The following is a 72089-nucleotide window of genomic DNA, read 5'->3' as shown; positions in this document are numbered from 1 at the left end:
ATGTGTGATGGGGTCCTATACTACACCCAATATATTGCAGAGGAAGCTCAACAGTGATGGTCAAGCTCAAGCTGTCTTTCAGCTCTTTTTCTGGTTGAAGGATCTCTACTAAGCTTCCAAATAACCCAGGTTTCTCCATAATATGGTTTGAAAACCACCAGTATATCATATTTTCCAGTAATTGATGGCTGGCATGGAACAGTGTTTAATATTAAATAGTATTTGGTATTTGACATGTAATAGTATAGCATTTGATATATAACATGCAGCAGTAATTAGTATTTGACAGTTGACAGGATATCTGAAGCCTACTAAAATGTTGCATTTGAAGCTTACTAAAATAAAAACAACCAAGAAGTCAAAAGCATTCCAGTTTCAAATATTGAGTTAAAAATGTCACATTCAAGATGTTCAAATTTTTATTCAAATGTACTCTTCAAAAAGTTGACATTTATTTCAGCCTTAATCCTAATATACAGTGCCTACCAATCTGTACAGAGCTTAGGAACTTTAGGTGAAACAACAACAGCTCCCTTTTAACCGATACACATGAAACAAATCACGATTATTAATATTCAAGAGAGTTAACTTGAGTAACTCTGTGTGACTAATGGGTTGGGGATTTGATCAGATCTATATTTTCTTCAGAAAATGTTCTTTGGTCTGCAGCAGGTTCAGGATGATGAAGAAGACACTGTTCCTTTGAAAAAGTGGTGTGATGAAACCCACCACACATTTAAGTCAAATAGGAAAATGTTTACAAAGCCAACAACACTGCTGAAAAATAAATCATATCAAAGGAATATGATATTCCTTCTTTAGAAGTGTTGGTGGCCAGAGAGGAAATGTGACACGGCAATTGCCAGCTTCCTCTGGGAGCCCTGTTGCTGTCATGCCAACAAACACACCCTCAAAAAGGCAAATGTCCTACTCTGCTACCAACACTGCAGCAAAGTTAAACCAAGAATAATAAATTACACCTAACCTTTCCCTTTCCCTCACAGGTATTGTGATAAATAATAACTCCCAATTTGAGAGTACAGATTAGGTTCTTTGTTCATTTATGTATTAAGTATAAAACAATAAAAAGTGCATAGGACAGGGAATGAAGTGACAGAGAGTGAGAATAGTATATGTGTGTGTGTGTGTGTGTATGTGTGTATATATAGGTGTGTATATATATGAAAAGAAAAAGAATTACCGCAGAGAGGAAGTCCTTGCAAATGCTGTTTTTTCAGACAATGAGTGAACATGTGTATGGCAGGGAGTGGGGTTGCGGGGCAGTTCCTACCTTATGTGTGTTCAGTTGTCATGACCCCCACTGTGGGCAACAGCTTAGACTCCAGCCTAGATGAGGAGGGGCCAGCCAGATCAGAAGGGCCAGCAGTGGCCACAGAATAGACTCAGAAACAGGCCCTGATACTGGCTTGAGCCGGAGTATTTCTGCCAAGACATTTCTAAACAGAGACAGCAACCCCTGAACCTGAGGACCCCAAAGAGTCAACCACCTTCCACCTGGGGCTCTATGCTCCCATCACCAAATTGTCAGTGCTGGCAATGAGCCAGGAGGAAACTAATGGCGAGGAGACAGCATGCTAGGTTCCTAGCCAGGAGACTGGCCATTTAAGCTCACGATTCTCCAGGAAAGAGGCAGGGCCTAGTTTGGGCTGAGGAGCATAACAGGCCTCTCTTGGTTTTCAGACCTTCGCAGAATGTTGCTTACTTGGTTCTGTAATGCCGCCCCTACCTGCTAGACGACAGTGGCTCTGGTGACCTGGTGTGCTCTGAGTTCCTGCTCAAGGTCAGGGCAGAATATCCATAGCTTGTGAGAACAGATGCTCTGTGTGCATACAAACTGTATGTACATCAGCTCTGTATGTCTGATTGGGGACCTGAGGCAGAGGGTGGTCCCACTGCAGGCAGAGGGTGGTCCTACTGCTGTGTTTCTGTCTCCCCCTGCCCATACACACTTTCATAGTAATGTAAGAAAAGCCCTGCTGGATCAGACCAACAGTCCATCTAGTCCAGCAGACACTTCAGGTAGAACCCACAAGCAGGGCTTGCAGGCAATTGCCCTCTCTTATTGTTGTTCTCGAGGTTCACAGGCCATAGCATTACTGCCTGAAAAGGGTTTCGGAAGCTGTTACTACAGACCTTAAGAACTGGGTGTCAATAATTCAGGCGTTATTGGATGTGCCATGCCTACGATGGTAAAAAGTGAAACAAGGACAGGTATAAACATACCGGGAAAATACACAAACGATAACATCAGTCATACCAATAACAGTCTAAACAACTGGACTTTGTCTGCTTGCTCCCCACCCGCAAAGAAGCATAACTGTGTAGGAATGTGGGTCTGTGACAAATCAGATAGTTGGGGACAAGTTTTGAATAGAGATGACAAGTGGAACCAAGTGTATCCTTATTCTTTAACAGGAGTATTCCGATTCAGGGTTCTAGCCAGCTATGCCTTCCTCCAGGATACTATAAGCCAGCATTTCTCAATATAGTGCCCTTCAGATGTTTTGGACTAAAACTCCCATCAGCCCTATGCAACATGGCCAATGGTCAGGGATGATGGGAGTTATAGTCCAAAACATCTGGAAGGCTAGGGAAGGCTGCATTAAGCTATAAGGGAGGGGTGGGCAACTTGTGGCCCTCCAAATGTTTTGGCTGACAACTCTCCTCAGCCCTCGCCAGCATAATCAATGGTAGGGGATGATGGGAGTTGTAGTCAGAAACAACTGGAGTGCCATAAGTTGCCCACCCCTGCTACAAGGGGTTAAGAAAACCAATTAACTCTTCCCCTCCTCCCAGTTGTGTGTGTGTGTGTGTGTGTGTTTCCAAACAGACACCCAATATTTCCTGGCTCCTGGATCACTGTGAATTAATCTATTACTGTAGATTTGCCTTAAAGTGTTGCCTGAGGGGTGTGAAGGATTTGACAAAGGAACCTTACAATGCAATCCTATCTGTGTCTATTCAGAAGTACGCCCTATTATTGACTTCAGTGTGGCTTGCTCTCAGTGTGTAGATTAGAGGACTGCAGCCTTAACATTCCAATGGCCCTAGTCTTCAGAATGCAAGACCCATCAGAATTTTGAGGAGGGATGTTCAAAGAAGCAGTGTGGATGCGGACACAGACAGAGACAGAAAGTACAGAGAGTTGTTGACTGGATTGGAAGCAGCCTGGGGAGCTGTTGGGATCAAGTCCACACATATGCCTCCTGGGAACTGGAAGGAGGAGCAATAGTTTTGCTGACTGCTGAAGGAGTATATTTGCTTTCACTATGTGCTCTCTTTGTAGTTTTGTAAAGAAGACCCAATACCATCTCCAGTGTGCTATTACCAAAGAAACTAAAGCTTTCAGCGTTGCTCCTGGACTTCTAGGCACTAGGGGGTGCTCAACAATATGAGCAATTATTTCAGCAACAGTACATGTGCCATTTCATTTTGAGTAAATCAAGATACAGTGGGTTGGATCCAGACTTAGTCATACTTAGAGGAGACCCTCTGAAATCAATGGGCAGTATCCAAGTGGGGCCTTCCACGTGCAGCCAGCCCTGCTGGTTCCGGGGTGTGCACAGGCAGCCCCATCGGCCCCAGTCTGCAAGCGGCTCCTACCGCTTGGATAATGTGATATTGTGCTACTGGGGGCAAGCCCTGAAACAAGCACAAATGTTCGTTTCTGGAAGGGGGGAGGTTGTTGGAGCCCTGCCCCTTCCGGAAACGAGTCTTTCTGCTTGTTTTGGGGCTTGGCCCCAGAAGCACAATATCGAGTCATGCAAGTGGGCTTGATGAAATAACGATCCGGTGGATCCACAGTTGGCTACAGAATCGGAGTCAAAGAGTGCTTATCAATGGGACCTTCTCAAACTGGGGCGAGGTAATGAGTGGGGTACCGCAGGGCTCAGTCCTGGGCCCAGTGCTCTTCAACATTTTTATTAATGACTTGGAGGAGGAGGTGCAGGGAATGCTGATCAGATTTGCAGATGACACAAAATTGGGCGGGATAGCTAATACTTTGGAAGACAGAAACAAAATTCAAAGTGATCTGGATAGACCAGAGTGCTGGGCAGAAAACAACAGAATGACATTTAATAGGGATAAATGCCAAGTTCTGCACCTAGGAAAAAGAAACCAAATGCACAGTTACAAGATGGGGGATACGTGGCTCAACAACACTACAAGCGAGAAAGATCTTGGAATTGTTGTCGATCACAAGCTGAATATGAACCAACAATGTGATGAGGCTGCAAAAAAAGGCAAATGCTCTTTTGGGCTGCATTAATGGAGGCATAGCTTCCAAATCCCGGGAAGTACTAGTTCCCCTCTACTCAGCACTGGTTAGGCCTCATCTGGAGTAATGTGTCCAGTTCTGGGCACCACACTTTAAGAAGGATGCAGACAAACTGGAGAGGGTTCAGAGGAGGGCAACAGAGATGATCAGAGGACTGAAAACAAAGCCCTATGAAGAGAGACTGAAACAACTGGGCATGTTTAGCCTTGAGAAGAGAAGACTGAAGGGAGATATGATAGCACTCTTCAAGTACTTGAAAGATTGTCACAGAGAAGAAGGCCAGGATCTCTTCTTGATCATCCCAGAGTGCAGGACACGGAATAATGGGCTCAAGTTACAGGAAGCCAGATTCCGGCTGAACATCAGGAAAAGCTTCCTGACTGTTAGAGCAATACGACAATGGAACCAATTACCTAGGGAGGTAGTGGGCTCTCCCACACTGGAGGCGTTCAAGACGAGGCTGGACAGCCATCTGTCACGGATGCTCTGACTTGGATTCCTGCATTGAGCAGGGGGTTGGACTCGATGGCCTTGTAGGCCCCTTCCAACCCTACTATTCTATGATTCTATGATTCTATAAGTGGTAGGGGCTTCTTGCGGACCAGGGTCAGTGGGGCTGGTCGTGTGCAGAAGGCTCCAATTGGATACTGCCCATTGGGACCTAAGCTAGTAATGACTAACTTATGTCCCCATAATTTCAATACTTTAAGTATGACTAATACTCTAACAACTCTAAGTATAACATAGAGCATTTCTATACCAGGCTACAATCCCGCAACTTTACCAGAGCTTTCTGCTTCCTTTTTAAATGCAGGATCACTACAGTCACCCTTTACATGCGCTTCCCTTCCCGCCGACTTTCCCCTTTATCCACGACTTCTATATGTTTCATTTATACAGCCACTAGATGGTGCTGTGATCTAGCTCCTCTTATTGCGGGATTTCCTCTTTTCACGTAGAAATGGAAAACGGGTCTTTTTGTTACTAGATTATTTCCATTTCAAATTAAGCCGTGGAAATGCTGGGAAAGTCCAAGAGAGGTGCTGGAGGTTGACGACGTCATGTAAAGGACCCGCAAACTTCCATGAGTGACCAATCTCACTTGCAGGAAAAAAGCCCTGGGTGGAGAAGCCCTAAGTACTTACTATTGTGAAAAACAGTTTTCAAATGGGGTAGCCATGCTACTCTGTTACAACAAAAGCAACAAAGAGTCATGTAGCACCTTAAAGATTAAGAAATATATTATAAAATAAGCTTTCGTGGATCTGATTAAGTGGACTCTAGGCCATGAAAGCTTATGGTGCCATAAGAGTTTTTGTTATTTTTTAAAATAATACTTTAGTTTTTCTTGCGGTATCTGAATGCATTGAAACTTTAATATTGAAAGGCTGTATGCTGGCTCCAGAGGAAAATGTGTTTATTTTAATAGAGGTTAGTAAATATAAAACAAATTCCAAATTCGTTCTATGTGCCTAAGAAACAAACTATTGCCTGGTTTATAGGATATATAAAATCAACAACACTGTAGGTTAAGGAAAGATTGGGAGGGCGAAGATTAAATAAACAACTAAGCTAGAACATAATGGAAAAACAGTGGGAAATCAAATTAGTTTCTAACATACACAGAGATTTTATCACTAGGTTCTAAGGTACATTCTTTACCTTTTAAATATTTTCCTGGCATTTCAAATCAGGGAATCATTCATTCAGGTCTGGCAGTTATTACACATATCACCTTTAGCCCAGTTTCCCGTGCGTTACACTGGCATTTTAAGAATATGTTGTTTGGAAAGCCAAATCTCATGTCTATCCAATTATCAAAAAACTTGCCAGTTTAAGACCAGAGTTAAGGCTATCTCAGGTTGCCTCAAGTTCCGTAAAGCCAGGAAATGGGAAGTTAAGCCTGATGCCTTAGCAAATGTGCCCGGTGGTCAGTGATGATGTTGTGCAATATCACAAATTGTGCATCATGGCAACTTACCCTCCATGCACCCACACTTTTCCTTTGGTCTTTCAGGCCCAAATCCAAGTGGGGAAGATGGAATGCCTGGGACCAGCACAGATGACTTACTGGGCCTGTATTATGAAGCATCTGAGCCTTACTGCATTGCTAGATGAATCCTCCTGTGAGTTGACCCATGTCTGTTTGCTGTAAACTAGGCCAGTTTTATCTCTGGTGTAGCTCTGTATTGCCATACTGATTCCCACTGACTTCATGAAGCTACTCTACATGAAGTTCCAACATTAAAAGCTTAGATATATGTCAAAATGATACGTATATGAGAAACTACTTCTTTGCATAATCACACTGAGTGAGGGTGAGCAGTGTAACACACGTTATATTTCTACCATCCTTATTAAAAATTCCAGCATCCAGCTTCCAATAATTTTACCATGAATACAGCAAGTGTGTGTAATTTATTACAAGACTGTAGTGGATTTGGTTGTCACTCCTTTTTCTCCATATTATTATTTTATTGCATTTCTGTACTGCTTGTCTGAAAGCAAGCAAATTTCAAAATAAACTTCAAATGTCAAAATATCTTAAATAAATAAAGACAGAGTAAAATGTTAAGAACAACTTTAAAAACCATAACAACAATTTAAGAATTCAAATTAAAAGCCAAATTAACTATTCACAGGTTTGGGTTGGCTTGTTGCATGAACACCTGTTGGACTCAGGAGTTGGAACTGGAATGAGTGCATTGTCTTATTTTAGCGTTTCAGAGAAGAGCTGTGTTATCAGGTACATTTTTAATTCTTGCCACTCTTAAGTCATAACTGCAATGATTCATCCATCTGTAGCTGGAAAAAAGGAAAACAAATTTATCCTATATGACTGAGCTAGGCAGTTGGCAAACGATAGTTTCCCCTCTTTGGGACATACTTTTAAAACAATTATTTGGAGAAATTTAAAAGGAACTGTCTGTTTTGTGACCTTTTCAGCCTGCAAGAGGAATCACCTGATTTTTGCTGGCATCAGAAAACTGAACAGAACGATGCAAAATGTAGACCAGTGACTGTTCCACTTGGCAGTCTGCAGTGGGCACGGTTGCAAGTCACATATTTCTGTAGAAGTTGTCCTCATAATCATCATATTCTATCTGTGTTGGCCTTATCTGGTCTGTCTGATGTGGATAATTCCCTTGCTGCAGACATCCTGGTTTGCCTTTCTGCCCTCATAAATGGGACACTGTAGTTCATTCAAATGTCTACCATTATAGCCCTTGTTGCAGAGCCAATCACGACAAATATTTTAACACCTCTCATCCTACGAGACAAAAACAATAATTCCACATTACTTATTCCTCTCATGCAAATTGTGCAGTGAAAAAAAATTGAGGACATGATGGGACTGTTGAATCATTTCAAGGACAGCCTGTCTACTGAGGCCAAGAAGCAAATGTGAATGACAGAGCTATGAGTGTTTCCAAGTACATTCAGGGAGTACAGACTGATTGCTTAATGAGAAAAGAGCTAAAAGAAATTAGCAGTGCCTAAGAATAAACTGCCTAGAATTAATTAACTCCTCAGTGCTTTTTAACCAGATGAGAGAAAATTGGTGGGTGGATTAAATAAATATGTGTGTAATAAGTATGTGTAGTTCAATATTGTATCCTTCCCATTTTAACTTTTATGGGCCAGTGAAGTTGAGGGTCTTTCCAGGACACCAAAAGCTGCTTCTGATGCCTCTGTTACTAAGGGCGGCGCAATTAGATTTGTTATGAAAGCAATGTACAGTAAAATCAGATCAGATTGATTTAAAAAAAATCCAGGGGTTTCATACTTCTCCGGTACAAGGACATTTTGGGATTAGATCCTTACATTCCTCACTGGCACCAGAGGAAGAGAAGCTATATCAGCCTTCCCCAACCTGGTGCCCTCCAGATCTTTTGAACAACAACTCCCATCTTCCCTGAACATTAGCCATGCTGACTAGGGCTAATGGGAGTTGTAGTCCAAACAACTGGAGGGCACCATGCTGGGGAAGGCTGAGTTATATCATGGCAAGGATATGCCTTGAGGACCTTCAGGGAAAATGTCCAAATGGCTCTTTCAGCTCCAAAGAAGTTCCCAAAGATTCTCCCTTCACACTATCTGTTGGTGTTACAAATTATGTGAGCTTTCAGCAGTATCAGACTGTGCTGTCCATGAATCACTTGTCTGGAATTTAGCATATGCAGGCAGGCTGGTGGTGTTGTTAGATATGGGGCCAAATACTTTATTGGCTGGGCTAATTTGCACCAACTTTGTGGGGGGAGGGGAATCCTCCCCTCTTTTTATAATGAACTCTTAAGAATCAGGTTTCTATAAACAAATAACATTTCCATGTCCCCAGTATCCCTGTTTAGGGTAACTGTAGACAGGTAAATATCTGTTTTCAAATACAGATTGCAATTGTGCACTGAATGTCAGTAAAACCCTGTATGTAGTACAACTCTGTGGAGTTTTCTTGGCTTCAGGATGCCATTCCACTCATGCCAGTTCCACGAAGGGTTAGTCTACATTTTTTCCATGAAAAAAGAATTTGACTGTTTTTGTGATTTACTGAGCAAGCGCATAAGTATACAAATGTAACTTATTTCTATTTCATCTTACATGTTGTAGATAACATCTCAGGGTCTGAGCAATCCTATGTATGAATTACACTGGGGGAGAGAGACCCCGCTGCTATGTTGGTGCAATGGCCACTGAATCCTATACTCACCCAGCCCATGATAGGAGGGGAAGAGCACAAGGTTCAGAAATTCACAAAACAGAGCTGTGATAGCAGCCACATCCCAGCGTCTGTGGCCACACTGGGAGGGCCCACCAATCAGGGGCTGTCAGAGTGATGATACCCCATGCTACCCACATATGGAGAGAGCCAATGAACCTCTGTCCCAACATGACACAACACACACGCGCACAATGACATCCCCCATGCACACACACACACTGAGCTCCTGTGGCACAGGGCACAAAAAACCCTCTGTTGCAAGTTCCAAGGCATCCCTGCAGGTAGGGGTTTGGGTCTCCCTATGCTACACTCTGCTCACAAGCACTGTTGGAGCACAATACACAAAAAGAAGGAAAGAGAGGACACCCCAGATAGTACTCTTGCAGAGAGGACACATCCTGTGCCCCTTGGAGCACATGTTTAAGGACAGTTTGCCAACCAGGGAAAGACTCTTTTGCTGAAGAGTCCTTTTTCCTTGCAAAAAGGAGGGACTAGGACATCTGTCTTTCCCCAGCTGCCAGCACCATTATGCCAAGCTTCCACAGCCTGCAGGATGGGCTTTTGCCTCATAGGATAGCTCAGTTTTCATATTCAGGGGGCTCCAGGTTTGAGTCCAGGAACTAGCCCCTCACTAGTAAAGGTAGGGAGGGGCTCCCACACTCAGGCACAGCTGAACCAGAAGGACCAATTCATGGCCCAGTCCCCCCATTTTACCTGATAGGTAGCATCCCCGCTGGATTCATTGCCCCTTCCCCTCTTCTCCCCCTTCCCTTGATTGCCTCATAAACTATGGCAGCAACACTCATCCTACTTGTGCATCCTAAGATGCCTGCCCCTCTCATTTCCCAGAGCTGGAGTGAGCAGTGAGTGGAGAGTCTACTGGCCCAGATACCATCGAGCTCCTGACTTCCATTTAGAGTCCCATCTGGAGGCCAGCTGAAGCCAAATAATACTAGGCTGAGGGAAAGGGATCCCTGTCTAACAGACCCTAGCAGCAGCAACAACAACCAGGGCTGGCCCTACCATTAGGTAGAGTAAGGTGGTTGCCTCAGGTGGCAGATGCTGAAGGGTGGCAGCAAGATGTCGAAGGAAAGCTGTGTGCCAAGTGGCCTGCCTCGTGCCCCCTAAGCTAGCCTGTTGCCTTCAAATGTGGTGGAGTCAGCTTTTGTACATGGAACGAGAGGGGGTGCTACCTTGTTTGCCTCAGGCAGCACCATGGCTTAGGCCAGCCCTGACAACAAAATTATCTGTGGCAAAATGGCCTGCTTTATTGTACAGCATCAGGGATGGAGTCAATGAGGAAAGGAAAAGACAGATGTCTAAGGGTGCCAATCACTGCAGCAGGGCTCCTGTTTGGACAGTTCCTTGGCAGACAGCATAGTAGCAGGTATAGTGTCCCTTTTGGGAACACCTTCACCTGTTGCATAACTGTCTGTCCTGGAGTTTGCCTGGAATACATAGGTTGGCAGCCCCACAGAGGAACAGCTGGTTGTGCCTTGGTTGTTGTTTCAAAGTGACTACCCACGCGGCTCTGTGTGAATCAGAGATATGCGGTTTGTTGATTATGGCTACAATTCACTAATCAGTTTGGAGGATTCAAACCCCACCCATTTCCACAGAGTGCTTTCAGGATCAAGTTGTTTACCTCAGTTCCCAGCATTGTTTTGCAAGCTAGAACCTAAATGATTTGATCAAGCCTTCTTCTAATGCAAATGCTTTGGAAGCTTGGACTGGGAAAGGCTCTGGGTCTGCTTCTGTTTAAACCATAAAAGATTTGCAATTACTTCGCTGGAGAGAATGCACCCTAAGAAATTAAAATGGTGTGTTGCAATTTTAATTTCAATTTAGTTTTAAGATCTAACAGATCTTCCAACATGTCTTGGGCGGGGGGAGCACATTTCCCACGTCAAACAGAACCCCCCCCCCCAAGATTTTATAATGTTTGCATGGTTATATCTAGAATATTATTTGAGGGATTGTAACATCTATCTGTTGAAACTAGAAAGCTGGAGTACCAATGTATATATTATTCTGTAAACTGAAGACTGCAAATTTGGCTTCTTCAGTACTTGACTTCACAATAGTCCACTTAGTGCCACGGTATTTAAAAGTAAATCTAATAGAAGGAAGTGTGTGTTGTATGCTCACGTGTGTTGAACGTGCTTGAGAAAGTGTGGAGTGGCCCCACCCGCTGCCAGACCTGGCCCTGCCCACTTTTGCTATGGCTCCACCCACTGCTGGTAAACCAGCCCCAGAAGGTTAGCCATGAGGGAACGTGGCCCTTGGGCTGAAAAAAGTTCCCCACCCTTGAGTTTATACAATCTCAGGTAACAGGATGGGGAGGACATAAATCATGGAGAGCAATGTCAGAGTAGACGATACAGGCCTAGATGGACTAATGCTCTATTTATAAGGCAGCTAGGTAGGTTGTGCCCTAAAGCTTGTGGAATGGCATTAAGTACATGGCACTTTTATTCATCCTGTATGAATGAGCACCAGGGCCTGGGCATTTCATTTTCCCTCACTATATTTATATTAAGCTTCCCTTGTCCACAAGCATCCATCCAGGGTTCACAGAAGTTGGTATGATTCTATATGTCAGGGATGAGGAACCTCTTTTAGCCCAAGGGCCAAATTCAATTTTGGAGCAGCTCTCAGGGGCCTCATTCCAGTGGTGGGTGGGGCCAAGAACAAAATGGACAGAGCCAAACCAGAACTCATTCAGCCCAAACACCAGCATATTTAGCTCTTACTGCCAGTAACTAGGCCTTAGGAGAGGCATTTTGACCTTTTAGAATGGGAAAAATTGTACAAAAACCAGGAAACCACCAAACAATTGGCGGAGAATTGGCAGTCTTGGGAAAGACAAGGGGGCGTGGTCATCTGGAGAATGTTGGAGGACCAGATTTGGCCCATGGGCCTGAGGTTCCCCACCCCTGCTATATGTGGCAACTTGCATTCTTAGCAAACACAGCATGACGGCCGGTCTCATTGTGCTCCTAAGACACTGTACATAAATTTAGCTACAAACAACATCCTATTGTATGTACAAGAAACATCAAAATTATAGAGAGGGACAATGCAAACTCCACTACTGCACAAGAACAATGCAAGAAGCATCTAGGTGCATCTTTGTGGTTCTTTGGGGGAGCTGGAAACAGAGAAAGAAGGCACCCCGCATTAATATATATTTACTCTGCTGAAATACTTATCCAGAATAACATTGGCTCAACATTCTCAGATTTGTATGAATACTGGGGAGTAGCCTGGAGACTGCAGGCTTCAGATGAGTCAGACCCATTGTCAGTTGCTTAGAAAAACATGAAAGGGAAGGGTGTGATTGAAATAGGTATCTATCAGGGGGAAGCAGGTTAGTTGGTTAAGGCTTTAACACCAAAGTTTTAGCAAAGGAAAGATAAGATATCGGCAAAGAAAATTAACAAAAATGTGGGCCAATATTTTGAGTGTATATGCTTTTTTGTGTATGGTTGTTTATGGGTAAGCCATACATTTCACCAATTTTGCAGACCTATAATACACTTAAGTATGAGAGAACCCAGATTTCCTTCCTCTCTTCACTTGTATTTTGTATTATTTCATATTATTAACACAATAGAAGCTTCCATATATGTCCTGTCTGTAACTCTCCAAACTTCTTGGAGATATGTTAATTCCAGTTAAGGGAGCTGACGATATAGATGAGATTACAGTTTTAACTTTTGAATGTAATATATTCAATATATTTTAGAGTAGCCAAATTCACTGTTGAAGCTGGGAAATTTAAGAAGGAATTCACAGAGGTTCAAGAGATCAATTGTCAATGTGGTGACCCACATTAAGTCTTATTGTCACCTTATACTGTGCTTCTGCCATGCTCTTTTAATGCTTTGTTGTTGTAAATGGTTAAAACCTTTGACCAATAAATTGTATCAAGTAACTTGCTGCCATGGAATATAAGCATGGAAATGTGCAAAGGGTAAGAATGATTTTGACCCAGAATTGGGTCAATGCCTAACAGAGTCCTCCAGAAGTCTGTCTCATTTCACATAGCTTAAAGTCTGTTATTAAAGATCTTAAAGACCACACAGTGTTTGGAAAGATGTCAACTTAAGTTATCCAACATATTGTTTACTTTTATCCCACCCTTCTTATTGCAATCCATAGATTAAGTGATTGGTTGTAAATATATTTTAGACTTCTAGAAAATAATTCACTTTTTGTTGCTGCTGAAATATTATTTTGAGTAGCATTCCAATCTTAATCATCACATTGCAAGGAAGCAAGTCATACTGAAACCAATGGGACATATATTCAAGTATTATTAGAACTGTACTGGAGGTTCCTATTTAGTAATTAAAGAAATATGAACATAAGAAGAGCCGTGCTAGATCAGACCAAGGGTCCATCTAGTCCAGCATTCTGTTCACACAGTGGCCAAACAGCTGCCCACAGGAAACCCACATGCATGACATGAGTGCAACAGCACCCTCCCACCCATGTTCCCCAGCAACTGTTGTACATAGGCATACTGCCCCTTATACTGGAGGTAGCATGTAGCCATGAGGACTAGTAGCCACTGGTAGCCTTATCTTCCATGAATTTGTCCAATCATCTTTTAAAGTTATCCAGATTTGTAGCCATCACTACATTTTGTGGTAGTGAATTCCATAGTTTAACTACGTGCTGTGTGAAGAAGTACTTCCCGTTATCTATCCTGAATCTCCTACCAATCAGCTTCATGAGATGACCTTGGGTTCTAATATTATGAGGGAGAAAAAAGTCTCCCTATCCACATTCTCCACATCATGCATACTTTGTACACTTCTATTATGTCTCCCCTTACTTGCCTTTTTTCTAAGCTAAATGACCCCAGATATTGTAACTTTTCCACATAGGGGAGTTACTTCAAGCCCTTGACCATTTTAGTTGCCCTTTTCTGCACTTTTTCCAATGCTACAATATCTTTTCTTAAGGTGTGGTGACCAGAACTGAACACAATATTCTAAGTGTGGTTGCATCATAGATTTGTATAAGGGCAGTATGATATTGGCAATTTTATTCTTAATTTCTTTTCTAATTATGCCTAACATGAAGTTTGCCTTTTTCACAGCGGCCCGCACACTGGGTTGACATTGTCATTGAGCTGTCCACCACAACTCCAAGATCTCTTTCTTGGTCAGTTACCATTAGCTCAGATCCCATCAGCTTATACTTGAAGTTGGGATTTTTTGCCCAAATGTGCATCACTTTACACTTGCTTATAGTGAACTGCATTTGCCTTATTTGCCCATTCTCCCAGTTTGGAGAGATCCTTTTGGAGCTCCTCACAATCCCTTTTTGTTTTAACCACCCTAAATAATTTGGTGTCATCAGCAAACATGGCCACTTCACTGTTCACTCCTAATTCCAGATCATTTATGGATCATAGAATAGTAGAATAGTAGGGTTGGAAGGGGCCTACAATGGGCCTACAAGGCCATACGTTGAAAAGCATTGGCCTCAGTACAGATCCCTGTGGGATCCCACTGTTTATATTCCCCCATTGGGAGAATTTACCATTTATTCCTACCTTCTATTCTTTAACTAGTTACTGATCCATAAGAGGACCTCTCTTTGGATTCCATGACTACTGAATTTGCTCAGGAGTCTTTGGTGAGGGACTTCGTCAAAAGCCTTTTGGAAGTCCAAATAAACAACGTTTACTGGATCACCCCTGCCCACATGTTTATTAACACTCTCAAAGAGCTCTAAAGGGTTAGTGAAACAGTACTTACCTTTGCAGAGCATGCTGATTTCAGCAGGGCTTATCTTTCTATGTGCTTACTAATTTTATCTTTAATAATGCTTTGAACCAATTTACCAGAACAGATGTTAAGCTAACCAGCCTATAATTTCCTGGATCCGCCCTGGATCCTTTTTTACAAATTGGTGTTAACATTGACCATTCTCCAGTCCTCTGGTACAGAGGCTGATCTTAGAGACATGTTGCATATTTTTGTTAGAAGATCAGCAATTTCATATTGGAGTTCTTTAAGCACTCTAGGATGAACATCATCTGAGACTGGTGATGAACTTTCAATTTGTAAATAAGGTTGAGAAGTTAATTTTTTGTCACTATTATTTGCCTCAGTTCCTCACACCCCCTTTTTGAGAACAGTTCAGGCACAGGTATCCGTCCTACATTTTCTGCAGTGAAGACAGATGAAAAGCATTCAGCTTCTCCACAATCTCCTTATCCTCCTTTAGTACTTCTTTAACTCATTATCATCCAATGGTTCAACAGCCTCCCTAGCTGGTTTCTTGCTTTGAATATATTTAAATAATTCTTTATTGTTGGCCTTGATGTTGTTAGCAATATGCTCCTCAAAACATTTGTTTGCATCTCTTATTGTCTGCTTGTATCTCTTTTGGGCAAGCTTCTGCTCCCTTTTGTTTTCCTCATTTGGGCAAGACTTCCATTTTCTGAAGTAAGCCTTCTTTTCTCTAATAACTCCCTTAAGGTTAACCATGCTGGCGATCTCTTTGACTGAAAGGTGCTGCCTTTCCTAACCTGTGATACACATTCTAGCTGAGCTTCTATTGGGGTTTTGTGTAACCTCCAAGCATTTTGAAGGGATTTAGCCCTCTTGACTCCCCCTTTCAGCTTCCTTTTTACCAGTTCCCTCATCTTTTAGAAGTTTCCTCTTTTGAAGTCAAACGTGACTGTGTTGGACTTCCTTAGTAATTTTCCATATACTGTTTCCAGTTGGTTCAACAACATTGGTATCTTGTACTAGGTCCTGAGCAACACCACTCTGGATTAAATCCATGCCCCCCCCCCCCGGTTGGTTCCATGACCAACTGTTTGAGGGCACAGTCGTTTAGGGTATCAAGAAATTTAACCTCTTTGTCATGACTGGAACATGCATTCATCCAGTCAATCTGGGGGTAATTGAAGTCACCCATTATTATAGCATTGCCGCATTTGGAAGCCTCCCTGATTTCATTTTCCATCTCAAGATCACCCTCAGCATTCTGGTCTGGGGGATGATAGCATGTTCTCTGTACTAAATTAGTTCTGGAGCATGGAGCCTGGTATTGTCATCCACAGCGCTTCTGTGGAAGAGTCTGCTTCTTTCAGATTTTCTAGTCTGCTCGACACTATGCCCTCTTTGGCATACGCCCTTCCCTGTCCTTCCTATCGAGTTTATATCCAGAGATGATCATATCCCACTGGCTCTCTCCATTCCACCAGGTTTCTGTAATGCCCACTATATCCAGGTTTTCCTTTCAAACCAGGCACTCCAACTCTCCCATTTTGGCTTGGAGGCTTCCAGCATTTGCATAGAAACACCTATACACTGTGTCCCTCCTCAGGTGCTATATGTGGCAGTCAGCTGTCTGCACCTGTTAATGACAGGACTGGAAGATAACTTTGGTTTCCATTTTGATATGTTGAATACATAGGATTGCACTTACTCATATTCATTCTTTGTTGCCTGTGCCTCTCCTTTGCCTTTGTCTCCCTCTCTGTTGAAACTTTAGACTCGAGCTAATGGGACAGGGACTTCTCTTTTTTGTCACTCTGTAAAGATCCATAAACATTAGTCACTATACAAGAACCCCAACAACAACATAGAAGCCAACCTTCTTAGTGTGCGCATGTGTATGTATGTATGTATGTATGTGTATATAGCTATATCTGTCTGCTCAGTGCTGCTTCATACAAGATTTTGGTTATATACTTCCTGTTGGATGTGCATTTGGTGAAATAAGCCATGAGTACATACATCAATTGCTGGGGAGCAAAACTCCCTCCCTTAGACAAGACTGTCTTTCAGCCTCAATCCTCCATCTGCACTATGGGAGTAATCATACTAGCCTACTCTGAAAGACTGATGTGATGATAGCTGAGCTAATTTATGTACTGGGATGCTTGAAATACACTACGTAAATGCTAATTATTATTAATCACCAGTTGATCCGATGATACAATGTGTACCTTTCATACACAACCACATGTTGCAAATATATACTTAGGATCAGCAGAGATCAAGGAGAACTGGACTCCTGTATCTTTAATACATGTAGCGAAGGCAATGTTGACAGGGCTGTGGAAAGCTGGGACCAACAAGAGGAGAGGGCTGTTGCCTTCATGTCCTGCTTGTGGGCTTCCCAGAGGCATCTGACTGGCAACTGCAGGAAGCAGAATGCTGGACTAGGTGGACTTTGGTTTGATCCTGCAGCAGGGCTCTTCTTACATTCTTATGCTCTTCTAATGGCTATCTAAACCTTTGGCAAATGCTTTTCTTACTTGCAGGCGATAATCATATTTGAGAAGTATCTTCACCGACGCAGCCCTGAGGATCTCAGTTTAAAGAGGCTGGAATATGTATGTGCGTGTGTGTTTATATAAAATTGATAACCTGCACTTTTCATCCCAAAAGAGGCCCTAACAACCCTCCCCCAATGTTATAAAACAAAGAATAAAACAACTTTGAAAAGCATACCAGTAGCAACACAATACTAAGAAGTAGTCAAACCGAAACCTGAAAAAAAGTCAAATTGGGAAGCCCTCTCATAAAATGTGCCTTTTGCAGTGCAATCCTATACATGTCTAAACAGAAGCAAGCCCCACTGAATTCATTGGAGCTTTCTCCAAAGTTGAAGCGAATATAAGATTGCAGCCTAAACACAGCAGTCTTGACCTGGTGCCTCAACTCGCCCAAAGAAGTAATTAGTCAAATCTTACTGGCTAAGGAACTCCAAAGATTGGATGCCATTGACGAGAAGGCCCTATTCTATGTCCCCATCCTCCACACTTCATGCGTTGGAAGTACATGGATGAACACAATGGGTTGGTTTCAGATTTACGCTGGATCAACTGTACTGATGGAAATAGACTTCCCTGCCCTCTCCTTCCCACAGAAGCCCCTCCAGTCCCTGAACATGCTACAGAGAATCAGAAGACCCTCCTGAATGGAGTGATCTGTGGTGTGTGCGTGCGAGGAGAAGGGATTATCGCCAGAAATTGGGCAGAGGGACCTTCTGTGAGTGGAGCTCTTCCTATTGCAGAAAGCAGAGCTTGAATCCAACCCAGTCTGCAGTTAGGGTTCATGCAGGAGGAGGCAGTACTTCAGATATCCTGGTCTCAAACTGTGTAGATAAAAAGGAGCCTTGAATTGGGCCCAGAAACAAATTAGTAGCCAATGGAAGTGATGTAATATTGGCAATGAATGACAAGATCAACAGGCTCCTGTCAGCAGGCCGGCTGCTGAATTTTGTACCAGCTCTAGTGTCAGGACACTTTGACCCATGCGGAGCTGGCTGCAGTATTAACCAGAGGATGTATTACTGTTTCAAGCAAGATCAGTAGTATGTTGTAGTGAGCTGGGCTTCACACTACAGTTGTATTCCATTGGTCCACCACCTTTCTGTTTGAAAACACCTTGAAACTGCACCCATTTTGATCTGGGATCTATGCAAAAGCTTCAGCAAGTACACAAATCCTTACCAACATTTAGGCTTCATAGTTTTTCTTCATGGATGTTCAATCTTTTCTCATTAAAGGAATATTTACATTGTGGTGCCTTCTAAACAGCAAGAGCTCTACAACTGAGGCCCAACCCACAATATAAGAGGCACAGTGAATGACTGAAATATGTACTAGCCTACACTTTATTACCATACAAGGTCGCTCTGCATTCTTGCTGGTAATGTTTTATTACCGCCTATGTTTTCCAGAGCGCTGCCAAACATCTTGAACTTCACGGAATGATTACAAAGCTTTGTAAATATAAGCTCCAGATTCTGCTTTGCCATTCTCTCCTGAAATTAAATATTTTATTCAAAGAGAACCAGGATTTCTCTTTAACTTGGTGGTCAGGAATAGGCTGACATGTGGATGGAGCTTTCATATTTGTGTTATATAGGTTTTTCTTTTTAAAAAATGTATTGTTACTGTCTCTCAGGTAACAATACCCAAGCTACAAATAACTACTGCTACTACTACTACTACCACTACTACTTTCTGCTCCAGTCCAGTTGGGCATTATGTTATTTGTTATGTTGCCCTCTAGGTTTTGCATTTGTAACTGCTCTAGTTTTCCCTCCAGGGATCTGCTGGCAACTGATCAGGCCTTATCATGCATTGATAGGAAGACCTTGTAATCAGGTTTGTAGCAGCTGTTCCTCAGGAAACCTCCCTCAGGCCTGGTTCTCTGCTACTGCTCTGAGTTACAGCCTGAAGGGCTGACCTTACATTGTTTATTCATCTCTTCCATCCATCTCATTCTTCCTTTCCTCATCCTTCTAGAGCTAAGTATTGATCCTACATTTATTAGTTGTCTACTGTTCATGTTGCATTTCAATAAAGTTGAAGATTTGATTTACATGGAAGTGTGGATTGGATGTGAGCCAGAACAATCATCATCATCATCTTTGAATCCCTTTTTTCTAGAACACGCAGCCTGGTCTAAGATCTGCACTTATCCATCCCTGCTTCCAGCCTTTTGTAACATGGAGCCCTCCAAATGGTTGGGACTACAACTCCCACCACCCCCTGCCAGCATGACCAGGGGCTGTGCTGGCCAGGATGTTGGGAGTTGTAGTCAACACATCTGGGGGGTGCCAGGTTGGGGAAGATTGGTTTAAACTAGGGCAGGGGAACCTTCTTTGAACAGAGAGTTCAATTGTTTCTGGGCAAGCATGTTGCTGGCTACCTGGCAGCAGTGGGCGGGGCAACATCACTGAAGGCATGTAGCTCTGATGTGATTGCCCAGACCCCATTCACTCACATATATGCTCTCGCTCTCTCGTGCTGCCCCCCATCCCTCCCTCACTGCAGTCAGGCTGTTAAAAACAATTATCTGAAAAACACGTCTCCTGAGCCTTTGACCTCTAATCTCTGCCGCTTTCATGTCCCTTCCCGTTTCCTTATTGCCTTGCCCTTTTAGATTGTAACTTTGTGGACAGGGTTTATACTTTCTAACTCAGTCAGTGTATGGTGTTTAGTTTTTGAGACACTTTATTTAAAAAATGTATTAGAAATCGCCTAAGGTCCGATAGAGAGTAAACTCTCGTGTCACAAATCAGCACTCAGTTGGAGCCGTTGCCTGCCAGGGAAACCAACTATATATTTGTAGTTAGGAACATAGCAAGCTGCCTTACATCAAGTCAAAGCATTGTTCCATCTAGCTCGGTATTGTCTACCCTGACTGGCAGCGGCTTTTCAGCCAGGGCTCTTTCCCAGCCCTACCTGAAGATGTTGTGATTGAATCTGAGTCCTTCTGCATGCCAAGAATATGCTCTATCACTGAGCTATGGCCTTATGTAGAGAGCCTGCCACATTGCAGGCAGGCTTTCCAGCCACTACATTGGTCATCTGAGGCCTGCCTCTGGATCCACCCACAAACTAGGCAGTGATCAGAGAGAGAGGGAGCCTCTTCAGTCATGGCTCCCATTTATGGAATGCCTTTAAGAACATAAGAAGAGCCATGTTGGAACATTAGAAGTATTCTGTGCATACATCCACAGGAAAGCTCACCTGGCACCAACTATAATGATACTGTGGTGTCAGGCAAAGACTTTTTAGTCATATAATATCATTGCATGTATGAAGATTTTATCCATGCTGCTGTTTTTATGCAGATTTTTTAATGGATTTATATAATGCTTACCATATTTACAAAATATCTCTAAACTGTTGTTCTGCTTTATGTTTATTTTTACTATCATTTTGTAGTAGTGAGGGTTGGGTTTTTTTTTGCTGTATACTGCCCAGATGGTTTCATAGAAGGGCAAAAATAATTTAAGTAAATAAACATAGTGTGTGCCAAATGCTATACATATTGCTATACAGTGCAATACATTTAAGGTTTCCTGCTTCTACCATGCACCTAAAATGGGTAAATAGAAATGAAAATTTCACAGGACGTAGCTTCTTCCCACACAAGAACACTGTGAAAGAAAATGAAGGCCGAGGGACCCTCTGGACCAAGATTCAGCATTGAATTGTTAGCTTCTAATTACCTAGGTTTTCATATGAATCCTCTCCATGCATAAAGGAATGCAGATTTCTTGGTATTCAGGAAGATAACTGCACCTTGTTTCAGCTTGCAGCTAACAATGTCCATGGAAAAGGGTCATTCTTTTGGCAGAGACAGATAGTTCAAGGCTGAAAGAAATGGTTGTAATCTGGGAGCCGGGCTACCTTTTTTCCCACTAAAAGGGTGGCTGATCTTAAGTGATAGACACGGCCACCTCAGGTGCTTATTTTGGATGCCTTGAAAGGACAGCACAGTTTTACTTATTATATTTATTACAGTTGTATTTTTGCTCTTTGTGGGATTTTCTGTCTCAGGTGCCAAAATAATTTCACTACCTGTTCTCATGCAACACAACATCCTGGGCCAGCCAGATCCCACTGGTTGTCAAGGTCTTGAAAAATTGGACAGCTAGTCTGTTGCCTTTCTAAGTCTTTAACACTTATACAAGGCAGAAAGAAAGCTCTCTTAACAAGTCAAAGAAAGCTCTCTCTCAAAAAACCACACATACACACATGGTAAAAACAGTTTAGAATTAATTTCTTTAACGTTTTAAAAATTAAAAGGCAGAAAATTTGTTTTACAAAGCTGCAAATCATGCATTTTGGGTAAGAATGAATAGACGAATACAAATATGCTTATATTCAAAATATATGAATTTATTTGAGTTATAAAACCTTATATGGCTCAGGACCACAATACCTGGCACAGTGTCTCTCCTGGTATGAACCACCTGTACACTGTGGAGTTTCAGAGGACAGCAACGAGGGCCTTTTTAGCAGTGTTCCCCTGACTGCGGAATGTTCTCTCCAGTGAGGCCCACCTGGCACCAATGTTGTCATCTTTTGATGCCAGGTCGAGACTTTTCTCGACTCCCAGGCATTTGATGAGCTTTTAACACATCACTTGTTTTGGTTATGGTACTTTTGTTTTAGTTGTTGTATTATATTTTGGTATTTTTAACTGGAAATTGTTTTTAGCTATATTATACCTTGTATGTTTTAATAATTTTGTTGTAGGCTGCCTTGAGTTTTTTTTTAAGAGAGAGGTGACTAAGAAATTCAAACAGCAGCAACAACAACTTATTGTAAATCCGATATTCATAAAATTTTCAACGAATGAAGAAAATAGATGGAGGAATAGACAGCAAGAAAGGGTTATTAAAGACAGTGGAAAAAATAAACCAGATGGTTGAGCACCATTACACAGTTTGTGCATAATATCCACCTTGAAGTACACTACTTCTATGAACAGACAGAAGCAATACCCAGCCACAGAAAGTATGAAAACCATGCCAAGTTTCTCAAACAGCATAAGAAAGTTTGAAAGCATGCAAAACAACATATGACAAATGTCTGAAAAGTTTAAATTTGTTAGGATGGAGAAGAAACTATTTTTAAGGTCTCAAAATATCTAAATGTACGAAAGTACGAACTTCAGAAAGAAATATGAACATCTAAAAGCCATCTTAATAGAAAACAACGAACAGTAATAAATACATAAAATGCCAACAATGATTAACAGTTACAAAAAAAAATTCTAACACGGATGTTTTAATGTTAAAAATGAGATGGAAAACAAAGAATGTTGATAAAAACTAGATAGTAACATTAACAAAAGAGAGAGTTCTGAGAGAATCAGTGCGGTGTAGTAAAGAGTACAGGCTAACACCAGGGAGACCTGGGTTCAAGTCCCCACTTACTCACAAAGCTCATTGGGTAGCCTTGGACCAATCCTTATTTCTCAGCCTAACCTACCAGTGGGGCTTGTTGTGAAGATAAAATGGGTGGGCAATGAACCCACCTGAACAGTGGGATAAAATGTAAATAAAAATTCAAATTAGGAGTTAGCTCCACATTTTACTTTTTACAGTGCAACTTTTAATATAATATCATACAAGATACCACAGGGTTTACTTTTATGTCCTAATTGTACTCTTAATACCTGCATCATGCTGGTAAGAAAATATAGGAAATGTGTAGGACCCACAGGCCAATGATGACTTAAAGCTTCCAGTATTATTCAAATAGCTAATCTGAAATGCTTACTCAGCGTCATTAACTGATGACAACCTAGGTCTAGTTCTTACTTCAAAAGCTAGACACAGAATAAGAGAAACTTGCTCCCCAGTTCCTCCAGCAAACCAGAGGCCCCTGTGCTCTGCCTTAAGTCTCATAGCCTTACACATGAATGCAATAGCAGAACAAAGAGTTATCGCCCAAAATGCTTTGAAAATTGCGCAGTACAGAAATGAACTAAATGAAATGACAATCCAGGTGCCTGAGTGTTTTTAGGCCAAGAGGCTAACAAGCATCTAGATTTTGCACTCTGGGGATCTCTATCCATCTTTGCATACATGTATAAGGTTACAACCTCTCCCTGTGGTAGCCTTCCCCAACTCAGCACCCACCAAATGCATTGGGATACAACCCCCATCTTCCATACCCAGCATGGGAGTTGTAGCCCAACACATCTGGAGGACACCAGGTTGGGTAAGGCTACTCTAAAGTGCTGTGCAGTTAGCGTACCACATGCAAAACTCAAGAGGCCAGCGTTGTCTTTTGTTATTAGCAATCTCAGACATCACAGAATGTCCATATTCCTTCTGAGCCAAGGTTTTAGCCTTTATTCAAAACAGTTTCCCACAGCATGTTGAAGGTGCTCCTTCTAACCACTAGTTAGTAAGATAAAGCTCTACGTAATCCTTGTGGAGAGAAGGAAGCCAGAATAAATATTTCTGCAATTTCCAGCCTATTGTTTCACCTTCCTTGGAATCAGAAGAGGACCGGTAGGATGAGGGCTTTTTAATCTAGTGGCATCTAGGCCATATTGCCTAATATGCTCAGGGATCATTTGTACCATGAGGGTTGTCTGCAGTTCCATTTATCCCACACAGAATAGAAGGACTAAATACAAGCAGTTATTCTGGCAGGTAAACACTAGGTAAGTCCACACCATGTATGTAATAACGACAATCATTCCAGATTTCACAGAGGCTCCTTTGGGTTTTCAAGGAGCACAGCCTAACCGCCTAGCAAACACTTCCCCAACCTGGCACCTTCCAGATGTACTGGACTATAATTCCCATCAGCCAGCATGGCCATTAGAGGAAGCTGGCCTAGTGGATAGGAGTTTCCCTTGTTTAAGAAAAACAAACTATTTGCATACACTCAGGATTCCCCCAGTTGGTGTGTACAGCATTGCCCCAATTTAAGTTTCCCCAGTCTAGTGCCTTCTGGATGTGTTGCAGTACAGCTCCCATAATCCACAGAAGGGTGTCACAGATCACAGAAGAAAATGGGAAACCCAGTATGCCTCTCTCTCTCTCTCTCTCTCTCTCTCTGTGTGTGTGTGTGTGTGTGTGTGAGTGAGAGAGAGAGAGAGAGAGAGAGAGAGAGAGAGAGAGAAATTAGAATCACTGAATCATAGCTATGGATTGCATTTGTTAAAACCACATACACCTTCTCAAAATACGGCCTTTAATGCAAACCTTCAAGACCAAGTCTACTTGTATTTGTCCAGGGAAACAAGAATTCAATAGACTTCCTTACGATAGTTTTATCCAGACAGACACCATTAAGAGCCTAAAACTATGAAGGAGAAAACACTGCTTTTCTTCACATCCATCTGCTTAAACTTGAGAGCTTTTGTTACTTTTGAAGGTATCACCCCCTGCTGGAATAGCATAGTCATTACAGTGACCAAGAAGCAAAATGAAATAGATGCTATTTAAAGCTAGGAAATGATTTAACAAAAAAGTTTTATTTGAGAGTATTTAATTAGAGGTATACAGATCTCTTTAGTCTTAGAAAAGCTGACTTGAGTTTGCATAGTTTACAAGGCCAACAGGTTTCTTCTTTTTTCATTCCTTTGCTGCGTACCTTACATTCATCATAAATACCAGCATGTTACTGTATTGCTTTCTAAGGAACAGAGCAAGCAGCCTTACACAAAGTCAGACCTCTGGTCCATCTAGCTGAGTACCATCTGGAGAGACCTGACAGCGGCTCTCTAGGGTTTCTGACAGGGTTTTTCCCAGCCCTAGCTGGAGACGCCAGTATTGAACCTGTAACCTTCTGCATGCGAAGCATGGGGTCTACCACTGAGCTGCAGCCCTTCCCAACACACTCCTAGTTATTTCCAGGCCCCTTAAGGGTGCTGATTGGGAAATGCAGTTTGAAAAACTGGAATTGTGCTGTAATTAATGTACAACCTGCAGGACACCCCACCTTGATTTCTGATGACAGAGATTGCTCTAAATCTGCCTTCCCCAACCTGGTGTGTTGGCCCACAACTCCCAGAACGTGTTGCATGCCAACACATCAGGAAAGCAACAGGTTAGGGAAAGCTGCACTAGCTATTTGGCTTTTAACAGTGTTTCACCCCAAACCTGAGCCCGATTCAGTAATTTTAACTCAGGTGTGTGGACTTCGGAGAACAGGGATGTGCCTGTAAGGCCCACTCCTCCGTCACATTGCCATCCTGCCTCCTCAGCTCTACAGAGGGGCCTGTAGCTCAGGAGAGAGCACCTGCTTGGCATGCAGAAGGTCCCAAGTTCAATCCCCGGCTTCTCCAGGTAGGGCTGCAAAGCTCCTGCCTGGAGTCCTGGAGAGCCGCTGCCAGTCAGCGTCAACTGCGCTGGGCTAGACGGACCAACGGTCTGACTCAGTACAGGGCAGCTTCTTAGGTCCCTATGCACACTCCTTTCTGGCCAATTGCACAGTGAGAAGCCTGCTCTACTTGCGCAGGCCCCCCACATGACATGGAAGACAAGGAAGCGGCAGATGGGATAGAGCCAGCAAGCACAGACCCGCTCGACCTCCTCGCATGATTTGCATCACATGTGGTTCAATGCCCGACGGTGCCGTTGTTTTGGATCTAACTTACAGCTGATTGTGTGGTGTGCAGCTCTATTTCAGAGAACGTGCAGGAAAGGATTATTTGCAAACCATGAGAAATCAAGCTTGCCAACCTAGAAAAAGATGGTTGATGGCTTACATTAGCAAGTTCATTCATGTACAAGGGTGTGGGCAAATTTAAATCTTTCGTATTGCCTATTATTTGGACAAAACATTGATGGAGGCAAACTAACCATGCTGGATAACAAACCTGACTGGAAGAATACACAGACAAAAAGAGGCATCTGTATTCTTTTAAATAAAAACTTCAATTTAGCAGGCATCCAGTCATATTCAATGCTGAAAAGCATAAAAAAAAACCCTTGTATGCAGTTCAGAACTAAGACAGTGTTTTAAATGCAAATATTAAAGGCTGCACCCCAACCTTTAGGAGTTTTGCCTAAACTGCTCGATGAGAGCCAGAAGGCTTTAAAAAAAATCAGCATAACTGTCTGAGGACTGCTGTATAAAGTCAGCAGGCCAAAATTGCTGAACTGTGCCCCTTTAGACTAAAGGTGAGAGACTCAAATGTTTGAATGTACTTTCACAGTTTAAAATCAGCCCACGCATAAAAAACTAGCATGTCAGCAAGAAGGTTCTAGCTTACCATTCTCCCCGATATGTTAAATTAGTATTTGCAGGGGGGATATTTAAGTATAAGGGTTTACTAAATTCTACCCGCCCCGCCGCCCAGCCCCAGCTAAGATGGTACAGTCCAGCATCAGTTTCATGCCATGTGGGCTGCTAGGTTGGGGAACCTGTTGAACGACTCCCATCAGTCCCAGCCAGCAAAGGTTAGGGATGGTAGGAGCTGGTCCAACATCTCGAGGTCCCCCACCAATGATGTAATGCATATTGATTACGATGTACCCAGCCAAAATTTTGCTTTTATTAAGTTCGTTTAGACACGTGCATGAAAAAATGAAGACTGTACTGCATACAGTCTTTGAAATACATGATGACTACCAAGCTCCCTACATCCGAGAAAAGTTTGCAGCAAGTAATCAAAAGCAGTAAGAATACAGACATGCTTAAGAGCTTAAATCACAAGCAATCAAGTTAGTAATGTAAAAAATCTTTGGAATTTCTCATGTAACACTTTTGTATTTGTTAGAAATCCCCCAATACAGTAGAAATGCAGAGGACTTTGGAATAAGGCGGAGCTTGGTTTCAAAGTGGTTTCCTTCCCATTAGGACATCATCTTCTTCTTACATTCCACTGAGCAGAAAACCATCCCTTCTACTGGCATAAACTTCTGGCCAATAAGACACTTGCTGCAACAGGAACACAGAAAGCACTCTGTGGTAGCATGCCAGTTGAAGCTGTTGTAACTCACACGTTGCACTTCTGGGTCAATGGCATTGTGGCAACCTTGGCAGACCTAGTGAGCAAATAAGAACACCAAAATGCTTTATTTTTACGTTTTAGATTACAACAAAGCCTTGCATGGGCCAACACAGGATGCTGTTACGGCTGCAGCCACAACATCGCTCACCATAGTGACCCCATAGATATTAGTCAACTGTTCCAGATTTAGGCCACAGAAGAGGCAAAGTGTCCTAGTGTGCCTCTCTGCTACTTAGAGTCCTAAATAAGAGAGAGAGAGAGAGAGAGAGAGTGTGTGTGTGTGTGTGTAACCCTTCACCCTCCATCCTGGAATTGCTCACTTACACCATCTTATCTTACAAACTGCTTTTTAAAGACGCTTCTACATTTCAAATGCCATTTACTGGTGGAACTGCAGGGCTGCTTTTGAGGGAACCCCCACCCCCAAAGCCCTGTTGGGCGTACAGAACTAGCTGCACAGTTCCCTGTGAGCTCACAGGACCTCCACACTATAATATACCTTGTAGGAAGGAAAGAAATCAACACAGTTCAAAGTAGGTGAAGGAAATCCTCAAGGTCACCCTCCAAATTCATCGTGTGCACATCTATACGTCAAGAGCATACCCTGTCACATGCTTTAATTTAGTGATCAGCTTTAGAGCAAAAGCAAAGGGCTGCCTGCCGGGCAGTTGTTTCTCTTGTATATTTGGTACATCCACTTGTTCATACTCTGAGTTTGTCTCTGGAGCCATTCTAGACATGGAAATAATTGGGGGATGAATTTTCCTTCTCTGAGAAAGATCCTACTCAGTGTGACACTGCAGAGAGAGCAGGCAATATCTATCATTTGCCCCACCTTGTAGATTCTGTCCATTCTTGCTTGTCCAACATGCGGCGAGAGCCACTGTGCTGAATGCTTTCGAGGCACCTCCACTTGGTGGCGAGATTGTGGAAACTGGAAATACTACACTGTAGCTTGGCTGGATGGCTCTGCTATCTTACAGGTGAATACAGACCCATGAGACTATATGCAATCCCTCCATGACTAAAATATACGGATTAAAAAGCCACAGGTGTGTCACGGTACATGAGATGTGACAACGAAAAGGCATGGATGTTAAGATTATGAAGTTGAAAAAAAACATGCACAGCAAATATATAGATTAAATCCAATCACCCACTCATGTCTGATAACATGTATGTCTGTGCAAATATACCACTGGTTACTCCAATCTTCAGGACAGACATGATTGCTCATAAAATCGCAACATTTAAGAGAAGCAGCTTTGTTGATTATACCTGAACAGAAATTATACAAAGGTAGTATCAGGCTGTATGTCAAGGGCTCCTTGGAGGGCTCTCTCAGTCTCATCCAGTAGCCAAGTCCAGACACAGACAAAGGGATTCTTTTCAAAGCTTTATTCTTCTTTTACAACTTAACAACTCTACAGGTAGCACCTAGATCTGAGCAGCAGAGTACCTATGCCCTAAGTTGGAACAGTTGGTCCCCGTTTGAAAGGGAATTACTGGCAGACCCCTGAACGTAAGGACTAGGGAGAGTCCCTCCCCTTTTCCCTTGGATCCTCGGGGCGCAGCCGTTGTGTGCGCGCCAACCGGGCACTACGCTCCTTTCCGCGCCCTCCATCTGGCGCTGCTCTCTGCGTCGCGCATCCACTAAGTCTGCTATCTGTGCTCTGTCACTCCCTGGACTGCTAACTAAACTAGGAATGCGGGTGGGAGGAATCTCCGTCAGCTGGAGCGACTGCTCTTCCTCAGAATCAGAACTACTCTGGGATTCTATGGGCTCAGTGTCCACCCTGACACTGTAAACCTATGCCCACTTACCTAGGAATAAGCCACACTGAACTCCATGCGACTTACTTCTGAGCAGACATGCAAAGGATTGCACTGCGAAGCGAATACCGAAGAGGAGAGAAGCTTCCTAACTTCACAGCCTAACAAACCAGGTATGGGGGAACACGTGGTCCTCCAGATATTGTTGGACTGCGATTCCTATAATCCCTCACCACTGGCTTTGTTGGCAGTCCACTGGTATCTGCAGGGCCACACGTTCTGCACTATTGTACATAAGCAACTAATAGCACAATCCTATGCATGTCTACTCAAAGGTAGGCCCCACTGAGTTCAGTGGAGCTGACTCCCAGGTGAATGGGCATAGGATTGCAGCCAAAGGTTTTGCCAGCCTCTAAGGCTACTTCTACACACCTTGCTTCTCAGAGCTTCCTCCCCCATTCAAGTTTAGGAATGATAAATGACAGCACGCTGGCCCTGTTCCAATGCAACAATATGCCAGAGTTGTTGAGAATTATGGCGCATCATGCATGAGCAGCATGCTTGTGTACCCTGTCCAATTGCCTCTGCTTGGCTCCTCCTGGCAGCGAGGGCAGTTAAATTATCTAGAAATGAATGAGGAAGCAAAAGCTGCCTGTTGTATCCAAACCGGGACCCTGGCTTGTTGCTCTCCTAAAAAACCAGCACTGGGAATCTAACGTCAAAGCTTGACTTCTGACCAGTGGAGGCTGGTGGCTCTGATGTCAGTGGGGCTGCGCATCCGCTCTGGGTTTCAGTCCTAACTCTAATGGAACTATCCAAAGTGTTGAACCCATTATGGGGATTGGGTTCAGTACCTTGGACAGCTCCCTTAGAGTTCTGACTGAAACCCAGAGCAGATTCACAGCTCCACTGACATCGGAGCCACCAGCCTCCACTGCTTCAGACTCTGGTTTGCTGGGGAGACACATGGGGGCTCCTAAGACTGAAACAGCTTCCACACAACAAAATTACCCCTCTCCTAGCCCTTTTCATGCATTTACTCCACGCAATTAGCAATCACATAGAAGAGTGGGCAGTGGCAACTGGTCCCATCATCCAAATGTTCAGGGATATGTCTGCGTAGGGAAGTCTGCTAGATATTGGTGGGTTCTCCTTGAAATTGGGAACCCTCAGCAATCAGGATTTGCAGCTCCACACGATCTGTACTGCGTACTCCAATGCAAGTCTACTCAGAGTAAGTCCTCTAGAGTTCAATGGGACTTCTTCCCCAGGAAGTACGTATAGGACCAAACTCTAGTCACATGGAGTGAATGCCTGAGAAGGGCCCCTGACAAGCTGGCTTTCTTAATGCAGGGATTTTGTTTGTTTTTGTTTCCTGTGCTGTTTCTTTTCTGTACAGTATTTATCCTTTTGACTATTTGCAATCCACCCAGAGAACATTTGTTACTGGGCGGATTAAAGAGCACACAAATAAGTAAATATGGCAGGGAAGCCAGCACCCAACAGCAGTGGTCCAGTCAACTCACAGGCTGAATCGCCCGATCGATCGTTTTGAGAGAACCAGGCTGCTGAACTGCCCCTTGCCACAGTTTAAAGACTTCTTCCTCTCTACTTTCATCTCTGAGTAACACTCTAACGCACCAGCAAGTTCTTTAGACAAAGAGGCTGTCAAGGAAGTATTTTCCCCCAGCCAGTTCAGATAATGGAGACAGCAGGGTGATGGGAGTGCTCCAGCGAACAGAACGTTGGAAAGCTCAATTTAAGAATGAGAGATTAAAAAAAGCTAATCAAACCCATGAAAAAAAACACTAATTAAGAGAAGAAAAAAAATCAAACAAGAACACTCTGAATCTTGTTAATAAACATCATTTAAAAAAACAAACGCAAAAAACAATAGCATAGACAGAACAACGATAACCCTGAGGAAGTCATTAACTTTGGATTAATTGATGCACATTGTAGACAAGTTCTCACCCATTCACTCTGCATTCTTTACAGTATTAACAGAGTGTGCAAGCACGTGCGCACACATACGCACTCTTTCCAAGGTGGTGCTCGGGAGATTTTAAAACAAATACAGCAGGTGTCCCAAACTGCTGCACAATACAGTGAAATACTATAAACACAGTCTAGGAGACAGCGGAAGAGGCACCCCTCTATGAAAGACTTAGGCCAAGGGAGTTGGCCCTGAAGAGGCGCTCTATACCCAAGATACTCTGGGCCCATTTCAATACATTATTTCCTAGCAGGTGTTCTGTCTGCATGCATATAATACGGCAGCCTTTCCCAACCAGGCACCCTCCAGATGTGTGGGTCCAACACATCTGGAAGGCACCAGGTTGGGACAGCTGCAATACGGCCACCAGAGTCAAGGTTCTAGGAATGAGTCTCTAACGCAGCCTGAACATTGAAAGCCAAGAACTACTAACCTTGAAGTCATTTCACTGTTCATAAGGGAGCATTATCGGCATGTGTGTGCTTTGCCTGTGTTTTTGGGGGAGGGGTATTTTGGCTGGGGTGTGCGTGTGCTGATTTGGCATATGGGGTTCAGACCTAACCTCTGCCGTGTACTCAGGCCATTGCGATTCTTGCCAGACTCCTGGTGCAGCCATTTTGTGAGTAGCCCCTCTTCCCATGACAGCCATTTTGTGGTGCCTCAAATTTTGAAATGTGTTCACATGCCCCCAAAGGTTGGTGACCTCTGGTGTAGTGTATTCAGCAACCAAAGGAAGAAAATCCACCCTCTTATAACACCTTGAGCACCCCGGTGGTGATTACTGGTGTTGCTTTTACCCTCGCCACAGAGTTAGCCACTTGAAGGAAGAATCAGTTACTAATTGTACCTACATACATATACAGAGCAATCATATGCCCCCTAGACAGCATCTGGGGGGATGTAGGTGTGTTTGCTTTGGGGGATCTGAGGTCGGAACCAGGCCTCCAACCTCGGAGCCCAGAAACCGCACTCCCCACCCCCTCGGAGCCAGTGCAGTTGTCTGAGCCAGCTATGTCCCCACACTCAGAAATGGAACACAGAGAAGAAGGGGGCATTCCTGTGGGTGGGGAAGGGAAGAGACTGGGGAAGCTGTGTTACGCAGCTTCCTTTGCGTGCCCCAGCCGCCTTCTCTCCCTCTTGGAAGCACTGTGGCTCACCCGTCTTGCAAAAACGCAGCTGGCCGGAGCACGGAGGCGAGAGTTACTTCTGTGCTCCAGCTCCCTTGCATTGGATACTCGGCAGCATCTGACTTTGGAGGCTGCCAACTATCTTCACAGGATTGTGCCCTTCGCCTTACACATTAGTTGATCTATTGGTTTAAATGTATATTAAATTTTTAAAACAACATTGTGTGGAATTGCTCAACTAAAAGTTAACAACGCAACAGTTGATCCTATTTTATGAACTATTCCTGTCATATGACTAGCCCACAAAGCCATCTCTTGTGTTACGCTCCCATCTTGGCTGAATTGCTCAATCTTCTGTTTTCAGTACTCGTAATGCTGCAGCCCAGCCTTCCCAGTCACCAAACAGTCAACGCCTAGAGCAGGAGTGGGTAGACTTCAGCCTTGTGGGATCTACTTTATCATTTTTAGTAGAACCTGTGAGATCTACCAGTCAGAGCCAGGCGCAAAAGACATACACTCAGAATTAAAGAATTTTGAGCCCAGGAATTTGTTTGGAGTACCAGAGCGGAACGGAGCTCACAGCCCTCTTCCACACAAAAATCCTTGCCTGGTTACCCCAAGCATTCTTCATTTCATTTTCAGCAGTATATATAACAGGTGATGGTGATGGTGGCGAGTCATCCTGTGGTTGCTACTATTCAACAACTGAGAGTCAAAAATCCTTACTGGTCTACTGCAAATTACACAGAGATCTACCAGTAGATGGCCATCTACTTTTTGCCAATGCCTGCCCTAGAGGGACCATTCCACTCTGTTATAATAAAGTCCTGTAATATAATGTTTACAAGAAGCCATTTATTTACATTTGTGATACCACTTTAATGCTGCAATCCTTTTCTCACATACCAGAGAGTATGTCCCATTGAACTCAATGGGCCTTTCTTCTGAGTGGACATGCATAAGATTGCCCTGTTAAAAAGTCTTTTCATCCCAGTCTTTTCTTCCCACCACCTCATTTTAGTTAGGAAACCCACTATTCTAAGCAAGATACGGGAAGGTGCATTTACTCTACACAGTAACAACCTTACATATTAATTGCAAATGCCAGGCAAGCCTTGACTATCTTACCACAGCATGGTTCTTCACGTAGCATGGTTTACAGACAGGCTTTTCGTTCACCATGACATAGATCTCCCCGGCCAAGACACAGTCGCAATCAAAGCAGCAGAAATGTTTCAGATGCCAGCTTTGACCTTCTGCCTGGGTGTACTCATTGCTGAATATAAGCTGCAGGGAGAGACGGTTATCAGACACACATTAGCCTAGGTGCACAGTTCTTTTCTTCTAGAAGACCTGACAAACTAAGGCATATTTCCAGTTTAAACAAATGTCTCAATTCTATCATGACTTCAGTGTGTTCCATTTAAGAGTCCATGTTTTTCAAAAGAACCTTCTCAGGGCCTCTGTCTGTTAAAAGAATGTGAATGGCAGACTTTTGCCTCTCCCTGAGGGGTTGGGAGAGGAAACTAATGTAGAATTACTTCAATAGAATCACTGCTAGAAGAGTCAATTCGTGAGTTGTGCTACCTATAGAGAAAAATAGTACAGTGCACACGGCAAGTGTGATGAAAGTAAGAGTCAGCACAGGTTTCTGTGATACTTGGACAGGGGCAGGGAGCACAAAGTCACACCTGCATTGCTCTCTGCTGCAGAACTAGCGAAGCTGGTGATGTTCACCTGAGCCAGGCTCAGAAAATACATTTGGGGGCTTGTTAAAGCCTGCCTCAGAAGGAGAGGTGAGCTTCTCAAGCCTTCCAAAGCCATCTCTTCCCCTGGGACTAAATTCCAAGCAGGAGAAGAATGGCTGGCTTTCTGGGCCTCTCACTTTTCTCGTGAATGTAATGGAGCCCCATTGCTCCATTGCATTCAAACGGAGGGAAATTAATATCCAGCAGGAGCAAAATAAAGATAAAAATGGAGGCCCATATGCCACAGAGGACCTGTGGGGGATGGGCTCTCCTTTTCAGTGTTTTGCTTCTGTAGTGTCTTTTACTCAGTTCTTAATGTAAATGGGGCAACAATAAAAAAGATGGTGTAAGAGCAAAAAGCGAGGGGGGAGGGCGCTAAGGATGCCTCCCCATTACTTTGGCACTTTGCTTCTGTATCTCCTCCCCATACAAGCGAAGAAGCTTCCCTCCATTAGTTTGTACAGGGGCAAGTAGGAAAAGGATCCCGCTACCTCAGTGATGGGGGAGGGGGGGATTTTTTCCCCAAATTGTAGAATTGGCTCAGAAAAGTTATCCGAGTTCTGCCAATTATTTCTGGAAAAATATGGGTAATTTCCAAGTCAATCTACAGGGAGCTTTTGAAAACTGGCCCACCTCTACTCAGGACACTAAGCAGAGGCAAAGCCCTATAAAAAGCACAGTGGGATACATATGCACTGTGGCGTACACTAGTGCTGCTGTAAGAGTTGTCTTGTGGCACACTCTCAAAAAAGGTTGGCCATGACTTATGCAGCATGTACGTTTGGGGTCTCCAGTGTGGTGCCCACAGCTCTCAATGTACTCACAGACATCTCTCCGTGCCCCTTTTTATTTCATTAAGCTTTTTAAAACTATTATTTTTAACTGGGAGGCTGGCTTGCTGCAAAGCACTGCCCTCCAGCACTATCTTTATTTGGGTTCAGAACAGTATTGTGTTGGTTCTTATTTTCTTTTAGCCTCACCAGTTTGCCTTCTGAGAAATGAGTGTTTTATGACTGGCCACACCCAGCACAGCAGCCATTTTATGAATGCGCAAGGCATCCAGGTGGCAGCCATTTTATGAGAATGCCCATGACCCTCTCTCAAAATTCCAAATGCGCCCACTGATCCAAAAAGGTTGGGCTGCCCTGATGTAAGTTTTCAGGAATGCCTTGATCTCAAACCCAGAGAGGGATGCTCCCAGATAAGGCTTTTATTCTGTAATCATCCCTACACAGTCCTGGAATGTTATGGGGGTGCAAGACAACACCAGATTCATGGAGGATGTCTAGCAGTGGCTGTTAGCAATGAAAACTAAACAGAAACCCCGTGCTTAGAGGCAGTATCCAGGTTCAGGCAACCTGGAGTCCTCCAGATAATTTGGACTGCAACTCCCAGAACCATGGACAATTGACTATGCTGGCTGGGGCTTATGGGAGATGTAGTCCAACCAGGTCCCTGCATATACATTTGAACACCAAGTGCTGGGGCAAATGGGATGGCTATCACCATTGTATCTTGCTTATTAGCAGCATTTGGTTGGCCACTGATGGAGACAGAACACTGGACAAAATAGATGCCTGGCCTGATCAATCAAGGCAATTCTTAACTGCATAGATTTTCTGAGGTGCCTTCCATGGAAGGAGAGCAGAGGGGGAATCTCGCTTACCTCATCGCATCCAGCACAGCGGGGTTTCTCACTGTCACAGTAGTGTCGGCCGCAGTATAGTTTTCCATTCTTCCAGAAGTAGATCATGTCAACCAGGAGCTCGCTGCAGGTACAGCAGACAAAGCAAGCAGGGTGCCAGAGTTTGTCATACCCGGCCCGCTCAGCATAGACAGCTGGGTCACCTTCCTTCATGTTCAATTTGCACCGGAAACAGAACTACAAGGAAACCACACAGTCACACTGGGCTCTCCGGAAGACACATGTGCTTGTAAGGAAGAGTGTTGCTGAAATGCATACCAAATCAGACAGCTTAAAGCCAAGCTATTCATGAGATGGCAGTATTTTATAGCGGACACATTTATCCAGGACAGCCTTCCCCAACATGGTGCTTTCTAGATGATTTGGACTACAACTCCCATCAGCCCCAGCCACATGGCCAATGGTTAGGAATGCTGAGCGTTGTAGTTCAAAACAGCTGGAAGGGACCAGGCTGGGGAAGGACAAGAAATATACTTCTGTCCCCTTCCATTCTCAGGTCCAGAACCACCACCACCAGATTCTGACAAGTCAGTTAAACTAAAATAGCAAGCTCTACACTAGTTTCTGGATGCTGATCCATAAAGACCGGTGGTGTTTACTGCAGGACATAAAGAATATTTCTTTAGAAAGTGAAGCTGTATGACAGGAAAGAAAGGCCAGAGACTAAACACAAACATGCATTCTTAAGCATTTCCCCCCAAGAAAGATTTCATTGTATTCAAAAGGATTATAGAACAAAAAAACAATGAGAAAGAGATGATGCCTGACATAGAACAACTTCTTATTTCACTAATACCATCAGCAGCTTATGACATAAGGTTCCGCTGACTCTGGCTTTTATTATATAGAAAATTTAATTAATTAATTAATTAATTGCCCATCTGGCTGGTCACCCAGCCACTCTGGGCAATATACAATAATAAAAACAGTTTAAAACAATAAAATTCTACATTAAAAACATCATATTTCTAAAAACACTCTAACCCACCCCAAATGCCTGCCTGAACAACCACGTTTCTAATGCATGGCGGAAGCTCATTAAAGAGGGGGCATGGCGGAGTTCCCTAGAGAGGGAGTTCCACAGAGTGGGGGCCACCACAGAGAAGGCCCTCTCCCTCGTCCCCACCAGTCTAGCTGTCCTGGCTGATGGGACGGACAGAAGGCCATCCAAGGCTGATCTTGTTAACTGGCCTGTCTGGTGTTGCTGGAGGTGCTCCTTGAGATAGGCTGGGCCGGAACCATATAGGGTTTTAAAGGTCAAAACCAACACCTTGAATTTGGCCTGGAAAAAAATCCATGTCTTGCTTAACTGAAGGTGCCTTAGATAAAGTGAGGTGTGTGTTTTTTTTTTTTTTAAAGCATTGTTGCTGTTAACCAGGAGAGCCCTTGGGACTATCATCTTGGAAGAAGGAATAGAAGATGACAGAACTCCCTCAAATATACACCAGAAAGCATTTAGGCCTATGGAGGAGTCACAAGCCATGGACTAAACTGGCAGAATGGCTATGTAACAACGGTGCCACGTGCCTTCAGTTACAGTGTTTATTTCATACTTAACAGGTTATGTCACCACAACATAACAAAATGGATCATTCTCTCAGTTGCCACACTTCATAGTTCTTCCAGCAGGAGCATAACTCCCCCACTGAGGAGATGCAATTCTTTGGCTTCAGATGATCTTGCACATAAGAACTGGGATCCAAAAGCTGCTTCAAGGTGGTTACCCCTTAATTGTTTTTTGAACTGCCCCATGCCCATATTGTATTTTAGCAGAACTTCCCTGACTTTTCACAGCTGCTTACCATGTAGCATGGGAAGAGGAAAGGGGGGTTGGTCGTAAACAAAAAAAGTTTACAGCTCCCTGGAGATGACAAAACTAGTTTTATAGAACTTTGGATCCTAGCCATTGAAAAATGTAAAACGGCAACAGACAAGGGCACGGTTCAGATGTAACACTACCTGTCCTCTGGCTTGGCATCTGCTTCCAGTCTCCTCCCTGTGGATGCACTGGAGGAAGGGAGCAGAGGGAAAGCGCGTATGTCCAAAGCTTCCCAAGGCTCTTTCTTGTAGTGCTAAACTACGGCATAGCGTCATGGCTGAACTGGGCCCATACTGTTTGCAGAGCTTGTTACATTCAACTAACAGTAAGTGAAGCCATGAGACCACTGCATTTTGATTTACAATGTTTGATTTGAAGCAGCGGCCTTTCCCCACTGAAATTAGCGGGTGGTAGGAGAAAGCAAGACTGCACTTCTTTCTAGGCTTCCATCTCCGCACTTAACTTCCTCCCTCTTCATCTAGGAAGGGCTGTCTTCCTGCAGGGATCATCAGTTTTCACCTTGAAAAGAAAACACATAACTTCTTCCTGGGAACTAATGGCTCTCACTGAAATACAGCATAGCCACCAGCCATCTCAAGAGATGAAATATTGATCTCTATGCAGGTACTAAATGTGGCATATTACAACAGCTGTATGATCATCACGTAGAAGATGGAGCAGCTTTGTTCTCTGCTGCTCCGCAGGGCAGGACTAGACCTAATCGACAGAAGTTTCAAGGAAGCCAATTTCAACTAAACATTAGGAGAAACTTCTTAACCGGTGAGAGCCTTTTGACAGTGCAACAGATTGCCTTGGGAGGTGGTGGGCTGTCCTTTGCTGGAGATATTTAAGCAGACGGGATGGCCACCTGTCAGGGCTGCTGTAGTTGCACGAGTCCTGCACTAAGCAAGGGGTTAGATTAGATGACCTCCAGACACACTTCTAAAATTGGATGACCTAAGTATAATCAATGTGAAGAAATAATAGATTTCGTGCTCCCTTCTCCCCAGCAACTACCACCTATGCTCAGAATGTTACATGTTAGAACATACTCAGTGATTGCCAGTGGAGACCCCAGAGGCATTTACTTCTGCCCCGTTAATTTTAAGCTTGCAGAAAAACACTGTCAATTTCAATTTAAAAAGCCCAAACACCTATATTCTTAATAAAGCAGTGAATGTGGAAAAGACACTAGCATGAAGTTAAAAGAACACAAATGAAATGCTTTCCTGTCATTTAGCTAAAGCCCTGCTCCTATTTGCAGTCTTTACGCAAACGTGCACATGCCCAAATATACACACTTACATATTGGGATCCCTTTTGGCCCGCTAGTTTGTCTTCCATGGCTCCCACAGCAGCCGAGGTGCCCCTCTCCCCGTTACTTGGGACATTCTTCTCCCCGCCTTTGGCTTCCACATCGCTCGGGAGCTTGACGTCTCCCACTCCGAGCGCCTCGTTCTTGTACTTCTTCACAAACTGCTCCATCTGCTTCACCTCATTGGGAGTCAGCTCATGGCATTTGGAAGGATCCTGATCGTGAGCGGGCAGCTGCTTGGCCAACTGCTTCTTCCTGTACTGAGCCCCCTCCGAGCCGGCCACCGGCTGCTTCTCCTTCGGAAGCATCTGCATATAGTGCCTTGCCTACAGAGAGTCAGGAGGGATTGCTAGCATTAGTTATTATCAGATGCCCTCGGGATTCCAGCTTTCTAAACAAAAAAGGGGAAGGCAACCCCAGAGAGATTTAGTCGCGCTTTGCAGACTTGCAGTGGGAATGGATACCAAAGTGTGGATGGTGAAACTGGGGGTGGGTGGGAAAGTTAAGGGTACTGAGTTAATGTGGGGCAGAAGCTGAATTTAGACAACTCACCACGTAAAAGCATGTGTTTACTCCAGTGCAGGAACAGCTCTAACAGTGTTTACCTAACACGGAATATCTTCAGATAGTTACAGTGCATGAGCTTTCAGATTGACTAATTGCAATCTTTGCTCTTTACTTCATAGAGGAAAAGCAGTATGCGGAGGGGTCGGGGGAGGAGCGAGATCTCTGGCTTTTTATAGAGATCTAGGGCCGTTTAAATTATTTAAAACTTTTTTAAAAACAGAGAGGTATACATTAATAAAAACTGATAAATATCTGCACACAAACGTTTTTCGTAAAATCCCTAAAACCCCCTTACAATTACAAGTTGCACGCAGATCTCCAGCCTCCTGCTTTAGATCACACAGCATGACATGACATAAACTTGACTCAAAATTAAAACCAAAAAAACAAAAAAGGAAAGAAAAGAAAAAAGAGAAGAAATCCCAAGAAGGCTAGCCAGCTATCTCATCTAGATGAACCGTTAATAAACCAAAGGGAGCTTTTCTTTTGGACGACAACCCCAAATTCATTCTGACCATATACAGTAACAGAAATGGACAGGCTCGGGTGTTTTCCTTAGCTTTTAAACAATGACATAAATTGTGCAGGTTTTCCAGTGCTATGTCCCATTTCTGGAAGTCTTTTTACAGCAGTTCATTTGGGAATCCATAAATCATCCTAAGTGGCGGCGAACATCTCTAATGCAGTTTTTAAGCCTAGCCATTAATGCTACGTCTCTCTCTCACCCCACCACTCTTGCTCACCCAAACATCCCTATTTCCCTTCTCTCCCTTTGCTGCAGGCCATTCAGGACTTGGCTATTTAGCCCTTGGCTATTTTTATCAGAGACTTACAAGAGAAGATATCCACCAGACCCAATTCCACCATATTTACATTTTCAGTGGAAGTTATGGGGTCCCTCCAGATGTTCTGGATTACAACTCCTATCCCCCCACTCAGCATGGCCAATGGCTATGCTGATGGGCTGATTGGATATGTAGTCCAACACATCTGCAGAGCACCAAGTTGGGGGGATGCTGGCTTCTAGCTTCCAAGATAATAATTCTGTTTACATTCGGAAGTCGGTCTCCATCAAAATGGGACACTAATCCTGAACGATCTATATACCCCACACCTGCTTCAACTGGAAAATAACCTCTTCTAAAAGCCACCAAGAGTACATCATGGTATGAGATCTTACCAGGGTTTGATTCTGAACTGGAGGCGCCCATTCATAAGTTACAGTATTGATGGACACGTTCTTCTTGGCCACCACAGGATTCGTCAATATCATTACGTTGCGCTTGTACATTGGGATCCCATCCGACTTCAGCTTCGCAATAAGAGTCGTATATTTTGTATCCTCGAAGAGCTTTCCCACTTTACGGTCATCCTCATTGCTGGTGGGAACATCATGCTCCTCTTGCCCACACTTGCAGTTTCGGCATATTTTTCTAGTGGTTCAAGAGAGAAACATAATTAGGCTGTGTTCAAACAAATACATGGAAATGAACTTAAATACTCCTTTAGAGGTTATTTAGCCCCAATTCTGTAATTTTGACACATGAGCGGTGTAGTCTATACTGCAACTCTAACTTCCCTGCTGAAAATGTGTGTTTAGCCAAGTCACACGATTCAAGTATGCGTACACCAGTTGCTGGGGAACATGGGCAAGAGGGTGCTGTCGCACTCATGTCCTGCTTGTGGCTTTCCCACAGGCAGCTGGTTGGCCACTGTGTGAACAGAATGCTGGATTAGATGGGGTCTTGGTCTGATCCAGCAGGGCTCTTCTTATGTTCTTATGTTTTTAAGTATCCCAGTGTTGTTCTCTACCTCATCTTCTATGACAGCCTTTCCCATTCCTAGATGTGGTTGGACTACAACCCCCACCATCCCCAGCCACAATGGCCAGTGGTCAGGTATAGTGGGACTTGTAGTGCAACAACATCTGGGGACCCAAGGCTGGGAAAGGCCATTCTAGAAAACTGACCCTTTCTCTGTGGCAGAGAAAGGCACCCGGGGAAGGAGAGCAGCAGGCCTCGCACTGGTCTGACCTCAGGGGTGCAGAACCTCCTTCAGCCTGAGAGCCAGATTCAATTTCAGAGAGGCTCTTGGGGGCTGCATTCCAGTGGTGGGCAAGGCCGAAGGCAAAAGGGGCAGAGCCAAAATACCAGCATACTGCAGCTTAAAGCTCTTCCTGCCAGTAACTAAGCCTCAGGAGAGGCGTTTCATCCTTTCACAAAAGCCAGGAAGCCACCAAATGACCAGTGGTTGCAGGGAACAGGGGGCATTACCATCTGGGGAAAACTGGAGAGCTGGGTTTGGCCTGTGGGCCTGAGGTTCAGCACCCCTGGTTTACATGAACAAGCAATTCTTCTCTTTCAGAAATACTTTTTCCTGCTCCCTCCTTCTGATCAATCTTCACAAATTCCATTCCTTCAGTTTGCTCAGAGTGGCATGCGTTGTTCTCCCTCTACCCATGTTGTTCTCACAACCACCCTGTGTCCACAACTGGCTCAAGTCCACCAAGTGAAATTTTGGATACGTGGCGATTTGACCCTGGGTTGCCCCGGCTCGAGTCTGTCACTCTACCCTCCACATCACACTATTTTCACATTTTACGTGTGGCATGGCTGCTGCCTCCCTGCAAAATGGATAGAGATGTGTGGGAAGGAGCCCCATCAGTGCTGAGTCTTTGTGGGGACCATCAGTACAGTCATGGGTTATTTCCCACGAGATCTGCCCAGCCAATGAATGAATTGCATTAAAGTGTTACCAGAACAGGATAGAATTCAGTCTTGCCACACTGGTATGAATCAGACCTCAGTGAAAATGTGTTAAGAGTTTGCTAAACTAAGTGTTCCTGTGAACAAGGCCTTAGAACTGGGTGGGGAACCTGTGGTCCTTCAATGTTGGACTACAACTTCCATCATACTGGCTAGGATTCATGGGAGTTAAGAGTCCATCATTCTCTGGAGGGCCACAGAATCACTCCATTTGGTTGTTCTTTCCCAAGCCAAATTACGTTACCCAATGGGTGGGCTTGCAAAAAAACCCACCCAGTTTCCAAGAGACTTAGGACCAAACTAGACATGACATTAAATGTATATTTGCATTTAACGTACATACAAATGCAGATCTATTAGCACCTCTGAGCTGGGAGGCGGGATGACTTGTTGTTCATGCTTGTTGTGAGATTCAGAAAGTAGAGAGAAGCCTCAGTGGTTTCCAAGTATCTCTAATGCTCAGTACACTTTCAGGGAGAGTCCCCTTCCTTCTAGAGGCTCAAGAGAAGGATGGAATACTCCCTGAAGCTGCATTCAACCATGTTAAAACATGAGTTTGCGAAGGGTGAGCTGGCGAGTGCATTTGTGGACAATATTCCACATAATTTTGCACAATATTCAGAGTAGAAAAACCATCTTAAGATTAGACTTTGGTTTTGTATATTGCACCGCTAGACACTCCCTCCCTCCCGCCCACAGTTCTTATTCCCTTTGCTTGCTACTCAGTAGCAGGAAGAAGGCGCAGGATGACCCTGGGCAGTTGGACTCGATGGTCTTGTAGGCCCCTTCCAACCCTACTATTCGATGAGTCTATGACATCTTGAGTTGTAGGAGTGCACACCCAACAGAAAGTAAATAAATAAATCCTTCATCATACTCAAACATAGTCAGCAATGTATTTGCTTTCTTTTTCCTCCTCCCTCCCAATCCCTTTTCCTTTTGTATCGTGTCTTTTAGATTGTAAGCCTGAGGGCATGGACTGTCATAATATTGGCCTTTGTAAGCCACTCTGGGAGCCTTTTTCGGCTGAAGAGTGGGGTAAAATTGCTCTAAATAAACAAACAAACAAGTCCAAAGCTTGGAGGGAGGGGGCAAGGAAGATACTAGTTGTATGACACTAAACAGTGGGGAAAAATAAAAACGAAGCACCTTCTAACATTAAGTTCACTGAATTCCTAACCCACTGTTAGACAAGAACTGAATTAGATTCCATTTATGTCCAGGAGGTTTTTGACCTTATGAAGAGGAAGTCTACTAATGCAAACTATTAGAAAAAGCAGTATGCTTCCTAAAATGCATAAAAAATGACACAAAGCCTCAGTTTCCACTCACAGTACTGGCCACAAGTTACCAAGTGACACCAAATGGACTGTAATAAGATGTGTCTTTGGTTGACATGGCATTAGTAAAATCCCATGGATGTAGGGTACAAGGTTGTGTTTGTGCGGGTGCCTTACTCATGAGTAGCTTATGTTACTTGCAAAGGAGATACTTTGTGTAGTAGGTGTAGAACTGAGTTAGTAGTCCTAAATTCAACCTTTTGGGATTGAGAAAAATCAAAAGCCTTACAGATCAAACTGTTAGTGGCACAAACTAATCACATTCACTGACAAAAACTGCAAGCAAAAGAAATTACCAGCATACTTAAGGTTGTGCCTCTAACATTGCCTGGGACCTGGAAAGAATAGGGGTGGATTTAAACTTATGCCCCTCTCAACCGCGATATGTGCAACACATCACAATTTGATCCAGAGTCTTGGACTGGACACGCCAAGGTCATCTGCAAAAAGAGATCATCATCTTGTAGTTTTCATGTAGCGGTAATATGAATTCCTCAGTTGGTTTGCCAAGAACTTTCCCAATTGCTTAATGTTACAGGTTTTCACTCATAGCTGACTTTATACTATCATAGATGATACACTCCCATCTAGTGGAAAATAATGTAATTATACTTTAGGCCATTAAGCAAAAGCCAGTGTATTTTTTTTCCATTTTCCTTAGATACTTTTGCAGAAACTTGCATATACATATATCCACTGGGCAACATAAACAGAGCAGGGAGAAAAATTCCAGGTTAGGTTAACCCACAATTCCAGAAAGACAATCTTCAAATTTAGCAGCTAACAGGAATCTTCTTAAAATTAATAAAATCACATATTAAGATATTTATAGTTTCATCCTGAAATGGTAAAGTTACCCAGATTCTACTGAGCTTGCCCAGAGATGATATAATGCTGAAAAGGAAAAAAATCAGGGAGTATTTGGATATTTGCTGAAAAAGTAACAGTGAGGGAGGGGATTTTTACCATTGTTGATGGCAATGCAAACAGGCAATGAGATATTGGAGACGAGCATTAACATCAATCAATAACAGCCTAAAGATAAAGTTACCTCTTGACCCTAAGATTTTCCTCTCTATTTTAAAAGATAGGTAAATAAGGACAAAGAAACCTTTTTTCATATGATTGTGGCGGCTAGAGTAGTGTATGCAAAACTTTGGAAACTAAGGGCGCAATCCTATGGCTGCTAGTCAGCAGCTAGATGGCCATAGGATTGGTTGGTTCTCAGAGAACCAACCTGCGCCCCACCCACGCCGCCTCGAAGGCAGTGAGGATCTGCCCTGTGCTCAGAAGAGCAGTGCGGAGCGGGGGAAATGGGGTTTTCCGTTTCCAAACGGAAGGGGGCAGGCTGGGGCGGGGAGGTCATGAGTGCCAGTATGAAACTTCCTATATGTTGTCCGGCTTCCCCACCCTGCGTGCCGAGGTCCTGCTGCTAGACAGCTGAAATTGGCTATCTAGCCGTGAAAGCAGGGTAGTGGGAGCACAGAGGAGATGTGCTCCTCGCCACTCCTCCCGCCCTGCAGTGCATAGGTGGTAGCCCCTGGGTTCGGAGTCAACCACCAATCCCCATAAGATTGCTCGTAGTCAAATTCCAAGATTTAGAGAATGGTATATCAAGCTATGGGACTTGGCAATTCCAAATAAAGAAATCTGATTATAAGACCTAGTCGGGGTGGAAGTGTTGTATGAAGTTCAGGCAAGAATAGAAGGGGTTTAAACCATCTTGAAATGACCAACAAATTACAATGATTGGTAACCCATTTCTGATAAGTGGTGAACATTTAGAATATATGGCATTAACCCATGTTTTAACCCATGTTTTATTGCCCCACCCAGGGTTTGTCTGGCAGATGATTGTTTTCTCAGTCCCTAGGCTGTTCCCCTCCTCCTTCGCCTGCTCCCTCCCTGTATCCCAAATGCCTTTGTGGTGCTGTAGTATTGTCATGTAGAGTGTCTATTTTTTTAACTACTTTTGCCAGCCACCTCTGTAGCCTGGAGAAACCACCTATGGTTCTGGGTTCACATGTAATGACAACCCATGGTTTAAACAACCCAGAGTTTACAGCCCAACAACAAACCACGGGTTCTTTTTCTAGGTTGTTTGTGGTTAGCAAACTATGGTGTAGTATCCAATGTTAGTACTACATAGAGTAGACCCATTGAAATGAATGAGACCTAAGTTAGTCTTAACTAACTTAAGTCCTATTCACTTCAAAGGGTCTGCTCTACATATGACTAACATTGGATACTTAACCCACGGTTAGTTAGTGCAGCTGGGTACACATCACGACAACCCAGAATTCAAAAATCCATTAAATAAACCATAGGTGGCATTATGTGTGAACCAGGTCATGATAACTGAGAAGGAGTAAACAAATTGAATGGATTCTGTTAAAACTGTACAGAAAAAGGGAAAGAGGGAGGGGAAAAAAGCTATCATTATGGTTACATACTGTGTCCTTATTTTGTTTGTTTATTTAAATCTTAAGATGTTTGGGTGTAAGTCTGGACTCTGCCCTGAACCCAGATGCTCATCTGACGCTAGTGTGCCAAAAGTGCCCATTCCTAGAGATGCCTGATCTGCCCATGGTCATGCATACATTAATTACATCTGATTTGGACTACGGTCTTGCACTCTACATGGGACTGCCTTTGAAAACTGTTCAGAAACTTCAGCTGGTCCAGAATGCTACAGCCAGACTGTTGACTGGGGCTTGTAACAGGAAGCACGTGACACCCTTGTTATAACAGCTTCACTGGCTACCAGTCTGTTTCTGGGTACAATTCAAAGTGCTGGTTATGACCTATAAAGCCCTCTATAGCCTGGGACCAGGCAACCTGAAAGACTGCCTTCTCCCATACAAGCCTGCCTGGGTCTTAAGATCTTTGGAGAGGCCCTTCTTTAGACATTGCCGCCTTCAGAGGCATGTTTGGTTGTGATGTGAGAGAGGGCCTTCTCTGTGGCTGCTCCCAGGCTGTGGAAGTCCCTGCCAAGGGAGGCTATGTTTGCTTCGTCTTTGTTCTCCTTCTGCCAGCAGGCAAAGACCACTTTATTCAAGCAGGCCTTTGCTGTTTAAGCAGGTCTGTTGGGTTAGGTGCTGTTTTTATTCTGTTGTTGCTGTGTTTTTACTCTATTTTAATGCATTGTTCTAATCCCATTTTTATTTATGATTGTAGGCTACCTTGAGTGCCATTTTTCTTGGTAGAAAGGTGGGGTACAAATTAAACACATAAATAAAATGAATAAATACAATGGTGCTTAATTATTTAAAATATTTCTTGGCCGCCTTTCAGGGCAGAAGCCCTCCCAAGGCAGCTTACAACAATGAATGATTGCCATCTGTAGTTTTTATAAGTACTCCTATTAAAAATAATTCTGGTTTAGAGACAAGCTGTGGTTTGCACATCCCCAGTTTGCCTGATCGGATGTTACAACGTACTATGCTTTTCTCAAACCAGGAAGTAAGGGAGGGAATCAAAGCATGCAATGTATGCAAGGCCAGGGTGAAGGAGAAGGGAGCATGTGAGAGTGAGACTCAGCCCTGATGGCTGAACCAAGGTTTAACCATTATGTCCAAACTGGGCCAGCAGCCAGACCTCAGTATTATCAGTCAGAAACACAAGAAAACATTGCTAATTTCAGCAGGGAAAGCTCAGAAAATATAACATCCCTATTTTATTAGAAAATACTGGAGTAGCAATACATTTAGCTATTGTTGAACTTCATAGCAACAGTTCATGGCATTTTATCACTATACACAGTAAGGGTGCATAGGATTTCAGTCTTATCTGTGAGCAAGCTGTATAGAATGCAGTGGAATTTACTCCTAAGTAACTGCACTCAACTTTAGGTTAGTTGAACCCATTTTTAATTTTACTTATATCCTGCTTCATCTCAGTGAATCATACACCCTTGACAATACAACCATAGCTCAAGCTGATTTTTCTAATCAGAATCAATGTCTGAAAGAAACACAGCTTCCAGTGTTGAAGTTTCACTTTGAGCTTTACAGACTTCAGATAGGCACACATAACTTGAAACGTTTGTTTGTTCCCCAGCTATGTACCTGGGCATGCCATAGTTTAAGCCTATGTCCTAATGGTATGCTTAATGTTTAAGATGGCCAAAGTCTAGCTGCAATGCAAACACTTCATTAAATAGTTAAGTATCTCTTTTTACCTCCAGAAATGTAGCTCAAATCCTTCACATTTATCTTTGCATTTCAGGCATGGGGCTCCAAATCCTTCTTCATGTCCTAAGCCCATCTAGAGAGAAGCAGGGGACAGAACAGGTTTAGAATAATATTTTTTCCAAAGCCCATGGTATTTTCTTAGAGATGTGGTGACAAATGGCAAACTTCCAAAATAACATATAAAAACCCCATCACTTTAATCACTGCAGCAAGATAAACCACGCTGAGTTGCTTTATGCAAGCCTGTACACTCGCCCCTCCCCCAACTCTGTACTTATTGACTTTTATTTATGCCTTCTGCATGTTTAGTGTTAGGAAAGTTGCAATACTGGCAGTGATTCTTGGATATGTCAATGAGAAGGGACACATGATGCACCTGATCACATATGTATCTGTTGCTGGACTGCACCATGTTATACTGCAGGTGTGTGTATCAAATGCAACCTGAAACGTATGATAACAACTGAAGTCTCCACACTGTAAAGAGAGCACATGCAACCATTCATGATAGAGATATGAAGCATTTCTGACCAAAATAGTGGAGGCCACAGAAGTAATGGGAAAGGCAGGAGCCATGATCCAAAGATGCAATTTACACACAAGTAAATTGCACCAATACATGCAGACTGAATTTTCTTTGAGATCTGTCAGGTAATCACATTCCTAAGTAGGCAACTTCCCATTTTGTCCAAAAGCTATTTGCCTATTTATGGCGAGATCACAATTGCAGAAATTGGCTACGTATATCTTCATTGGATAAGGACTCGATTCTGCTTCCCTCCTTTCTCTTCAACCCTTGTAGCACAGAATGGATAGCAAGGAACATGAGGAAAGTTTGGGCTGCTATGTTACCAATCACAGCAGAGATGCCAAATTTAGCACTAACTCAGTTTACTGAGATATTATTTAGAGCTGAGAAAGAGGATTCAAGACAGACAGTATAAAAGAAAAATGAAAAGCAATATGTTTAATAGTGCCATGCATTTGATAATCTGGTAGCTCCAGCTACTGGGTGGTATATAAATAAATAAATAAATAAATAAATAGACTGACTCAAGGAATTTGATACTCATAGATCTGTGTATGAAGGAAAGCTATCAAGAATTACAAATAGCTGACATCTTTCTAAGAGTGGATTCATTGTTTTTTTGGGTTTTTTTAAAGTCTGACACTCAGGGCAGAAAGGGAAATCAGCTTCTAGGAGGTGGCACAAGAGATACCACCTGTAGCTAAAGGAAGAGGATTTTCCTACAGTCATGTGGACCTGAAGGACTGCCTCTTTATGTAAATAGGGCAAAGCACCCAGCACTTCTGATCTCTTAGCAGGAACAACCGACTGATCCGAGAGAAAGTTGGGAACCTTCCCTATTGCTGAAAGGGAAGTTCAAGATGGCCATGTGTCCCACTTTAGAGTCCACTCTTTGAAGGGCTCTCTGAGGACAGTCTGCTACCTGAAGGCATCCTCTAACCATAAGAAGAGAGAGCAGGGGCCCTGGAGTAGCCCGTCAGCAGTAAGCAGCTGCCTATAGTCTTCCCCGCTCTGGGGGATATCTAAATTATAGTAATAATTTCTAAATTTGCTTCTACTCCTATAAATCAGCCCATGCAAATCTGTGTCATCTTTTGCCTTCTTTCTTGGTAATGCATTTCTTTTTTGGCAATGTGTAAGTGGCCACCTGAGGGATATTTCCAGCTTCTGTGTCAGACAGGACAGCTTCCTATGGGGCTGGTTTGGCTAAGCAACCGACAAACATTCTACCTACATGAAACAAGACCAGTTCCTTATGGGACTGAAAGAGAATATAATCTTAATGTAGCTAAGGAGTCAAAACTGGGTTCTCTCAGAAGCCCCACTGTGTTCAATGGACCATGGGTCTTACTCCCTAGTATGTGTATTTTGGATTACTGACCTCGGATTAAAAAAAAAACAACAACCTTGAGAGGAGAGCTTTTCTTCACAATGGCCTCCATAAAAGAGCAGAAAAATCCGATTATAAGCACATAAAAAAAGAACACAGATTATATGTAATGCTTTTTCCCCTACTAGATGTGTGTCCATTTATAAAATTAAACGTTTTCCATCAGATTTTGTGCCACAGTGCATAAGACTGACAATCCAGCACTGGCCGGCCAGCAAAGGTTTAGGCTAGCATTTCATTACTTTGCAACTAGCCAGAAGCACAGACCTAGAGAAGTCAGAGGAAAAGTGCTATACAGCACTGTAAAATTAATGCCATGGTGTTTCAGCATATTCCAAATGTATAGTCAAAGGGTCTAAGAAAATCTTGTACTTGATCTTTTTCAAGTGTCGATTCTACTTACTCTCATATATTAAACTTCTACAGGTTTTCAAAAGAAAATTAGGTTACCCTGCAACATGGTCAACACAGCCCCTTCAGGTTTCTGTGGAATGGCTCCAGAATCAGACTCAAAGAGTGCTTATCAGTGGGATCTTCTCAAACTGGGGAGAGGTAATGAGCAGGATACCGCAGGGCTCAGTCTTGGGCCCAGTGCTCCTCAACATTTTTATTAATGACTTGGATGAGAAGGTGCAGGGAATGCTTATCAAATTTACAGATGACACAAAATTGGGCGGGATAGCTAATACCCTGGAAGACAGAAAGAAAATTCTGACAGGCTGCAGCGCTGGGCAGAAAACAGAATGAAATTTAATAGGGATAAATGCCAAGATCTGCACCCAGGAAAAAGAACCAAATGCACAGTTACAAGATGGAGGATACTTGGCTCAACAATACTACAAGCAAAGAGGATCTTGGAATTGTTGTAGATCACAAGCTGAACATGAGCCAACAATGTGATGTGGCTGCAAAAAGGCAAATGCTCATTGGGGCTGCATTAATAGAAGCATAGCTTCCAAATCCCGGGAAGTACTAGTTCCCCTCTACTCAGGACTGGTTAGGCCTCATCTTGAATACTACGTCCAGTTCTGGGTGTCACACTTTAAGAAGGATGCAGACAAACTGGAGAGGGTTCGGAGGAGGGCAACGAAGATGATCAGGGGACTGGAAACAAAGCTCTATCAGGAGACACTGAAAGAACTGGGTGTGTTTAGCCTTAAGAAGAGAAGACTGAGGGGAGATATGATAGCGCTCTTCAAGTACTTGAAAGGTCGTCTCAGAGAGGAAGGCCAGGATCTCTTCTTGATCATCCCAGAGTGCAGGACACGGAATCATGGGCTCGTTACAGGAAACCAGATTCTGGCTGAACATCAGGAAAAACGTCCTGACTGTTAGAGCAATACGACAATGGAACCAATTACCTAGGGAGGTATTGGGCTCTCCCACACTGGAGGAATTCAAGATGAGGCTGGACAGCCACCTGTCAGGGATGCTTTCACTTGTATACCTGCATTGAGCAGGGGTTTGACTAGATGGTCTTATAGGCTTCTTCCAACCCAATATTCTATGATTCTAATTCTATTAATCTAGCAGATACAGTTTCAGGAGCGGTTCTATTTCCTGTCCTTGGCACTTTTGAGAAACTGGTTGCTGCTTATATTTATTAATACCCAACTGTGTTGGAAAGTTTTTATCATATCTGACTCTAGTCTAACAATGGATAAATATCAGTGGATATTGCGTTGGATCCAGACTTGCCTCTCTGTGAAAAGAGGGGATGAGTACCAGCAGAAGCTCCCAGTTGAAGGGAAGGGGTGGGCCAGCTATTTTTGCCAACCCCCCTTCAGACCCAACTCCACCTCCATTGTTCCAGAGGGTTCCCTAACCTTCTAGAGAAGATTTTCAGGGGCATAGGGGCTGCAGAGGAGACAGGGAAGTCATCAAAAATCGCTTCCCCCCCTTCCACCCATGAGACCATCCAGTTCACCACGCTCTGCTCCATGCAAATCTGGATCCAACCCATTGTTTTAAATGCCTGGTACTGTCTATTCTGCAATCAACTTAAGATCTTCTAAGGTTAGTATAATTGAACTGAACTGTTTGAGTTGTTGTATTATATTTTGAAATGAATTGGTACTAGACTGTTTATTGTAATTATTCTAGATATTCCTGTTCTTGTGTCGTGAGTGGCTTTGGCAACATCTATGTGGAAAATCAGCATAACAATAATGATTCACCATTTTCATTAATGCAGCCATACTTTGGTCTAACTTGCAGAATCGCTCAGCACGTAGATCACTCTCAGGATGAAACAAAAGCAAGTGTTTGAGAGCAACATTTTCACATATTATCTTTTTAAATTAAAAAGACCATGTGAGGCTTATGTCCCAGAAGAGAGCTTTAGCAAGCAGATCGAGTGGGTAGAAAAGAAACGGACAATTTTCACAGAAATGAGCAATGGGCTGAAAGCCTGTGCCAAACAAGCAAGTGCCACTGAAGTCAGTTAATGGATTTTTCTTCTTGACAACTAATATAAGCACTGCACCTCTGATGCCTTTGAAAAAGCCTCATGTTGAATAGGATTCAAGCACTGTTATATTTGCGCATGAATTGTTACCACTGACCCAAAAATATGTGGTGTGATTAAAACAATATCTTACTCTGGACCTGTGTGGAATTCCGCCTGAACACCAAAACTACCCTTCCAATATACTGGAAAATCTAACAAATTGGCCTGCATAAGTTTTTAAGAGAGGATGGAATCAATTTCTCCATAAATGGAATTATGGAAGAATGCAAGATACACAGGTCATTTGAACTGTTGCCAGAAGAGGTCTGTGTATGTCAGCTGCTAAAAATTCTAAAAAAACATCTGGCATTTCAAACATGGGCAGTCTTATTTCGAGGCAGTCTGCGTATGAAAGGCATTACAAGTACACTGATTGAAGTCATCTGTTTCACAGTGCCTTCACGACTAAAATATTACTTCAGGGCCAAGTGTTATAAATGCTTACAGGCCAGCCAAATGTTTGAAAAAGAAAGCTTGCTTTAATCAACTTGGAATGTTTTTGGGGAGTCAACGCTGGCTCTCTTTTATATTAAAGAGCATTGACCAAAACCTCAGCCTCCGTCTGCTGCCACTCAAATGTCTCGAGAAATAAATGCTGAATATCATGTCTCTCTCAGGACAATGTACCAGATGAAGATCCGCATTAGCAAATAATTTATTCATGAAATGCATGTCCTGGTTGGAGTCCACAATTTACAGAGTTGAGGGGTGGGAAGAGTTATTGACTGGAGATAGACAAATTCCAAGAGTCACCTAGGATAGTGGTGGCCAACACACTGACAAGATTTGAACGACATAACCACCCACGGTTTGAACAACCCATGGGTTGCTGTGAACAAGTGGGAGGAAGCAAGGATGCTGGCTCCCAACCGCTCGCCTGATCCTGCTGTGCTAAACCACTCAGGGTTAAACCATGGGGCAGTATCCAACAATGCCCAGCCGCCCACTGCTTGCGCAATGGAGATTTAGCACTTTGGATAGGAACCAGAAATGAGCAGAAATGCTCATTTCCGGAATGGCTTGCGTAACGGAGCTCCGTCGATGTGCCCTGATCCAAAAACAAGCATTTCTGCTTGTTTGGGGCCTTGTTACAAGCAGTGGGTCCCACCTGCACAAAGGCGTCAGAAGAAGCACAGTGGCACCGCTGGATACTACTCACATGTTACAAGTCTGTGTTGTTCTGCCTCCAACAACCCACCATTCCAGGTTTGCATGTTGCACTAAAAAGCCCATGAAGGGAGTGTCCCTGGGTTGTTTTTAACATAGTGAAAGTGGGCACAGCCAGCATACTTCCTCGCTCCTGAACAACCCCCAGTTTGTTTAAGTGTGGCTTGTCCACAGAGACAAAAGCAGTCACGTGTGCAGCTGTAAAAGGACATGGTAGTGATCCTAATGTGGCTGCACGTCCTGTGGAAGCTTCTGAATATATTTAATTGTAGTTGAGATGGCACCTGCCATGCAAGCCAGCTGTGCTGTAAGACTCTCTTACAGACACAAAATTAGGAATATACGAGTAGGAATATATTAGGAATATACGAGCCATAATGCCCCACATCAGATCGCCAGAGGCACGTGCCTGTGGACCAAGGTAGACTTCCAGTAGCCCCCAACAAACCTTCTCTGCACTGCAGTTTGGAGAAGGGCAGCAGCAAGTGTTCCTTCCCTTCTTCAAACCACACTGCAAATAAGAGAAGGCCCTCTCTTCTCCTGCCTTCAATGGCGTAGTGATACATTTTTAAGGGCAAGTGCTCATCATGACAGTCCCCAATGCCACACCGCCAAGGCGAGTCCAAAGATGGAAGCTGCAGTATTGATCCATATCAACAAATCAGTCCAAGCAGTTGGTGTAGCGGTTAAGAGTGTTGGACTGGGACTCAGAAAATCTGGGTTCTAGTCCCCACTCAGCCATAAAACTCACTCACTGACTTTGGGCCAGTCACTGACTCTCAGCCCAACCGACCTCACAGGGTTGTTGTTGTGAGGATAAAAGGGAGAGGAGGAGGATCATGTAAGCCGCCTTGCGTTCCTTGCAAGAGGAAAAGAGGCAGGATATAAATGTGATCACTAAATATCTTCAGCAGCAGCAGCAGGTCTTGTTGAAAGCGAATGGGTCTTAATTGCCCATTCAAGACCAAGCCACCTCAAAATACTCTGCATTACAAAGAGGAACAATCTATTCTTGAGAAATACATTCCTCGCTCAGCTACTCTGAAAATTGCAGCTAAGCTCAGAGGGAATAGGGAATTCGGGGGGGGGGGGGGGCTGATGACATCAGCAGCCCTGGCTCCGCTGCACCCTGTCTGTCTCTGCTTTGAGCCCTGTGCGCATACTGGATGGCTAGGGGCAGAGCCAGAGTTTCCTCTCCTCTTGCATAGCAGTTTTGAGAAAGCAAGAAATTGCAGTTCCTTCCCTTCTCCATACTGCAGAGAGAGAGAGAGAGAGAGAGAGAGAGAGAGAAGCCCTGCCTTTCTCCAAAGTCCTCTATTCATGCTGGAGCAGGGGGCTCCAATGTGGTGCCCATGGATGCTATGGCACACCTCAAATGGTGCCCGTAAAGGGCTTCCCAATGTGGTGCCTATGGGTACCCAAAATCTTTTTATTAAAAAAAAATCAATTTTTAATATACACACATGGATTTGTACGAACTGTATACAACTTTCTAGCAATTATACATTGGCTTCAACAAAAGTGGACCAAATAGCCAAATAAGTATCCATTTGAAGGTGGCGTCCATATGCCACCCATTCCAATATTGGAAGTGTTGTAAGGTCCTCAATCCATTGCATCATAGGAGGTGAGTGTTTATCCTTCTAATGTTGTAATATCAGCTTTTTAGCTGTCAAAAGTGTCTATACAATCCATTTACGCTGACCACTTGTTAATTTCCATGAAGCAGGTAAATAATTTAAAAAGACTGTGTTTATCAGTGAATATTAAAGGCTGTTCCAGTACAAAATTTATCTGTGTAATAACCTCTGCCCCCAAAGCAGCAACTACTGGACATTGCCAAAACATATGTTTAAAAGAAGCATTAGCTGTACTGCACTACCAGCAATCCGCTGAATTAGACAATCCTTTATTAAAGAGATGTTGTGGTGTCCAATGGACACAAAACCAAGGTTTTTGCTGAATAAGACACAGCCTAAGTTCCATAGATGCAACAGACAGACACGAAAGCAGCGATCCACCGATTAGGCATTTTGTGGTGGTGCCCACAGCAGTTTCTCAAACTCCCAAACATGCCCACAGGTCCGAAAAGGTTGGGGACCCCTGTGCTGGGAGACTTGGAAGGGAAACAAGGGCCTGATGGCAAGGACAAATACAGGCTTAGCGAGTAAGCCAAGTGAATATTTGTAAACCCCTGTATATGAGAGAGAAAGAATTTGATTGCGATCACTGGTACAATCTGCTACCTGGACTTGGTCCATCCTCATGAAAAGCCCGATCCTTTTTGGTCATCCTTAGTATGTGCATACAAACCATGCATAATACGGGACATGAGAATCATATTGACAGTTAACAGCACAGGGATGGGTAGTGCTTTCAGTGATGGGTCAAGGTGTCCTAATACTGAAATGGAGCAGCTTCCCTGCTGAAGTTTTAGGCAAATCACCACCTCTTAGCTTCAGCACTCATCTGTATTATGGGCTAATAGTACTGCCTATGTTAAAGGGCTGTTGAAAGGATTACTGAGAGAATGTATAGAGAACCTGTATAGAATTGTATTAAAATATCTGCTGCAATTACACTAATTTAACAGTAAGGTGTCTTTAAAAGTACAGGTTTAAAATGGACAGAAACCACAGTTACCTTGACTTGTAGCTGAAGGCACACTTCCTCTTAAAAGATGCTATTTGATGTTATTGCTTTACATTTTGGTGATGTCACTTTATTACCAGAAAGATTCCTCACCTGCAACTACTGCCACACAGAACGCTCACATGGTTATCTAGGCCTGCTTGTCACAGAATTCCAAAAGTCCATCTTGCTAACCAACAATTCTAACAATTACAATGTAGAATTAATTTCACTCCTATAAAATTGGGTTAAGAATTTTGAAGTCAGTTAAGAACAGGAGTTTTCCATTTGGTCCTACTCTATTCTTGCTCTAGAACTTAGGTTGAATCTAACATTAGATTTATTAACACAGTGACTGGACTTCCATTTTCACTCGGAGCTGGTTTCCAAGGCAGCAGCCACAAAACAACGAGTATTAAGAAATGCACTGCAAAAACAAAGGCTAAATAGCACATTGCAGTAAACAGATGGAGGAGAAACATTACTTCTGTATGCTAAGTAAGTATATTTGCAGTACATAATTTTTAAAGCCTCTTTGCTTCTCCTTTCTTCATTTTCTTTGTTCAGGCACATCATAGAATTTAGTGATGAACATTCACAGTACATTCAAAATCCCTTTTATAAAAAGGCAGACACATATTATTCTTATTTAAAGAATGGTTATCTGAACAGGAATCCTCCCCTGCACCCCTTTTCCAAAAAGACATAAATCCTGTACAGTGAATTCCTATGCCTCCATGCCAGTTTTGCCTTTCCTGCAGCAAACTATGTGATCACAGCACACAAATGCAATGCATGTCTGTGACCTACTGACTCATTTTATGGAGTTCACCAATGTCACAGACAGGGCAAAGCGAATTCTAGCATAGAACAAAGGTTTAACTAACAGGGATTTTAATAAAGCACCAACTGTATCGCTCACGACATCTCCATGATGAAGTTAATGGGAAACACAGCCACTGGGAAAAATTACAGCCTCTGTTTTCATTCATACATACATACATATATATATGTACACACACACACGGCACCATAATGAGCATATATGTAGTAGGTTTTTTTTCCAGCACCTCACCTTTTAAAATACAAAAGTAGATAGAATCAGGTAGTGGATGTAAAGTAGGGGACATTTGTCTCATTTTAAAAGACACCCCTATCACATTAATGTCCCTACAACACAACTGTATGTATATTTACTCGGAGTTTAGTCCCACTGTCTTCAATAAAATGTACTCCCTTGTAAGTGTTCATGGTGGGATTGCAGCCTTAGTGAATTACTGTAGGAAGTGATAATGCCTTCATAATTACTGAGCCTCTAACCTTTGAGACACTCGGGGATTTTGGATAAAGTAACTCTAAACGATATATGTTTGGGACACACACAGCATTTTCTCAGATGGTTGATTCGGGCATATTGTCGAGAACCAATAACGCTTCCTCACACGATATGACATCTCAGGCTGATGCCATAAGTAAGATCTTACCTCATCCCACTCTCCATATATCCACAATACTTTTCTGTTTGTCTTCATTGTGTTGTGCACCTATAGAGGAGAAAAAGGCAACTCAAGAGACCCTATTTATCCAGGGGCTCTTCTTCAGCCTTTGTTTCTGTTTACATTTAAGGGATAATCAGATGAGACATCCAAGCAACTTAGGTTGCACTCCTATACCTACTTACTTGGTAGCAAGCCCCATTGAACTCAATGGGATTTGCAACAGAGTAGACATGCATAAGACTGCACAGTTAAGGAGTTGCTGCCTTGGGATACACAAGCCCTAAGAGTTTTCTAACACTTCAATTTGCATTTTAAACTTTGTGCTGGCCTTTCTTGATACTTCCATAGGTAGGCATTTGAGGCATACTACATTACACTGCTACTTAAAATCTGCACTTATTCCACTTTTCTCCCCCAAAAGGAGTACTCTACAGAAACAAAATGGGTAAAATCCAACATTAGAGTTGACCCATCAGAATGAATGGGTCTTAAGGTAGTTATGACAAATGTAAGTCCAATTGATTTCAATGGGTCAACTCTAAGTAGGATTTGTATTGGATTTCACCCATTGTTTATTTAAAACATTTGTATCCCACCCTATATCGTTAAGATGTCAGTTTGTGAGTTTATTTTCTCTCTGAATTAATTCAATATTCACTTTTGACATCCCCCCCCCCCGATTAAAGTGTGTCACTTTATAGCAAATATTAAGATGAATAAATAGTTTAGACAGTCAGAAAGAGAAAAGCCAGAATGGGGTGACTAAATTTGAATATAACCAACACAGAAGTTATTGTTAATCTGTATATTCAAGGCAGAAGAGAAATACTTTAAAATCTCTCCTAGGAGACATTGGAGGGAGATGATAAAGGTTGATTTACTACATACCACGTGGTTATCCTACCACTAAATTCTACCCATTCCCAACTCAGTAGCATAATGTCTTCACCAATTGTTTCAAGAGTGATGGGGAATTATACTCCCTAACTCTCCCACACACGTTACTGTCTTCCCAACTATATTTTCCCTTTTCTTTTTGTGCATGTGGAACCAGAGAGTAAGGGTTGATGAAAATATGGTGCATGCCAAGCCATAACGTATAAAGAATTGCCCATATTTCTCTGCAATGTCACTTCTTAATTGCTTAATAGGAACTGCAATTTAAGACATTTAAGAAAAATGTATATCCTTAGTCTGCAAAGAAGACATCTGTGATAAGCTAAAGTTTGTTCAAGCCAAAATCAAGGGCTGCATACAAGGTTAGTCCTACTTAGCGGAGATTCATTGAAATGAATGGAACTTGTTAGATTAACATTGGATACAACTCCAAATTATGAACTTTATGCAGAGAACACACAGTAATGCCTACTTGGTTTTAAAAGCAGATGTAGCAAACTGGGAAAAAAACACAGATGTATGTTTTCCAGATGTACTTTTCCAAGGATCTTCTAATCTGACACAACGTCAGGTGACTAGAAGACTGTCTCAAGGCTGAGATTTATGTACACCATTACATCAGGAAGTCTGAAATCACAGAGCAACAAAGCTTTCTGTCAGGCCACAGTCAACAGTCAGTTTTTTCACTACAACAGAACTACTGAAGCGCTTGAATGACATCATAGGAGATGCAGAGTTGCCCAAGGGTGCTTCCACATAGAGGGCACCTAGCACTACTGACTGGAAGGCATTGTGCAGCTCTTCCATTTTTTTTTGTCCTTAATAGATCTTCTGTGGTAAGATAAAAGATGGAAGTGGTAGGAAAATATGAGATGGTTATGAGTGGAATACAAGGTCATGTGGACCCCCCTCCCCCTAAAATTCCATGAAGGAAGAAGTGTGATGGCATGATAAAAGCCTTATCTGGAGCTGCCCTAAGCCTTTTTGGAATAGTAGGATGTATTCATGCGCCAAGACTGGAATGGATTTATCCATGTGACATTACATTACTTGAAATATAGAAAGAAAAGTGGTTTAGTTCTAATTAATTACAGAAAGAGCATTAATTAACAAGAGTTTCCTACCAATACTGCCATGCTCTTTTTTGGCTTGCACATTCTGAGATGATAATGTTACATTTACAACTACCGTATTGTTTATGCCAACACTGGCATATTATTTATCCTTAGTGGATTTTATATTCTTCTGGAACCTGATCTCATAAACCTTTCATAAACATTTATTTCCACTTATTTCCAAACAGAGAGAGTTGGATGGGTTTATAATAAAAGTAAAGAAATCATTCACAAATTTCAATTCATGCCTAAGGCCTCCCTGTACCTTTTCCATAATAACATGCATTTTTGTATACAACTTGTACTCATGTAGATAAGTTTGAAGATTTCCACTTGAGACCATTTTTCAGGGTCTCAACAGATTTGCTTACATGACAGACAATGTTACAATGTTCTATTATCCTGGGACCCAACTGAAAGAGTCACACATGCTAGGAAACACTTTAAAAAAAACCCCCTAATTTCACACACCCTCTTCCACCTAGCTCATCGGCAAATAAATGAAAGTTAACGCAAACTAGACAATACATTAATTTATCCCGTCTAAGGTTTACTAGTTGCTACATCACAAAGAAGCAAATGTACATTCATCAACAGACCCAATTTTTCACGTAAAGCATCCTGAAAAAATACAATGTGATGGCAATAGCTATGTTGCGAAACCATCACTTTATCAGCAAAACAAACATCTTCCTTAAAAGTGGGCTTTGATAACAATTTGGTGGCATATAGCCACCCCCCCGCCCCAGGCAAACACACACAAGAAGCTGCATGTTATACAAGCTTCAGCAAACCTCCTGTAACTCACTTTCACTTTAATGTCACTGACAATTATTTGAGATTTCTTTCATATAGTTAATGAAAAGCTGTGCCATCTGAAAAACTAATGGGGGAAAGATATCTTCTTAGAGAAAGATATGGGTATAAAGGTGAATTAATTTATATCCCTTCCCTGATTCTGTTTCCCGAGAATATCCTCTTCCCTTTGCTATAATTTAAAATAAAAACTGCTTATTTCCTCTTCAAGCAAAATTATAATCCCAGTTACTTGCCTTCAGAAGCAGATTAATATTCATAAACGAAACTCTGGCCAGCCAGGATATTGGCCAATTTCCCCCTTCTTTCAACAAGTTTGTTAAATCGAAATTGTTCATGTAGCTTCAAGCTATTTATATGACAGGTCAGAAATGTAATGGTTGATGCAAATGGGGTCGCACAGAAAAATGTTGTATGACAGCAGTAGTGTTGCATTTGAACTCAGCCAATCACTCACCTTTAAAACCCCACTCAGCATGAACTCTCATTTGGTGGTCTTGTGCAAGCTATCATGTCATCATCTGGCTTATTTTTAATATTGCCAGATCTAGGCCATGGGACCATGCCTGTTGCTTTAGACCCTAAGTTGTTTATTCATCTTCCATTCTCTCTCATCTGCTCATTCTCCCTTGAAGCATAGGAGAGAAAGATGTGCAAATCAACTTACAAGTGGGCAACAATGCACACTGGTTTCATGTGCAGCTCACACTCCCCTGTTCTCCGCTCCCACTAGTGTGGACTGAAACGTCAACTTAGCTCCAACATGTGAGTGAGTGAATAATGTGTGTACCAGGCCACAAATCATGCCCACTTCAAGGTCACCTGGTTCACATGACATGACAGCCCACCATGGCTTAATTTACCCATGCATTGTCCCGAAGGCACCCAGCTTGCCATACCATGCAACCCAAGTGGCAGGGGTTGTATGAGGGTTAGACAACCATCAAATAACCCTAGAACAAGTCATTGGTTATTTGAAGATTGTCTAACCCTCAAACAACCCCTGCCGCCTGGGTTCGCATAACATGACAAGCCACAGCAAGCCAGGAGTCTCTGGCCATCATGCAAAAATGGTGCAACAGCCCCTGTGGGCAAATTAAGCCATGGTGGGCTGTTGTGTCATGCAAACCAGGTTGGTGTCTTGCTGCCCTGCAGCAATTTGAGCTTCCGGGCGGCTCTCAGAGAGATGGCAATCCCATTTGTTTCACAGGATCGTGGTATACCTCAGGCATGGTCTGAATTCAGTGTATGGTCCACTGCTTGTTTTTTTTAACAGGAGGATCTCTGGGTCTACCAATATGTTTGAAAATCTAAAAAGCAAGGAGTGCATGCTCAGGACATACAGCTGTACAGATTTAACTAATCACTGTTAAGCGAACCCAAGTATGCAATTGTGCACAAGATGTCTCTTGCTGTATCAGAACACATAAGCACTAGGTAGTTCACTAAAAACAGATCAGTGGTCCACTGGTGGACCGTGAAGCTCAATTAGATCAGAGCTAAGACTCTAGAATGAAAATATAATAGCAGCATTGTAGGAAGTGAAAAAAATTAACAGATGCGCTGCTTTTAATTTAGAGCTATCAGAATAGGGGTGGGAAACCCGTAGCCCTCCAAATGTAGTGGGACCAACTCCCATCTGCCCCAGCCAGCATGCCCCCAAATCAGGGATAATGGGAGCCGTAGTTCTCCAACATTTGGAGCATCACAGGTTCTCAACCCTGAACTAGAATGAAGACAAAAAGAGGTCAACTGGTCCATTAGTGTTGCTCCTCCCAGGCAGAAGCTATTACAGCAAGCAGGGATTGATAAATTCCTATCATTAAGACTTTGTGCATGATCAGAGCAGGACCATCTCAACTTCCCGCCTCTGGCATTATTTTGACAACAATTTACATCATGCATTAAGTTGGGGTGATGAGTGACAATAAACGCGCTTCACTTCCACACAATACACCACAGCCGAGTTTAAGAGGTGGCCTTGGACTTCTGTGAGCAACGCAAAGAAACGATACCTGGTTAAGGGAACTGAGGGCTGCAACCCTATACCTGCTTCCCTGGAACTATGCAAAGTGGAGTTGAGGAAGAGTGAAGTGGTGGATCCACTGCTGCATCATGGGGGTGGGTGGGATCCACAGTGGGGGAGGGGGATCCCCCCCACATTATGCCAGTTGTAGGCTGGCGTAGCTGAGAGGCCCAAGGATGAGGCCCCTTGGGGGAACTGTGGGACCTACCTATTTCTGGAACCCCACTTATTTCAGGGCCTTTTGAACACCTGATTTCAGGGCCTTCCACTAGCTTCTGCCAGTGGGAACCCAGCAGATGGCAGTTTTCTGTTCATGGAGTGTTCTGTGGGTAGAACAGGGCTACTGGGGCAGATGGAGCCCCCAGTAGAGTTCTCCTCTACTGACAGAGGGTAGCAGAGGGACCCCCCCCCCCCCGTGAACGATTGCATTCTTAGGTACTACATGCCAAATTCAGGCTGCAACCATGAAGACACCAAGTTAAAACTAAAGAATAAAATACATATGAATAAGGTCATAAGAGGTCAAAAAACATAACAGCTGCATTGCTTTTCAGTCTGAACCAGAATGAAACTAGAATAGTTCAGCTGGCCTATATCTATCCTCCTATAGGCATCAATGGCAGAATCCATCACAGGAAGCATGTGATTAAGACTTTGTGCATGCCCAGAGCACAAGATAGGGGGGAAAGCCTACCTAGGAGAGAGGGTGAAATGGGGAGGGGGGGGCGGGCGTTCACCTGAGGGGTTGTGCTGGGGGCATGTTCTTGGGTAACATGGGGGAGAGACCTCACAGTTTCTTCTTTTAAATTGTGTCATCCAGACTTAGTTGATTGTATTATTATTATTATTACATACATATTTAACATTTTTGTGCACAGCTTTGGGAGGAGCCTTAAGCCCCCCTCAAAGCAATATAAAAACAAAGTTTTACTTACTTGGGAGTAAACTCTACTGAACACAATCCAGTTTACATCCACAGGACTGCACCATCCAAAGACTATATAATGATAACCGTAGCCCCAATTAAATCTCTCGGGGACCGCTTGCTCAACAACTAACCACAACCGAATAGAAACTTACTAACATAAAAGAAAAGAGAAATAGGTTTGGGATCTTCCAAAGGGAGGAAAAGAACCATGGGTAAAACCCAACATGAATCCTACTTAGAGCAGACTCATTGGAATAATTGGGGTTGAAGTTAGTTACAACTTAAATCCCCCTCACCGACTTGGAGCAGACCCATTGGAATAAATGGGGTTGAAGTTAGTTACGGTTATCTTAAATCTCATTCACCTTAATGGGTCTACTCTAAGTAGGACTTACGCTGGCTTTTACCCCGCGGGGGCAACGAGAGAAAGCGGGGGCGCTGGCCACCGCGGGCAGGTAACTTATGCTCAGCTCCCCGCAGTTACCGTCCTGGCTCTTTCCTTACCTTCTTCATTTTGCTCTCCAAGTCCATGTCGGCTTCCCCGGAACGGCGGCGCGAGGTGCAGGAGAACCCCGGGAAGCCAATGCCCTTCTGCGGCGTCTCCCTCTCCCCCGTCGTTCCCTCTCCTCGCCTTACTGACAGTCGGATGTGGCTAGAAAGGACGCGCGCAGGGAGGCGGCTTTGCTGGCGGCCGCGCCTCGCATCTCTCCAGCTACTGCCGCAGCGTCGAGCCAAACTTCCGCTCCCCTGCGGCAGCGGGGAAAAGGAACAAAGGGAGCCCTGCGGCCAATCGGGGCTCAGCAGCGCGCAGGTCCGCGAGCCAATCGGCAACGCCCTCCGAATACCTTTGCTCAGCCGGGCTGCTGAGCGAATACCTCCTCCCGCGTCTCTTCTCCGCCCGGCGAGCAAGTTACTTCGAGGGCGCTGGACGAGGACGAGGGCGCGCCCCGCCCCGCCCCGCCCCGCCCCGGGCGTCCTCCCAGCCTTCGGAGCGGCCCTAAGGCGGCGCCTGGGGCTCCGAGCGGGACCTTCTGGCCGGGCTTCTGGTGAGCGCTGTTCGAATGAATGAGGCGCCTGATAAGGTCATGGCAAAGGTATTTGCTGACGCAGCCGCCCAGCCCGGCCGATCGCGTCTGGCAGATCTCTCTCTCAACCCGCTCTTTCTCTCCAGAAAATAAAAGAAAAGAAAAAAGAAAAGAAAAGAAAAGAAAGCAGTTTATTAATTCACCGGTGGCTGATAAGAAGATGATCTCCTGGCTTTAAAAAGAGCTCCCCCGTGTGCAGTGACTGATTTATAGCGTTTAGACATCGTTTCCAGCCCCCTCTCTTCCACTTTTCTACCATTCTTTTCTCAGATGCGTTCTGTTGACTTGGCTTCGAGCTTCAAACTGGCTCCATGACCCAAAGCAAAAACACAGCGCACACACTGTTGCGTTGGAAAGCTAACCCAAATTAATCGAGTTATTTATGTATTGTTTTTAGTCCACCCTATAACTAGGGATGTATGAATCCACTCACCAACCCAACTCCATGGAGCCGCCGGCCGCAGCCAGAATTCTGGCCCGGCCGGGCTGCTGCGGCTACTACGCCGGCCGCCATTTGTGTGGCTGTCAAGCCGTGATAGGCTACGTAAGTAATTATGTAGCCTATCACAGCAAAAGGCAGCCACGCAAATGGCAGCCACAACGCCATTTGAGTGGCTGCCTTTTGCCGTGATAGGCTACGTAAATTCGTAGCAGCCGCCATTTGTGCTCCTGCTCTTTGCTATGCAGGAGCGCAAATGTCGTAGTGGCCATTTGTCCTGCTGTGCAGGAGTGCAAATGTTGTAGTGGCCGCCATTTGCGTGGCTTCCTTTTGCCGTGATAGGCTACATAAATACGTAGCCTATAACGGCAAAAGGAAGCCACGCAAATGGCGGCCACTACGACGGCAGCCATCTGTGGCCAGGAAACCAGCCGGAGCTGCCGCCGCATCTGCCACTGCTGCCGGGGCCGCCGGAGCCGCTGCAGCTGCCACCAGGTAAGCTCTGTCCCAGGGGTATTCTGCAGGGTGGCAGAGGCCGTTCCGCCACGGATTCCGGGGGGCCGGATTCCTTAGAATCCGGCCTCACTGGAGTCTGTGGCGGAATTCTCTGACATCCCTACCTATAACAAGCATTCTCTGGGCAGACTACAAACAGTTACAAGAACAAAATACAATTTCTCTCCTCCCATCATAGTTGGATCCTGTGCTTAATCCCAAATGAGCATACTTACTTTAGGCTGCAATAATCCTGTGGGGTAAATCCTGTGGAATTTACTCTGGAGTAAATAGCCACCATAGGTTTGGGTAGAGTGGCTAGATCCAAAAGGCAAGCTACGCCTGTTGAACTTCCTCCTGTGCAACTATTAAAGTGTGGAAGCCCCGTTCTCTTTTGCATCTGGCCACTGTAGGACAGAGCTGTTTAGATCAGGAGTAAGCAGGCTTGTAGGATCTACCTTGGTTGTTGTTGTTTTTTACTGGAACCCTGAGATCCACCAACCACAACCAGGGGCAAAAGGCATGCAGTTAGGATTGAAAGAATTCTGAACCCAGAGATTTGTTTTGAGTACCAGAACTGAACAGAGCTCGCAGTCCTTCCACACAGAATTCCCCTTCTGGTTATCCCAAGCATTCTTCATTTCATAAGTTTAACTGGGGGGAGGGATCATTATTTTAACCAGTTTGGTGTTGGAAATCCTTGCCAATTTACTGCAAATCACCAATACATTTACCAATAGACGCAGATGTTCTGTCCACCCGTGGTCTATAGTAGTCAAGATCCAAGGCCAAGACAGGGTGCGTGGGTTTATTTTACTGGCTGTCTTTTCCTGCAAAATATTGAAGGTGGCTTAAGTGATACTGCTGGAACATATTTTATTTAGAAAGGAGGTGGAAGCAAATAGAACTGCTTGCAAGGGAAGTTAAGCTTTCATCTGAACTGATAAAACCAACAACACTGTTCTAAGATCTGACTCCTGTCCCTCTATAAGGCAAAATAAATTATCTTGCCCTTTCATTATTTGGTATGTTAATAACTATTTCTAAGCATGATTGTGACCAGCCACTACAGCTGCAGGATGTTAAAATACTGAGGAATGTGCAAACACAGTATGTAGTCTACTGACTTCATTATTTATTTTGTTTGCTTTTTGAAGTAAACTACTATCCATGCTGTATGGCAGTTATGACAGGGAAGCTTCTTGACACTGATTGGTTGAGCTGATATGATGGTTTAGAATATTCAGTTGCTCAGGGAACAGAGCAGCATGCAGTCCAACTTCTCAGATGGAAGGAAAACTAGTCAGTTTGGCTGAAACTGAGACCTCACACAGGGGCTGGCTGAGAGCTGGTAAGAGGTACTGGGAGGCAAGGATATGGACTGAAACAGAGTAACTTGAAGGAATGGTAGGGTTGAAGGAAAGGGCAGAGATGTTACAGAATTGAGGCAAGAAACAGCAAATTGGGAAACAGACTCTGAAAAACAGCACAGCGTTTAAAGTAAGGGGTGTATTGGAAGGGAAGTACTGGTCAGGGTGGCTGAAAAAAGTGGAATAAAATAGGAACCTGAGGGAACAGTGGTGCCTTTTCTCAGCTGTGCAGGAACCACCTATCCTTGAGCAGCTCTTGCACAGCTGGCAAAATGTTTAAATGATCCAACCATGTGGCTGGTAACTGAAGGCATGTTTCTTTCCCACAGAATTGGAACTATGCCTGGGGAGGAGGTGCTGATTCTGTGGGAAAGAACCAACCAACCCTCATGGTTGGGTCACTTGAATGTTCTGCCAGATGTGTTGTTTGAGGATAAGTGGCTCCTGAACTGCTGGGAGAATGACAGAGAGGCACCAATCCATGCTGGATATGTTGAATGGAAGAAAGGAGGACCACAGACAAGACTGGAGCAAAATCACACATAGAAACAGGAGTGGCTGTGTACAAGTGGAAGGGGAGGAGGGCTGTAGGCTGTGGGCTAGGAAGCCATGGAGACATTGGTTTGACCTAGTGAAGTTTGGACTTGCAACAGCAGTTTCCCCTTGCAGGGGTGGGGGACCCATTGGGATGGTCTGCCCTCAGGGACTTTTGGAACCTGATGGGTTCCTGAATGCTCTGGGGAGCTGCCAATTCTATCGAGAACCTTGTCTCTATGTGGAACAGTGAGATGTGAAGGGCCATCAACTGAATGGCTCCTGAGGATCCTCTCTGGCACTGTAGAACCTGTTCTGCCTTGTGGTACTCTGCGGAATTGCAGGTAATGAAGCGGGCTGGATGATGAGTAGAGTGCGGGTGACGGACGTCTTGCTCCAAAGCTGATCAAACACTGGACCAGACTGGAGGCATTCAGGATGAAGCTGGACAGCCATCTGTCAGGGATGCTCTGACTTGGATTCCTGCATTGAGCAGGGGGTTGGACTCGATGGTCTTGTGGGCCCCTTCCAGCCCTACTATTCTATGATTCTATGAAACACTGCTTAGAGCACATAATCGTGCCTATCATGGTGCTGTGGGCTGCAAAAAGGCTGACAGCCTCCATCACATCCACGAGTGGTTGCCCAGCAGAGCTCTTCAGAGTGATTCAGAGGTTGCTAACCCAAGGCACCTCCTTTAGAGGACCCAGAGGCCTGCTGAGATGCTTTTTCATTGCACAAAGTCATCCGACTCCAAAGCAATTTAGATGTCACTGTTATGGCGGATCCAAGTGGGGTGTCCAGTGCCCCATCTAGCCATGTTTTGTGTGGTCAATTTCAGTTAATGAAGCCTGATGATGTGGACAAAGTGCTTGCAGCCATGCCACTAACCATGTGCCCTCTCAATCCTGTCCCTCCTGGCTAGTTAAGGCTAGCCACCATGGCTTGGCTGTGTGGATCGACGGTCACTCCTTTTTGTGTGAAGGAGTCTTGCCTGACATTTTGAGGGAGGCTCTAATGAGACCACTCCTGAAGAGGCCCCTCCCTGGACCTGAGGCTTTGTGGAAACTATCATCCAGTTGCAAACACGCCATTTTTAAGGAAAACGATTGAGAGGGTTTTTGCGGGACAACCGCAGGCATTCTTGGATGAAACCAATTATCTAGACCATTTCCAGTCTGGGTTCGTGCCTGCTTTTAGGACCGAACTGGCCTTAGTCACCCTGTAGGATGACCTTTATACAGAGGGATAGAGGGAGTGCAATCTTTTCGCTTTTACTTGATCTCTCTGCAGCTTTTGAAACCACTGACTGTGGTGTCCTCTTAGATTGCCCTTGTGGGATGGGTATCGGGTTCCATTCCTACCTACTGGGTCTGTCTGAAAGAGTGGTGTTGGGGGGGTGCACCTAAGCCCCCTGGCATTTGTGCTATGAGGTGCTGCAGAGCACTATTTTATCCCCAACACTATTTAACATCTATATAAAGCCACTGGGAGCAGTCATCTGGAAATTTGGAGTGAGGGGTCATCAGTATGCAGATGACACCCAGCTCTATTTCTCTGTAACATCTGGATCAGGTGTGGACGTGCAGGTTCTGGACCAGTGCCTGGATGCAGCAATGGGCTGGATGAGGGCCAATAAAATAAGTTTGAATCCTGGCAAGGTGGAAGCACTGTGGGTGGGTGTGTGTCAGGTCTGGGAAATAGGTCAACTGCCTGTTTTGAAGGGGGTTACACTCTCCCTGAAGAAACAGGTGCATAATTTGGAGGTACCCCTGGATTGTCACTTGAGGCGCAGGCGGCTTCAGTGGCTAGGAGTGCTTTATATCAGCTTTGGCTGGTCTGCCAACTATGGCCGTTCCTGGACAATGATAACTTAGCCACAATAGTACAGGCATTGTTACCTCAAGATTGGTTTATTGTAATGCACTTTGTGTGGGACTACCTTTGGGATTGGTCCAGAAGCTGCGACTGGTGAAGAATGCAGTGTGCAAGGCTGCTAATTGGAGCCTTCTTCTGACAGCAAGCTACACTCTTGCTAAAAGAACTGCACTGGCTGGCAATAAGTTACCAGGCCATGTTCAAGGTGTTGTTGTTAACATATCAAGCCCTAAATAACTTGGGACCAGGTTACCTTTGGTAGGGGGTTGCACCTCACTGCGCCTGTGAGGACCTCCGATGGCACCCGCAAAGCTCTCCACTCCCTGCCTCCTTCAAAAAACTTACTTTCAAAAATAAAAACATTGGAAATGTTAGGATAGTCTTCTTTCTCTCCCTTTCTAGCTTTGCTCTTTCTCTCCCCTCTACCCCTTTGCGTTGCTATTTTCCCCTCCCTTCCTGCCTCTAGCCTCACTATTCCCCCCCACACACCTCTTTAGCTCATTTTTGACAAGCCAGGCCCCCATGGCAGCCATTATGTTACAAGACACATCCTCTGTGGGAGCCATTTTGTGGTAGTGCCCACAGCAGTTTTTCAATTTCCCAAATATGCCCATGGGTCCAAAAAGGTTGGGGACCCCTGCCGTAACGACCATGTCACCCCTTATTTCCCTGCTTGATCTCTGCGATTATCAGAATGAACACTTCTGAGGGTGCCGCAAGCGCCTGAGATTTGCCTCAGGAGCACTTGCAGTAGAGCATTTAGTGTTACAGCACTCGCCCTCTGGAAGGCTTTACCAACTGACATTGGACAGGCCCCCACAGTTCTGACATTCAGACATCTTCTTAAAACTCACCTCTTTACACAGGCTTTCCCTCAGTGTGACCCAGCCAGCTATGGTACACAGTATACAGTGTGGTTTTACTGCTGATTAATTTTGTATTGTGTTGTTTTATTGTTATATTTATTGTTTTGATGCTGTTGTATTTTATGTTCATTGCTTTGACACCTCTGTGGCAAGTGGTATATAAGTCTGAGCAATCAATCAATCAAGTTTAGAGTATAGACCATCCTTCCCCAACCTGATGCCCTCTGGACCATTTGGTCTTCAACTCCCGTCAGGCCCAGCCAGAATGGCCAGTGGTAAGGAATGCTAGGACTTGGAGGAGGAGGTGCAGGGAATGCTGATCAAATTTTCAGATGACACAAAATTGGGTGGGATAGCTAATACCTTGGAACACAGAAACAAAATTCAAAGTGATCTTGATAGACTGGAGCACTGGGCAGAAAACAACAGAATGAAATTTAATAGGGATAAATGCCAAGTTCTGGACCTAGGAAAAAGAAACCTAATGCACAGTTACAAGATGGGGGATACGTGGCTCAATAGCACTACAAGCGAGAAGGATCTTGGAATTGTTGTCGATCACAAGCTCAATATGAGCCAACAATGTGATATGGCTGTATTAAAAGCAAATGATATTTTGGGCTGCATTAATAGAAGCATAGCTTCCAAATCCCGGGAAGTACTAGTTCCCCTCTACTCAGCAGTGGTTAGGCCTCATCTGAAGTACAGTGTCCAGTTCTGGGCACCGCACTAAGAAGGATGCAGACAAGCTGGAGAGGGTTCAGAGGAGGGCAACAAAGATGATCAAGGGACTGGAAACAAAGCCCTATGAAGAGAGACTGAAAGAACTGGGTGTGTTGATTCCTGAGAAGAGAAGACTGAGGGGAGATAGGATAGTGCTCTTCAAGTACTTGAAAGGTTGTCACAGAGAGGAAGGCCAGGATCTCTTCTCAGTCATCCCAGAATGCAGGACATGGAATAATGGGCTCAAGTTACAGGAAGCCAGATTCCAGCTGAACATCAGGAAAAACTTCCTGACTGTTAGAGCAATACAACAATGGAACCAATTACCCAGGGAGGTAGTGGGCTCTCCCACACTGGAGGCATTCCGAGGCTGGACAGCCATCTGTCAGGGATGCTGTGACTTAGATTCCTGCATTGAGCAGGGGGTTGGACTCGATGGTCTTATAGGCCCCTTCCAACCCCACTATTCTACGATTCTATGAGTTATAGTCCCAAAAAACATCTTGAGGGCACCAGGTTGGGGAAGGCTAGTCTAGACCCTGTGAGAATTCTGCGAGTTGTGGCTTCTACTACTATTGCAACATTGAGATCTGGCAATCTGAAGGGAACAACAAGGATCAAAATGTACTAGATGGGCCTGAATTTCACATATAGGTTTGAACCTTCTGGCCAACTTATATCCTTTTAAGAATAATGTAGAATAAAAGCAGCCAGGCTATTTAAAAATATTATCAGTTTACCTCTTACAATCCTGTTCCTTTCCACTTTTACCATATGAGTGGGACCTGCAAAAAAGAAAATGTTTTGGTGTATCTTCATCTGCTAATAGGATTGCTGCTCTTCAGGGTTTCAGTCAGCCAACCGTCCCCTCTTCTATTCCATTCCTACACTCCTGTTTTTCTTTTTCAACTGGCACACAACAGTATGTGGCTAGTGGGTATGCTCAGTTCTTGTTGAGTTGATTCTGGAGGGTTGTATTGCCTTGGGTTGTTTTTTTTTTAAAAAACATCTTTTTTGTAGTTCTGCAAATCTTGGGGCTCACCCAAACATGCTGATATCTCCTTTTTGTTTCCTGGTGGTCCCATTTTGGTTCCAGTAGTTCCACTCCTTGCTTGAGTTCACTATTGCAAGGAGCAACACCAATTTTGGAAGCACATCCAGGTCTAGATGCGTTGTCCGAATTACCATTTCTCTACACAATTACTTGTGTACTGTCAGCTTCACTAATCCCATGCTCAATATGGAATGCAGTATTACCTTTTCAGAGTAGGAAGATTTGCTTCTTGGCCATAGTGGTTACTCTTCATATCCACTTCTGGGTGAAGTTGCTTCAGTACAATCACTTGTAGATTTACATTTAATTAAGGTGATAGACACATCCCAGGGGATGGATTGTCCGGTCATACACAGATGTAATGCTGGCACATAGGAATTTAAAATATGTGAAGAATCTGTGAAGAATCTAAAATGTTTTTCTGGCCTTCAGTATAACTTGAATATAGGATTTGGTATCATGTTCTATCCTGAAGCATTACAAAACAATTCTGGAATTTTG

At 43.7% G+C, this 72089-nt stretch overlaps 1 protein-coding gene across 3 annotated transcripts; it reads right to left on the bottom strand.

The window, feature by feature from the left end:
• Positions 1 to 22911: 22911 nt before the first annotated feature.
• TES (testin LIM domain protein) lies at positions 22912 to 63877 on the bottom strand. 3 transcript variants are annotated; one of them, XM_084810794.1, is made up of 9 exons: positions 60648 to 60818; positions 58732 to 58886; positions 57348 to 57407; positions 47625 to 47710; positions 40520 to 40772; positions 38763 to 39098; positions 35600 to 35815; positions 33314 to 33472; positions 24510 to 27323 (listed from the first exon to the last, which is right to left on the bottom strand). In XM_084810794.1, exons 3-9 carry the CDS (start codon positions 57393 to 57395, stop codon positions 27132 to 27134), a joined length of 1290 nt encoding a protein of 429 aa, XP_084666920.1. In that variant the 5' UTR covers positions 57396 to 57407; positions 58732 to 58886; positions 60648 to 60818; the 3' UTR covers positions 24510 to 27131. The 3 variants fall into 3 exon arrangements, 2 of the variants coding, with proteins under 2 accessions (XP_084666921.1, XP_084666920.1); XR_014784434.1 differs by lacking the exons at positions 57348 to 57407; positions 58732 to 58886; positions 60648 to 60818 and adding an exon at positions 63649 to 63877 and having other exon boundaries at positions 24788 to 25040; positions 25664 to 27323; XM_084810795.1 differs by lacking the exons at positions 57348 to 57407; positions 58732 to 58886; positions 60648 to 60818 and adding an exon at positions 63649 to 63877 and having other exon boundaries at positions 22912 to 27323.
• Between the last annotated feature and the right edge of the window lie 8212 nt (positions 63878 to 72089).

Source organism: Heloderma suspectum, chromosome 7, assembly GCF_057233095.1.
Source record: "Heloderma suspectum isolate Gila_16-S chromosome 7, 16-S_ref, whole genome shotgun sequence".
NCBI classification, from domain to species: domain Eukaryota; kingdom Metazoa; phylum Chordata; class Lepidosauria; order Squamata; family Helodermatidae; genus Heloderma; species Heloderma suspectum.
This window is presented reverse-complemented; position numbering and strand designations above follow the sequence as displayed.

Bases quoted from the DNA above. Each gene is read 5' to 3' on its own strand.
- TES (XM_084810794.1), bottom strand. From the start codon at position 57,395: ATGAAGACAAACAGAAAAGTATTGTGGATATATGGAGAGTGGGATGAG. The intron at 33,473-35,599 runs GTAAGCGAGATT...CTCTCCCTGCAG, and splicing joins GCTGTGCTGGATGCGATGAG to CTTATATTCAGCAATGAGTA. The intron at 27,324-33,313 runs GTAAGATAGTCA...TTTGCTCACTAG, and splicing joins ACGTGAAGAACCATGCTGTG to GTCTGCCAAGGTTGCCACAA.